This window comes from Brassica rapa, chromosome A03 (assembly GCF_000309985.2).
Source record: "Brassica rapa cultivar Chiifu-401-42 chromosome A03, CAAS_Brap_v3.01, whole genome shotgun sequence".
NCBI lineage: Eukaryota > Viridiplantae > Streptophyta > Magnoliopsida > Brassicales > Brassicaceae > Brassica > Brassica rapa.
Window position 1 is genome coordinate 37,603,540 of NC_024797.2, and position 72,089 is coordinate 37,675,628.

The 72,089-nt window shown below is 38.2% G+C and overlaps 6 protein-coding genes and 1 pseudogene across 12 annotated transcripts in view; 3 read left to right on the forward strand and 4 right to left on the reverse strand.

The window, feature by feature from the left end:
* Positions 1-684: 684 nt before the first annotated feature.
* LOC103849635 lies at positions 685-4,665 on the reverse strand. Its single transcript, XM_033288547.1, has one exon. The coding sequence runs from the start codon at positions 1,552-1,554 to the stop codon at positions 817-819; it is 738 nt and encodes a 245-aa protein (XP_033144438.1). The 5' UTR covers positions 1,555-4,665; the 3' UTR covers positions 685-816.
* An 8,658-nt stretch (positions 4,666-13,323) lies between these two features.
* Positions 13,324-21,647, forward strand: LOC117132788. 2 transcript variants are annotated; one of them, XM_033287887.1, is made up of 4 exons: positions 13,324-13,413; positions 13,512-13,724; positions 13,812-14,136; positions 17,985-21,647. In XM_033287887.1, exons 1-4 carry the CDS (start codon positions 13,411-13,413, stop codon positions 18,182-18,184), a joined length of 741 nt encoding a protein of 246 aa, XP_033143778.1. In that variant the 5' UTR covers positions 13,324-13,410; the 3' UTR covers positions 18,185-21,647. The 2 variants fall into 2 exon arrangements, with proteins under 2 accessions (XP_033143778.1, XP_033143779.1); XM_033287888.1 differs by lacking the exon at positions 17,985-21,647 and having other exon boundaries at positions 13,812-14,242.
* On the reverse strand, positions 21,466-23,053 carry LOC103849634 (protein GID8 homolog). 2 transcript variants are annotated; one of them, XM_009126376.3, is made up of 7 exons: positions 22,978-23,053; positions 22,849-22,918; positions 22,614-22,773; positions 22,436-22,542; positions 22,245-22,376; positions 22,020-22,176; positions 21,466-21,865 (listed from the first exon to the last, which is right to left on the reverse strand). In XM_009126376.3, the coding sequence occupies exons 2-7, from the start codon at positions 22,849-22,851 to the stop codon at positions 21,744-21,746; spliced, it is 681 nt and encodes a 226-aa protein (XP_009124624.1). In that variant the 5' UTR covers positions 22,852-22,918; positions 22,978-23,053; the 3' UTR covers positions 21,466-21,743. The 2 variants fall into 2 exon arrangements, with proteins under 2 accessions (XP_009124624.1, XP_033143780.1); XM_033287889.1 differs by having other exon boundaries at positions 22,849-22,875; positions 22,978-23,041.
* A 255-nt stretch (positions 23,054-23,308) lies between these two features.
* On the forward strand, positions 23,309-34,134 carry LOC103849633 (helicase-like transcription factor CHR28). Of its 3 annotated transcripts, none has more exons than XM_033287882.1 (12): positions 23,309-28,680; positions 28,860-28,929; positions 29,012-29,326; positions 29,412-30,468; positions 30,712-30,783; positions 31,024-31,101; positions 31,217-32,087; positions 32,175-32,305; positions 32,461-32,652; positions 32,859-33,350; positions 33,449-33,658; positions 33,756-34,134. In XM_033287882.1, exons 4-12 carry the CDS (start codon positions 29,686-29,688, stop codon positions 33,861-33,863), a joined length of 2,937 nt encoding a protein of 978 aa, XP_033143773.1. In that variant the 5' UTR covers positions 23,309-28,680; positions 28,860-28,929; positions 29,012-29,326; positions 29,412-29,685; the 3' UTR covers positions 33,864-34,134. The 3 variants fall into 3 exon arrangements, with proteins under 3 accessions (XP_033143773.1, XP_033143774.1, XP_033143775.1); XM_033287883.1 differs by having other exon boundaries at positions 29,425-30,468; XM_033287884.1 differs by having other exon boundaries at positions 28,865-28,929.
* Positions 34,135-39,955, reverse strand: LOC103849663. 3 transcript variants are annotated; one of them, XM_033287886.1, is made up of 3 exons: positions 39,391-39,955; positions 38,150-39,135; positions 34,135-38,081 (listed from the first exon to the last, which is right to left on the reverse strand). In XM_033287886.1, exons 2-3 carry the CDS (start codon positions 38,608-38,610, stop codon positions 37,142-37,144), a joined length of 1,401 nt encoding a protein of 466 aa, XP_033143777.1. In that variant the 5' UTR covers positions 38,611-39,135; positions 39,391-39,955; the 3' UTR covers positions 34,135-37,141. The 3 variants fall into 3 exon arrangements, with proteins under 3 accessions (XP_033143777.1, XP_033143776.1, XP_018511598.1); XM_018656082.2 differs by having other exon boundaries at positions 34,156-37,046; positions 37,132-38,081; positions 38,150-39,955; XM_033287885.1 differs by having other exon boundaries at positions 38,150-39,955.
* On the forward strand, positions 39,709-42,921 carry LOC103849662 (annotated as a pseudogene).
* A 25,980-nt stretch (positions 42,922-68,901) lies between these two features.
* LOC103849660 (O-acyltransferase WSD1-like) overlaps positions 68,902-72,089 on the reverse strand; it is a 20,157-nt gene continuing 16,969 nt past the window's right edge. The window contains exon 7 of the mRNA XM_018656081.2: positions 68,902-72,089. This exon is cut by the window's right edge and continues 709 nt beyond it. The gene's annotated coding sequence lies outside the window, so the exon portion shown is untranslated.

Below are 72,089 nucleotides of genomic sequence, written 5' to 3' on the forward strand. Positions count from 1 at the left end.
CTTAAACTAATGAAAACAAATTTTAAACTATATAGTTTATTTTAAAAATTAAACAAAAACTAAATGATTAATTATTTACTTGATAATATAACTCTATGAAGCGAAATTTTTAATTTTTTATTAAAACTTTCTAAATTTATGAAATGTTACAATATATTTGAATATGATAATAAAACAATATATTACTAATCTATATATATATAGTTACGATTTTAATTATGAAATAATAATCTGAAAAAATATATATATATAGAATAAGATACAAATACATGTGAAAGTTTGAAACAATCTATTTAATAAAAAAAATATACCGTAAACTTATTATGTTTTAAAAATTAATAGACACATATATATTAGGGCAAATCTCCAAAATAGCACCTTTCTAAGTTTATATCACAAAATAGCACTCAAAAACTAAAATGACCAAAATAGCATTTTATCTTTTGAAAAATTTAAATTTTTTTATTTTTCAAAATTTGAAATCTTATCTCCAAAACCTCACTTCTCAACTCTAAACCCTAAAACCTAAATTTTAAACCCTAAACCCTAAATTATAAACCCTAAACCCCATCCTTTGAGTGCTATTTTTGTGACTTTTGGCCTTGAATGCTAGTTTAGGAACGAAAACTTGATTTAATGCTATTTTGGTCTTTTTCTCTATATATTATAATATATACCAATTTAGAATTGAAAACAAAATATTTATATAAAAATAAATAAAAACAAAGGATCGAGATCTAGTTACATGTTACAACCGGCGTCAACAATTTTGTTTTAAAATAAAAGAAAAACGTCTTTCTCGGAATATTATTTTCGTCAGAGAAATATGAAACATTCTAATGAAACAAGTGGGTTCTCTAACAACTCTTCAGGGGTATAACCGTAGTTTTGATGTTGTTGCTGATCCGACGTGTTTTTATTCGGATCTACCCTAAGCCGACCCGGAGACGGACTATTCTTCCGAGTCCTTGCCCCACCCACCCAAGTCTGACTCGAATCCATCACGGATCTATTTGTAGCGGGCGATCTCGACCTTCTTCCGGATCTCTCACGCGGGTCTCTCATACCCGACCCGACTCTCGCTCCAGTATTACAAACTCCGTTGATTCTCTTTCGAGGAGATTGATCAGTTCTTCGGGTCGGATAATTATTACTCGTGACCCGGGTCCGAGTTTTTGTCGGAGATCTCTGAGATTTCCTCTGCTTCACTTCTTCCTCACCGTAACCATTCATCACAGTCATTGAAGAAACACTCTCGCTCAAGCTCAAGCTACATATCTCCGAAACCTCTGATCCTTCTTCAGGGTCAATCGAAACGGGTCGGTTCATACACAAGCCAGGATCAGCTTCGAACTTTTCCTCCTCTGTCTCCAGGATCTTCCTGTTCATCGGATCATCCATGGCTGAGTTTTGGACATTAAAGGAACTACTGTGAAATGTTGTCTCGGACAAGACTTCTTTGACGACCGTTTCTTCTTCGACAATGTTTGTGTTCTTGTCAGACACGTTCTCGTTGGTCCGATTAGCGGTGCCGGAGCTAACGCAGCAACCCATGTGAGAGAAAGGGAGAGAGAAGACGATGTTGTTTGATCGGAGAAAGAGAGTAGTACTACTCTTTTGGGTGACAGCAAGAGAGAAGATGATTGTGAAGTGAGAGACTTCGAAGAGTATTTATTGTGATATCTTGGGACAGTTGATAAATTGATATGAGTGTAAAATAATACTACCAACTACCCCAAAGTAGCTTTAATTTATAATAATAATTCAATAGTAATGATGATTGATGAATAATACCCATGCAAATTTCAATTTCTTGAATCTTGATATATTTACGTTGATAAAAAGGTATGTTAAATTTTAGTCCAGGTAAGAAAAATCTCTTTACACAATGAATTTGCTTAGTTGAAAAAACTTCTCAAAATAGTTTAGAAGAAGCTAAAGAAATGTGTAAAGATCTAAAATTATACTATCTATATATTTTTCTAGTCACATGCATAACATGGTTTCAGATCTATACTACCATAAAGATAATTCATCTCTCTTATATAATATCACGAAACTTTACATTTTCTTTTTGAAACTTATATTTTTTTTTGTCAACATTTTTAGCTTCTGCACAACAATTATTTTAGGGTATGACTAGTTTAAACGCAACAGCTGCGGCTGCAGTTGCGAAAGTTTGCGCATGCGGGTTGTAACACTCCCGAACCGTCCTAGACATATGGTCGACCAACCGGTCAATAATCAAACAGGAACATGACCGATCAATCTTCCAACACCCAGGATTAGAGATGAATGAGCCAACCGGCCAGCCAACAATCAAACAAGAACATGACTAACCGTCCAATCCAACACCATGGTCTGGAAGCGCTACGTGACGAGTTAGGAACGATCCGGTCAGAATCGCAAAATTTACTTCACGACTTAGACAAGTTCATTCACTAATTCGTCCCGCTGCGTCAAGGCACAAGGCTTTGCAACCCGTACCTAGAGTTAGTGTTTTCCGTTAGATCGAGGCCTAAGGCTTTTCAACCCGTACCAGGACCTAACGTTGTGTTATACCGGACTAGTCAAATATCAGAGTACTCATGAAGCGCATATAAAACAATTACTTTTATTGATTTAGGAAATATTCATACATTGAATAATTCAAGACTGAGCCCGGTCTAATGCCAAATCGAGTCAACATAACACAATTCACAATACCGTTTACAAAAGGCATGAAAATCTACACCGGCAGTCCTAACGTCCAGCTGCAAGCGATCTGATCATCCTTACCTAAAGCAACCAGCAAAAAGGACAACGGAGTTGGATGAATAACATAATGTTACTCAGTGAGCTGGCGGCCTCTACCCGCAACCTAGACTCTAACCCAGACAACCCAAAATAACAATCAATCTAGCCCTATCATGCAATCAAAAGCTAAGGCTAAGGTAGACTTGGCCTCCTACCATGATCTAGCTTCAAGTAATGAGAATATGCATTTAAAACAAGTCAACAACCAATCCCTAGTTAACCATATATACACATGAGTTCAGTACTCATGCAGTGTTAGACACTTAAACTATACAAGTATCATTAACCGGTCGACCAACAATAATAAGACAAGAACATGATCGGCCAACCAATGATACCGCATAGCTTATAATATCCACCACCCTTCACAAGCAATCCCTCAAACACATACAAGCCAACGTCAGGTCTACACAAACGAAATACACCAAAAGCCTAATCTGGTACCTAAGCCAGACTTAGGACTTAATGTCAGAACCTGCAAGCAAATAAATCAACCACAACCACAATAATAACTATGAGTAACTATGACTCGATCTAACTCGTAACACCGTATATCGGTGCTACGCTAACTCGTGGGTTCCATAACCCTTACGAGACTCTAACACAACACTCTAACCTAGGCCCTGGTGACTTCATGTTCCTCCTCTCTATCGGCAATATCCTATCTTCCTACCACAAAGACCAGAAGAAGGAACTTTCAACCGACCGGGGCCCACTGTCCATCGGGTCACCGCGCGACAGCCCACAGTCCTTCGGATCACTGCCACATTACACCATCGTGTAATACTCAGCCATAGGCCATGACCCCGTCTATTTGAGTCTTCCCGATCCAAAGAATAAAGGGTTTCTTTGAACCCGCTGAATACAAGGGCGAGGAAACACTAATCAACCCCTAGACAAGCCTAGTATGAGTGGGTTACACACCTACTGTCGGCGCACTCACACAACACAAACTCAATCTAGTACCTAACCTAAAGATAAAGTTCCAGATCCTAACTAGACACTCGACTCTACAAAAGTAAACAATAGTACCAGTAATCCGGCCTATATGGCCTAAGACCACTATCACCAACAACTAAAAAACTAAGCAACAATATCAATACTAAACAACTCAATCAAACTGTTACCCAGATAGTTCAGCCTCCCGCTGAGAAACTATCTTTAAAGATAACGGGAACCTGCACTCAACTATATCAACATGCAAGAATAGAAAACATGATGCAACCTAGCCCTAGTCCTAGTCAGGTTATTAACTCAGTCTTAATTCCTTTCATCTCAGCTTAGCCCGTGCTAAACTGAGTCCGGTTCCATAAATAAAATAACCCAAAGGACTCTACCATGCAACAGCGTGAGAATTCTACTTTATATGCGACTCGATATATCCTAAGCTCCAAGTGGAACTCAAACAAAACCAACTCACAAAACTACCCTAAATTCCAAGTGGATTCAAACAAGCCAACTCACAGTGTTCTAGGCGAGAAGCAGCTGGTTGATTGGAGAGGACATGGCCAAACCCAAGGGACGAATTGACTGGACTGGGCTGGACTGGTCTCGACTTGGACAGAACCTCGGCTTCACCATATAGAAACAGACAGATTTTGACAGACTGATCTAGACTCTGACAGAACCTCCTTTAGCTTCTGGACAGTTCTTCGGACTTCCCGGCGGAGTATCGAGCAGAACTTCGACTGATCTCAACCTGTGGACCTGAACTAACTCCGGACAGCACTTCCGCTTGACTATAGAGGAAACTGACTGCCTTGGACGGACTGATCTGGACAGAGCTTCCATGTCACAATCATAGAGAATCATCAATTGGACAAAACTTGGCTTCTCGGTGGTGTATCAGTCTTCAAAATCGATTACACTCTAAGTCGGCCACTTTCTCTCTCTCTCTCTCTCTCTCTCTCTCTCTCTCTCTCTCTCTCTCTCTCTCTCTCTCTCTCTCTCTCTCTCTCTCTCTCTCTCTCTCTCTAACCATGTTTTTGAAGTGGCTTTGGTGTGTAATGAATGTCTGAAACTGAAGGGGGTGGCTGGGTATTTATAGAAACTACCGACCAGTAATATCGAGCCACACCGGCGACTGTGTGTCAGCCCGCATGCTTCCGGTTGCATGTGCGGCGACACACGGGCATACACATGCCCTCATGCATGTCTCAGTCACATTTAATAAAACACATCCACGTCCAGATGGCTTGCTTCATGGCTGGAGTCATGTGACACTACACACGACTCCCTACATGTCGATCAGCATTTTTCGGTTGCATGCATCGCGACATCTCGTGCTTCTACATGTCAAGCTGGATGTGTTTCTTCAATGCACGGCAACACCTCGAGCTTCTGTAGACACTCAGCTTGTTGGATGGTTTCCACCACGTTCTTATCCCATAGATGAAGCCACCTCGAGCTTCTCGGTTTATTTATCTGATTTCAATCATTCCGGCAAATTTCTGATCCGCGATTAACCCCGAATATTTTTCCGCTCTCGTTCTGTTGAGCTGAATATTTTTTAATAAACTTCAATCTGAATTCTAACCTTGACGAAAAATATTTCCCGAGTCTTCGACTTCCCCGAGAAATTTCATAATACCGAAATTATGGTTTTCATCCCATTTCGGGTTTTCCCGTTGCGCTTCGATCCCGTCGTGCTTGCTTCCCGTTCTGCTTAATTCTCATCTTGCTTCCGACATATTATGTTTCCAACATAATATTTTACTGATACGAAGTTTTGGGGGAAACTTTGTGCTGAAGAAACGTCATTCTTCTAAAACGTCGAGCTTCTAAAACGCTGTGCTTCCAAAAACGTGATGCTTCCAAAACATTCTTCTGATCAATCTATCACATTGTCTAACCATGGTCCAGCAGCTTATTCGAGTCATGGTTCACTCACGATCAATTCTCCGACCACCTCGAACTTCAAAACTTCTCGATCGATCCTTATCGCCCGCGATTTGACCTCCAAGTAGATGCTCGACCAATCTTCTAATTTCTTCGAATCATGTCGAGTTTTATATGATCAAAATTCAATATTCATCATCATACTTTCATTCCCAAAAGCTTGACTCTAAATTTTGACTTTATCGATCTCGACCATTTTGTCCCGAAGGGTGGGGTATTACACGGGTGGTTGTGGTTTCTAACGGTTTTAAGAGATTTGTATGACTGGTTCTGCGGTTAGAAATTAGTGCGTTTGTAGGATATTTATGACTGGTTAACTAGCAAATGCAGCAATAGTTAAATAATAAATTATAATATTTAGATTTTATATAATTATAAAAATATCAAAAATATCAAAAATCATAATAAATATAAAAGTTATATTTAGAAGGTTATATTTTTAAATTTTTAAAAATTATAGAAAATATTTTTATTTTGAATTATATAATATTAATTAAAATATAATAGATTTTAGTATTTTTATAATTCCAATTTAAAATTTTTATTGAATATTTTTATTTTTATTTCGTATTTATATTGTTTAAAAAAAATAAAATTTGTATCCTCCCGCCGCCCGCAACCGCAAACGCTAGCTGGAATCAACTTTTGAATTTATGAGATTTAGAACGGTTTGAAGCGGTTAGAGCGGTTTGGGTGATTGTTTCAAAACGCTAACAACGCTACCAACAGCAAAAGCTGCGTTTGCGGGTGTTAGCGGGAAAACCTAGTCATACCTTTAATTATAGATGATACTTAGCACTAGAAAAAAAAACATTTTCAGTTACTATAAAAAACATTTTGACAAAAAAAAACTCTGCAAAAGCAGGCGATACTCTTGTTCTGTGACAATATAATTCATGAAATCCGTATAGCTGACACACCACTACACCAGTTTGGAACTTACAGAGGATCTGATTTTTTTTTATAATAGAATGTGAAGAAAACAATTATAATAATGAAGGTTAGAGACAAAAGTTTATGTCAGAGATCTAAGATCGTATACATAAGACGAATCTAACGACCAGAAACACATGTTACCACATCTATCTACTTTAAACAACATATTGCTTACTGGGTTAGGGCTTAATAATTGAACCGGCCGACAGTAACATATTCCTCCCCATTTAAGTTCACACCGACAGTGATCACATTCCCCTCCCGTTCAACTAGTTTTCTTGTAGTACGCATTATGAAACAAACAAAAATTAAAATGTAGCAAATCTTGAATCACTACAAGAAAATTCAAACTTAACGAAGAAGATTAACAAGAAAAAACAAACCTCGTAAATTTACGTCAACTTTACGAGGAATTTACGTGAATAACAGTATCATCGTTATTTCCTCGTAAACTAACGACAAAAACCGTTCATCGTAAAGTCGATGTAACGTGACGTGTCATTTACGAGGAAATAACGATGATATTATTTTTCACGTACGTTCCTCGTAAAGTGGACGTAAACTTCGCGTGTTATTTACGAGGAAACTATTTACGTGGATTTAGCGAGGAAATTTTGAATCCACCAACTTTGTAGGTGTTACACGTTTTTTTTGGCACCTAATTAATTTTCGTCGTAAATTCATAGAAAAATTACAACTACCAGATTTGAAATTTCCTATAAATATAGATGTTTGAACATCATTTTAAACACACCAACAACAAAAAAAGTAAAAGAAAAAAATTGGCTGGCTCCGGAACTATTTACGAGTTGCGGAAGTGGATGTATATGCATAGAGATGCTAACGGGAGAGTGACGAAAGAATACCTTGCGGGGCTGGAGACATTTATGCATCAAGCAGATTCAACACCGCTCGCCCAAGAAAGTGGTAAGATGTTTTGTCCTTTTCGGAAATGCAACAATTCGAAACTGGCAAACCGTGAAAATGTTTGGAAGCATTTAATAAATAGAGGTTTCACGCCAAATTACTATATATGGTTTCAACATGGAGAAGGTTTTAATTATGATAAAAATGAAGCTAGTAGTAGTAATAGCAATTTTCAGGAAGAACCGGTTGATCATCATTTGCATAATGAACATAGTTACCATCAGGAGGAGATGGTAGATTATGATAGGGTTCATGATATGGTAGCTGATGCATTCGTAGCTCATGATGAAGATGAAGAACCTAATATAGATGCAAAAAAGTTTTACGAAATGTTAAACGCGGCGAATCAACCACTTTACAGTAGTTGTAGAGAAGGCCTCTCTAAATTGTCGTTGGCTGATAGAATGATGAATATTAAAACTGATCACAATCTACCTGAAAGTTGCATGAACGAATGGGCTGACTTGTTTAAAGAGTATTTGCGGAAGACAATGTGTCTGCTGATTCTTATTATGAGATTCAGAAACTGGTTTATAGTTTTGGGTTGCCTTCGGAGATGATAGATGTTTGTATCGACAACTGCATGATCTATTGGGGAGATGATGAGAAGCTAGAAGAATGTCGATTCTGTAAGAAGCCACGATTCAAGCCGCAAGGACAGAGACGTAATAGGGTACCGTACCAAAGGATGTGGTACCTACCAATTACAGACAAATTGAAAAGATTGTATCAATCAGAGCAGACTGCTGAGAAGATGAGATGGCATGCCGAGCATACTCAGACGGATGGTGAGATGACTCATCCATCAGATGCAAGAGCCTGGAAACATTTCAACAAAGTATATCCGGATTTCGCTAGCAATAGCCGCAATGTGTATCTCGGACTATGCACATATGGATTTAGTCCGTTTGGAATGTCAGGGAGACAATATTCATTGTGGCCAGTCTTTCTTACACCATACAATCTGCCACCGGAGATGTGCATGTAACGGAAATTTCTATTCTTGACCATATTAATACCTGGTCCGAACCATCCAAAAAGGTCCCTGGATGTTTTCTTACAACCACTGATAAAAGAGTTGAAGGATTTGTGGTCAACAGGGGTGAGGACGTATGACTGTTCAACGAAGACGAATTTTACGATGCGAGCGATGCTTTTGTGGACCATAAGTGATTTTTCTGCCTATGGGATGTTGTCTCGATGGACTACACATGGGTGATTAACTTGTCCATATTGTAATGGAACGACAGATGCGTTTCAACTGAAGAATGGTAGGAAGACAAGTTGGTTTGATTGTCACCGTCGGTTTCTTCCCATTGGCCATCCTTACCGAAGAAACAAGAATTTGTTTAGGCACAAAAGGGTTGTGAGAGACACTCCTCCTCCATATCTAACTGGAGAAAAAATTGAAGCGCAAATCGACTACTATGGGGCTAATGAAACAGTTCGTTGGGGTGGTAATTGGCATGTCCCTCGTAATATGCCTGATTCTTACGGTGTTCATCACAACTGGCACAAGAAGAGTATATTTTGGGAGTTGCCATATTGGAAGGATCTTCTTCTACGCCACAACCTCGATGTGATGCATATAGAGAAGAATTTCTTTGAGAACATCATGAATAAAATATTGAATGCCCAGGGAAGACAAAAGACAACATAAAATCGAGGTTGGACTTGCCGGATATTTGCTTAAGAAGCGAGTTACATATTAAAAGCAATGGACAAGTTCCCGTTCCGATATTCAGATTGTCTTCAGAAAAAAAGTCGGTGTTGTTCAACTGGGTGGCATCAGAAGTGAAGTTCCCCGATGGATATGTTTCGAATCTCTCTAGATGTGTTGAAAAGGGTCAAAAGTTCTCCGGGATGAAGAGTCATGATTGTCATGTCTTTATGCAACGACTACTGCCCTTTGCATTTGCGGAGCTACTTCCAACAAACGTACATGAAGCACTTGCAGGTACGTAGTGTATTATATGATAATAATTTTATAACGGTCTAATTTGTAAAATAATATATGACTAACAAAGTGTTTAATTGTTTTTGGAATATAAAAGGCATTGGAGCATTTTTCAGGGATCTGAGCACACGCACTCTTAAAGAAGAAGTTGTGGAACAGCTTCAGGAGAACATTCCAATCTTATTGTGCAACCTGGAGAAGATATTTCCTCCCGGTTCTTTTGACGTCATGGAGCATCTAGCTGTCCACCTTCCATATGAGGCATTGCTTCGTGGACCTGTACATTACGGCTGGATGTATCAGTATGAGCGAGCCATGAAATATTTGAAGGGAAAAGCAAAGAACCTCGCCAAAGTTGAAGGTTCTATAATTGCTGGAAGTTTGACAGAAGAAGTTTATCACTTCACATAGTACTACTTTGCGTCAAAAGTACGTACCCGGAGAAGAGCTCCAAGAAGATATGATGATGGTGGTGTTGCGCCAACATATGCAGTTGATGGTGTTCCAGACATCTTTAGCCTGATTGGGCGACTCGGTGGGAAGTCTAAAGAGGTTTGGTGGTCGAGTGAACAAGACGCTCATAGTGCACACACCTATATTCTACTCAATTGCGAGGATCCGTTGATGCGTTATTTTGAAAGGTAACATATATATGGACACTTCGAAACACATCTAATTAAGTATAATAAGTTATATTAATTGGGAGAGATTCATTCCTATAAAATGTGATTTTACAGCCTATTTGTTTCTCAAGTCAAAGAAACATTTCCTGGTATATCCACAAGTGACGTAGACAAAAGGAAAGATCAACACTTCATAAAGTGGTTGCGAAATCAGGTATTAACTCAAACTCTTTTTTCGTACATGATCGGTATTTAAACATTCTCTTTACTTTTGCAGGTTGATTATGACGACGATACAGATTATCCTAAGTGGTTACACGAAGTAATTCAATCTCCACTTGTAAAGGTCACCACATCACAGATGTATTTCACGCGAGGCTATACTTTTCACACATATGAGTATGGTAGACAGCGGGCAACCAGTAACTATGGAATATGTGTGAAAGGGGAAACAAATTTCTACGGGATCTTGACGGAGATTATTGAAGTCGAATTTCCAGGGATACTGAAGCTGAAATGCGTCCTCTTCCAATGTGAATGGTTCGACCCCGTCGTCAACAGAGGTGTTCGGTCTAACAAATTCGGTGTAGTTGATGTCAACGGTGGACGACGGTACAACAAATTCGAGCCTTTCATCTTAGCTTCACAAGCAGACCAAGTTAGCTTCCTTCCATACCCTCGGATGAGAGATTCGGGTATAAATTGGTTAGCAGTGATCAAAGTTACACCTCGAGGACGAATCATCAGTGGAGAAGAACCACCATTGCAAGAAGAACAGATAAATGAAGTCGAGGAACCTGAACAAGAAATTGATGACATCCTTCTCATTGATCCGCATAATCACGAGTACGAAGATCTTACCGATGATGCCACAGACGAAGCTGTTGAAGAAGAGTTTAATGAAAATGATGACATTTCTAGTGATGACGAGAATGTCGATGAATCCGATTGATGTATTTTTGATTTTGTGTAGTTTGTTTTATGAATAAGGTAATGTGAGAGTTTGTTTTATGAATAAGGCAATATTGTGGGAGTTTGTTTTGTGAATAAGAAAATGTGGGAGTTTGTTTTATGAATAAGTAAAAGTGGGAATTGTGGTTTGGAATATATGAATTAGAAGATAAGGAATTGTGGTTTGGAATGAAAATAAAGATAGGGTTTGGAATATATGAAGTAGAAGATAAGGAATATGGGGTTTGGGGTTTTGGATTTTAGGGATTTAAACGTAATACTCGTTAATTCCTCGTACGTTGTCGTCAAACTTACGACGCAGTCCTCGTTTATTCCATGTTGACAGATTCGTCGTAAAGGACTCTTTGGATAACGAGGAAATAACGACGAAATTAAAAACTAAAGAAAGCGAAACCCGTTAATTCCACGTAGGAGAGAATCGTCGTAAACACCCCGTAATATAAATGATGAACGCGGCCCTCTTTAATTCCACGTAGGACGGAATCGTCGTAAACACCTCGTAACATAAATCATCGTAAATACCACGTAAGGTAAATGATGAACGCTGCCCTCTTTAATTCCACGTAGGACGGAATCGTCGTAAACACCTCGTAACGAAAATCGTCGTAAATACCTCGTAGTGTAAAAACTAGAAAAACTATACTGGATTTACATGTGGCAAGACTTCCAGCAATTATATTACTTAAATCTCACCAACATAAATTCCAATATCTTCTTCTCTTCCTTTTTTTCTCAAATTTTTATAATTTGAATAGGATTGGATTTGGGAGTATGATGTGAGATAGGGTGTGATTTGGGAGTTTGGGTGTGGGTTGAGAAGGGGAGTTACAGGTATATTTATAGGGAAGCTTTCCTCGGTAATTCCACGTAAGCGAAATCGTCGTAACGTCCTCGTACCTAAAAGACACGGGCCATTGTAATTCCTCGTAACTTCCTCGTACAATAAAACGCGGGCCTTTGTAATCTCTCGCTGTTTCGTCGTAAAAAAAAACACGGGCCTATGTAATTCGTCGTAAAATTACGAGGAATTTGCGACGGTATGTAATCTTATACATACCCCCCGAGCGCTCACTCTTTCTTTCCTCTCTACTTCTTCTCCACTTCCTCTCCACTTCCTCCCTGTTTCGTTGCAATGGTAAGCCTCTCTAATTCCTCTCTAATTTGGTTAGTTTAGGTAGATTAGGTGGTTAGTATAGGGAATTTAGATAGGTTTACGGATCTTATGTTATTTAGTGTTGATTAGGTGGATAATGTTGGAAAATATACTGTTGACGAAAATTTAAAAAATTAAACTTTTTTCTCAGGTTCGAAAAGGTAGACTTACTGCCCATTACAGAGAGATGTTCGGTGAGCCGGGTAGTCGTTTAGACCCGTCATCTTCTTCAGCGCCCGGTTCTTCGGGTCAGGAGACTGTCTCCGAGACTCAGTACACTCAGAGAGTCTTTGGGTCTCCTTCTTCTAGTGCACCATCGGTTCCTCATGTGCCTCCCCCGATGGCTCATCTGACGATGCCTCCTCCTGTGCCTCCTCCGATGGCACCTCCGATGCCCGCCGCCGAGATTCATCCCGATTTGATGGTGCCTTCGAGTGCTCCTTATTCGCAGTACACTGTAGAGGACATTCTCCGTCTGCCAGGCAGAGAAGGCTTACCAGTCATCGACCCCGACCGACCGGACGGAACTTTGTGGTATGTTACAATATTTTTTTTTCGTTTTAAATTCTCTTATAACTTTAAAAAATATTTTATATTTTAAATTTGTATTTTCCAGGTTTGGGATTGACGGATGTCTTGCATCGGACGTAACCGACACGATGAAAGGTTACTTCTCCATGGCACATTCGAACTGGAGTAAGACGCCTCACTACGTCAGAAAGACGTGGTTCAAAATTTACGCTGTAAGTTTCTATTAATTAATTATATATCTTTTAATTTTTTCATGATTTATATATATTTCTTTTTGAAAAACTAATTATAAATTATTTTTTCCAACAGCAAAAATATAATTGGGCCTTGGGGATCACTGAGAGGGTGAGGAAGAAGTTTATCGCGAAGGCGAAAGTTCGCTTGTTGGACACGGTCTCCAACTGGAAGGGTGACTGGATCGTGAAGGGGTATGAGCGTGGCAAACCCGCTGAGCTCACCACGGATATATGGGATGGCCTCATCCGATATTGGCGTCTTCCTGATTCCATTAGAGTCGCCCAGTCTTGCTGTAACTCCCGTAACACAGTCGATGAGCACGGAAACGGGTCGATGCTTCACACTACGGGCCAAAAACCCCACGCGGTGTCCGTTTGGAAATGGTAATTACATATTTAATTAAATTAAAATTTTAAAATATTTTAAAATATTTTAAAATATTTTTATATATATTCTAACAACTTTCTTAAATGTTTTTTAGGCCAAAGAGACGAGAGAACTCCCGTCTCTTATGGAACTTTACGAGAGGACCCACAAGAACAAGGCGAGCCGAATTATAGATGGCAAGTCTGAGCAAATCTACAACGATTTGGCTGCTCGGGTTGAAGAACGCCAGACCCAGCTGACCCAGCAGTCCACCGATGGATTACCCGTCACCTTATCCACACCTGAAGTGGATAAGATTTACGAGGAGGTATATTTTCTAAAATTTTAATTTTTTTATTATTCATTTAATTTAACTTTAAATTTTTACTAACAAAATTTATTTTTTCTTTTTAAGGTTGTCCCTAAAAAAAAGGGACGGACGTTGGGGATTGGTTCCGTCAACGATGTTCCGAGAGCGACACCGTCTTATGGTCAGCGACGGGATGATGAAGTCTCTCAGCTGCGTAGGGAGTCCGATGAGTTGCGTAGAGAGTCTGCTGAGCTACGTCACGAGTTGAGCTCAACGCGATCTCGTATGGGTGGACTCGAGGGCTTCTTGGACGTTGTAGCGGCCACAAATCCGGAATGGGAGACCTTGTTGAGGACCATGCGACAACGAAATCCTATTCCAGGCGAGTCAACATCCGACACACATGCCGAGGCGGATGTAACGGCGAGGAGTGATGAATTCTACCGGGCGATTAACGACCCTTAGTTCTTTTTAATTTCGGTTCTTGTATTATGAATTCAAAACTTATTTATATATAAAATATTTTGGTTTTGATTTTTTTAGAATTTTAATTTTATTAATAATTTAAATTATTTAAATTATTTTTTTAATTATAATTTTTATATTTCTGTAAAATAACGAAACGAAGTAAATTCGTAGCTAATTTTGCGACTTCTTTACGTGGAAGCTTAACGAGGTTTTTACGAGGAATAGTTTACAAGGAAATGACGTGGAAAGTTCACGTGGTCTTTACGAGGAAAGCTATCAAGGTATTTACGTTTACTTTACGAGTATCTACTTTTGAGTTATTTACGTGGGTTTTACGAGGAACGGCTTTCGAGGTATTTACGAGAAAATTTAGCGACGTCCTTACGTGGAAGCTTTACGTGGTCTTTACGACGAAATATTCTTCTTCGCTTTTACGACGAAATTATTTCCTCGCTATGTTACGACGAATTAGCGAGGATATATGTGTTACGACAAACGTATAACGACAAAACGGTTTTCCTCGCTAATTCCTCGTAACACTGCTTTTACAACGAAGTCACAAGAAAAACTGCCCTCGTAAAACTTGTGTTTTCTTGTAGTGAATACATATATACTTAAGTTAAGGTTCTGAAGTTTGGATCCTCTAGTTATTAAGAGATACTCATAACAGCCACCTCAAATCTAAGAATGAAGCTGCAATAATCGCAGAAAAACAAATAAAATGAATAATGCAATTCTCGAATTGTTAATCTTCGCAATTCAAAAAAAAAAAAAAGAATTGTTAACATTCTTGAATTCGAGTGTTGGAATTTCTGTCTACAGGTGTGGATACGGGTGCATGGCGAGCAATTAATGTAGGTACACTGTCTCCTGGCATTAACACCGAGACCCCTTTTGAGTACACAACTACACACCTAACTGCAAATCGATATAATCCCTCACGATATTAGTTTCCAAATCAAAGAATTTGATATCCACACAGTTTCTATAGGAAGACGTAGACAGATCTGAACCTCCATTCGTGTTGGAGAAACAAAATTTATAAGGTTCATTAAAATAGAATTTGATGTTTGTACAAAGACAATTTTCTTGAACTCATAACTACACTTTATGGTCCCCTCCCATGTTTTGGACCAGGCCCGGCTTATAGTATACATGTGCCTTGTGGTAGGATAGTCTTTTTCGTCTTCTATTTGAATTATCTGGGATTTCACAAATTGAGATCCTAATTTATTTTGTAAGAATGTAAGAAAAAAGAGACCCAATGCGTACACTACTGAGCACTGCTCAGAGCCAACACTATTTTGGATGGTTCTAGTTCTGATCACATGGTAGGTTACTTATGAAAGTTCAATATGCCAACTAAGCTCCCACTCCTAGATAACTATTCCTAACCAAAAGTAAATGAAAACTTAAGACATTGCTAAGATATCAAGACAAAAGGATAAATATTTCATCCAAATAACAGTTTACCCAATAAAAACCCATGTTCTCAGTGAGATTTGGCATCCCAAGAATAAAATCTTCGCTCAAGCGAGTCGACCTAGATTCCTTCGATACTGTTATGCTAATATTTAGCGCTACAACTCGAAGAGATGGAAGACAAAGGGAATGTGTAATATCTATGAAACTATACTACTCCCACGAAACATGTAAAATAAGAGGAAAAAGCCAGTGGACCATTTTGTGTGTCAAAGGAATGTAAAGTCAAATATGGTAGAGACCACATATTTTATCTCAATACGCATAGAATCCACTATGTCTTTCACACTCATAAATACTTACAAACCAATCAATGCCAGTACAACCTGGCTATCTTACTTTTTTCACTCCTCTTTTGTCACTATGGGAGAAAAAACAGAGATGATGACGAATTATTTCAAATTTTCAATGAATGTATCACCAAAAATATCTGTGTGTGCAAAAACTTATGATACAATTTAATGGTGATGATGCAACGCATGTGTGTCGGTCAGTTTATACTAATGAGTACACAAACCCTAGCTATGATGTTTTTTTTTTTGTTTTTTCTTTTGGAACAAAAAGTGTTCCAACCAATGAAAGAACTATTTGGATCACATCCCAATCACACAAAAATCTAATAAATGTTCTAAAATCAGTGTACTGGATAAGATCACGATTTCTATTTAAAGTTTAGGAGAAGTATCTGTAATGAGTTAGGGATTCGGTGAATGAGTATAATAGAGATTTTGTCATGCTATAGCTGAACCCAATTTAAGGTTGCCTAAGTACTTTTGAATAGCCATCAATCCAATCGTAGTTCATTACAAGACATTTTAGAGAGTTCACGATTTTTTTCACAGAAAAGTACTTGGTTTCTTCTAGTTGTCTTTCGTTGATCTTTTAGACTTGATGACCTTTCTCTTTGTATAAGGTTTAAGTCGGTGTTTTTCGCTGACTTCTTTTTTCTACTGCGCCAATTTCATTTTTCTTGTTGTCTTCATATTCTTTTCCAATTACCATTTATTAAATGGATCGATATGAATTTAGGAAGGATTTTGATAAGGGTAGTAAACCTGTCTACAACAATAAGACAATTTTTTATATTTTAAGAATTAAAGAAATGAGAAAAAATCTTACCATGGGAAATTCACAAATACTCCTAGAAAATGCAAGGCCATTGAACCCCATCCGGACCTGGAGAAATAATATGAGTTAGTTAACTTTGTGCTAGTTCGAATCATGCTCTCAAAGATGCCCATGACGAGGAACATTGAGATGGGAATGGCGGTTGCAACCAAACCAAAGGAAACAACGTTGACTGAATCTTTGAACTGGGGTCTCCATTGCTCCTCTTGTCAGAGATTTGTTGGAGCTCTCACCAGCGGCTATTGATAGTTCTAATACAATTACGTCATTTTGAAGTTTTCTAGCTTTTTTATGACAATTTTTTTTAATCTGGAGTATTTCAAATCTATGGAAGGCTTAAACTAATCCATAAGGAGAAGTGCAGCATATGGATAGACTATTTCTCTCCAAGTATTCAAATATATCCATGTGGAAGTTCAGAACAATGTGACTTAATTTCGTACAACAGGTGGATCAAATCTGAAACGTGTTAGTGTTCCAAGGGCCAAACGTTTTTTCTTGTTGTTGTTTTGATGTTTTTGTTAGTTGTATTCATTGTAATGTGTTCTTGGATCAGGCATGGCTAGTGCCGTTTAGGAGTTACATGGCGCTTAGAACACAATAAAAGTTGATGCCTTTAGTTATAATAAAATATAAATTATCATTATTTTGCTTAATATATTATTTTATAATGTAAAGTTTGGTATTTTTATAAAGTAACATAAAACATTACTTATTCATTTTATAAAAAGTTTCGTCAATTTCAAAATTTTAAATTCTTATCATATATTTAAAAATATGTAAATTCGAGATTTCACAAACTCATCTTGTTTTTATTCTATTTGCATTTTCAGTTCCACTTTATTGATTTCTAGTTTTAAAACATAAGAAATCTAAATCTATATTATTAAAACTGAAGTAAAAGTATAAACTTATCCTTAAAATAACATTTTAATCACATTCTTATGCCACTGAGAAACTACATAATCCTACATTTTAGCATTTATTATTTTTTTATCAATTAAAGAAACATACCTAAATTGATTTTCAAACTAATTAATGTGAAACTTTCCAAATATTTCTTAATTTAATAAAGACAAGTTTTGGACCCATAAAACTTTGAATGGCAAGCATCAGGACAGTCAAGAATCTGTTTTATAGAAGGTGCGTGAAAGGAGAATGACAAATTCACAGAGCATGGATGGTTCTGCTGAGAAGTAGGATCAGAAGAGAAGATGATGGGGGCGATGAATCTCCGAAGAAGCTTATCAGCTTTGCATGCCAAATGTGAAGCTTTGATATGGGCTATGGAGTGCATGAAGACCCTTGATTTTTCAGACGTAGTTTTCGCAACAGACTGTTCTCAATTAGTGAAGATGGTGTTCTCACCTGACGAAATTTTTTTGAAATTTGATATTTAATTTAATACAAAAGGAATATTCTGTAAAAAGATATCATTCAACGCCTAAAATGCCCAAATTAGTATATGCTAAATGGAAATAATTCAAAATTTGATATGCTCAACTCCATTAATAATATACCTTTCTCTAGAATTACAATAAACTAAATCATATATTATATAAGGGGTGAATTTGCTGAATATTCATAAGAGGCAAAAGAATGAAGAATATAGCCATTCTACATTAATTCAAGATGGATGGGACAATTTGCGCAAAACATGACCAAAATCTCCCTCCAGGCGCGTGCGCTTGATGTTGAAATGCACAAGATAAAATTATCATATTATACTACACACTATTTAGTATAGTCACACGAATAATTTCACTTTAACTATACTATATTTCGGTTAGAATAGTATGTCAATTGATGTTGATTACCAATTGTTGATCCAAACCCTAAACCAAAACTCTAAACCATAAATACAAACCCTAAACACAAATTCTTATCCCAAACCATAGATCCAAACGGAGCTACCTAAACCCAAATTCTAAACCCTAAACTCAAACCGTAAACCCTTAACCCAAACCCTAAACCCAAATTGTAAAACCATACCATCGCCCATAACGGAGCTACCTAAACCCTAACCTTGAAGGTCTAAACCCTAAACCCAAACCGTAGACCCTAAACCTAAACCGTATATCTTAAACCCAAACCGTAGACCCTAAACCCAAAACCCCCCTAAACCCAAACTCTAAACCCTAAACCCAACCGTAAACCCTTAACCCAAACCCTAAACCCAAATTGTAAAACCAAACCATCGCCCATAAATGAGCTACCTAAACCCTAACCTTGAAGGTCTAAAATATACTAAATTTCATTTAGAATAGTATGGTAATTGTCGTCGTGGTGATGAAACAACTGAACGTGGTGATGCTACATGTAGGATCTTTTGTAGTAACTGATGGTGATGGAAGAAGCAGAGGATGAGAAGAAAAAGAAGGAGGATGAGGAGGATGAGGAGGAGGAAGAGAGGACAAAACGTGGAGATGATTTAACAATGCTTGTTGCATTGTACTATTTTATGTTTATCAAATGGAATAGTACAACGCAACGTGTACTGTTCATCTTCTCCAGTAATTCTACGCATCCCCTGTTTCTCAATCCACATATATTGAAAAGTAGTAAAATTGTAAACCCAAACAAAGATATGAAAAAAGTGATCAGCCACAATTATCGGATCAAATGATTACATGGCGTGCGAAGCATCACTTTCTAAGAATTTGATAAAACTTGTAAATGATCATAGGATAAAAGAAAGAGAAGAAGGATCACTAGAAATTTTAGAAAAGAAAAAAAGAATGAAGATCAATGATGTAAGTGAGAGTGAGAATGTAACAGTGGAATGAAGGGTACTTTTTGTCTTTATACATATTATACAAAGAATATCATAGCCAAAAAATTGTTACGGTTACAAACTTGATTTTTGGTTTTGCTATGTATATGTGTTCCAATTCCCCTTATATAAAAGTCTTTTGGAATTTAATAAATTTACTTTCAGAAATTTTTCTTATTTCCTTATTGGATAAAAAAATCAAAAGTTCAATTGAATATTTTTAAATTACTATAGGGGTTTTCTACTAATTTTACAAGGTTAGCCATATTAGGGTTTATAACAAAATTTTTAAATCTTAACAGAATTTTAATTAACAATTTTTGTTATTCTAAATCGGCTTATATACTAGTTACCAAATTCATCGGTGAAACCGCATGTCCAAAATAGATATGAAAATATTGATATTATCTAATTTAAATAATTTATTTAAAAATAATGAGCACATTAAGTGCTGGTTGATAGATAAAATAATATTACAATAAAAATCAAAACAATAAAAATATAATTACATAAATATTAATTTTCTATTTATTTGTTGGCAGAAATATAAAATGCCTATCGGAATATAACATGTATAATATTTTCTGTGTATTTGATATATTTTTGACGAACAAAAACAAATTCCACGTTTTATAAGCACGTGTCAAAGATCTAGTTTCTATTGAAAATCAAGGTTATTGAGAAAAATATAAAACCAAAAGCATCATTTATTTATTCAGTTTAAATATATTTTTATTCATAATTTTTATTAAATCCTTCAATTTTCCAAATGGGTGACAGCTAGAGCTGGGTTGCGGGTCAAACCCGCCCCGCTGATCCGCCAACCCGCGGGTAAACTGATTTTTTTTACTTAAAAAATTTGACCCGCTTGACCCGCAAGAAGAAAATATGAAATCCGCACCCACCCCGCTAAAACCCGCGGATGATCCGCTAGACCCGCGGATAATATTAAAAATTATTAATTTAAATATTTTTTATTAAAATAACAATAAAATTTAATATTTTAAATATTTTTATTAAAAATAACAATAAAATTTAATATTTTAAATATTTTTTATTAAAAATAATAAATATTAATCTATTTATAATTAAAATTAAATTATTTTTAAAAAAATTTCTATTTAAAAATAATATTTTAAAAAATCTTTTTTTTTTTAGTTTTTGCGGATTGGCGGGTACCCGCACTGAATTTTGGCTGACCCGCACCCGCCCCGTATAAAAATCACTCAATCCGCACCCGCACCCGCGAACCAAATTTTTCAAATCACTCGACCCGCACCCGCCCCGCAGCGGATCAAACGGAGCGGGGCCCGCGGATAATGATTCATATTCCGAGCACTAGTGACAGCGTGAAAAGCATTAGAAATCAATTAACTTATATGTTTGTTCACAAATTCCCATTCTCCCACCAATTGACAATCTGTTGTAATATCCAACTGTTTATGTTCCATCGACATGCAAATTAACCGATGTGGGTCAATCATCTTTTTATCTATATCAACGGCTTTAATCTCCATATATATACACAATGAACAGAGGAAGAAAGAGCATGGGGGTGTTCCTTGGGCAGTGAGCAGCGACCTAAAGAGTTATGTTTCGGTTTGGGTAAGCAGAGGAGAGATTCTCGAAAAACAAAGAAACTGGATTTGTAAGGTTTGGAATAACGCAAGACTTCATATTGGACTCCAAGAATTGTCAAGAAAATATCAATGACTCAGAAGAATCCCCACATTCACAGCAAATGTAAACTTTCTCTTCATTCTATAAGACTCAAACCTGTCCGCCAGTAGCAGAAACAGGACCAAACTTACCAAGTTGATCAATATCCACATGTTAAGTGGAACAAGCCATCTCTCTGGTTTACAAATTCAGGACCATATGGAACGCAAGTTCCTTAAAACAAGGGAAGATCGATAACTTCATTCAAAACAAATGTGCACATGCAATGACCCATGGAATGTATTGACAATCACAACGTTTGACTAGGATAATTCATTGCCCACAGACAGCTTTATACTTCCACATATCCTAATTAAAGAATTCCGGGTCCAACAAGTTCCGATGCAGAAGAAAAAGGGAAAAGCAGAAAGCTAAAACATACGAATCATCTTGCGTTATTGAGATTGAAGGGAAGAGAAGAGCATCATTGATTGTTCCCTTTTGCAGCTTTTCCCCACTTGCTTGAATTATTCTGACGGGTTTTGGAGCTGGCCAGTAGACAAATCATTGATGTGTGGATACACTGCTTTCTCATCCAGTTGATTCTGAGCCCAAATCAGCATCTTCAACAAGCTTGGCAGTTTTGGATCTGTTTGTTCACAAACATTAAGTCGGTACATCAACCATTGGCTAGAGAATTAATGACTTAATGATGCTGTCTCTTCTTACTTAGAGAAGAATCTGTAGATTGGAATTCAAAGATGCTTAAGAAAACAAAACCAGTATAACATGGAGACAGTTACCTTTTTCATGACTCTGGCTAGTAAGAATGGCTGCATTCACTTCACTTGCTGTCTTAAGGCGGTGGGAAATGTCAAGAAGATCTTTAACAGGGCAGTTAGATGCATCTTCAAAAACAAGCAGGGCTACAGTTTTTTCCAGTTCTTGAAGAAACGCTTGCTGCAGAAAGAACCAACAAAATTGCATGAATGTTGTTGTTTCAGAGGTGTATATACAGAGAGAATTACGTTTTCTTCGCCACGTGGTGCAAGCTCCTCCTGAGCAAACTCCAAGGCTTCTTCAGTCTTCCCTTGTCGAATAAGTTCAATCAACCTTTGCTGCTGGAGATGAAAGAAGAGCTCTGGATTTGTGTCTAGTATCTGCAAGCACAATCAGTTTTCGATTCTTACAGGAAGAGAGAAGCATTGTTGTTGTATACCTCAGGATTTAAGTCATTAACTTTTTCAATAGCATCCTCGACGTTTCCGTTTTGAACAGCCTTTTTAACAGCCATTCGATCTGTGATGGTGGCAAGATCTATCTCTGCTGTTTCTCCATAAGGAAAAAGAAAGAAACACTTTAACACCACAAAGAAGAGAGAAACTATCAAAGGATACGTTTGGTTCCAGATTCCCTTTGGAACTTGTCAGCAGCTTCAACAAAACCTTCAGTGACAAGAAAATTCATGACGAGAGTGTTCATGTCTTCTTTCCTGAGCTTTACAGCGTTTAGCTTCTTCTCCCACTCGTCACGTGTGATCACTTTCTTTGAAGTAGCCTGATCAGTAGAACAGAGTTGGATCAAAGAACACAACAAGAGGTGGAGAAGAAGGAGGAGGAGGAATCTCTATACCATATGCTTGGGGTCGTCTTCTTCAACCTGGTTGATGAATATATATCCACTCAATTCAACAACTTCTTACCTGTCACTCCGATCAGAATTATTCAATTCTCTATTGCGATCGAATCCGGGAAAGAGTACCTGGAGAAGAGGCGAATCTGGGAAACGAAAGCCGGAGATGGAGTATCTTCAGAGGATAGGTTGACGAACAACCGATCATGAACCCATCCGGTTTATACTATTAAGGGGCTCGGTTTTCTTTCTTTGGTTATTTCTAAACCGGTAAACATTTGTTACGGATTGTGAACCTACCCACCGGGAGGTTTACAAAATTAATTGGTTATTGATTCCCGTTTAATTATCGGTTATCATTCCTCTAACCAAAATTTACAATTTTTCAAACCAAACTAAAATCAGATCCAAAATTTTGAATTTAAAACAAGCTAAACTAACTGAAATACCTAAATTTAACCGGAATATCTAAGTTTTACCAAACTTATTCAGAATTTAACCAAAGTTAATCAGAATTCAACCAAAAACCAAATAAATGTTGGTTTATTATTATTATTTTTTTTTGTAAAATGAGCTAACCAAAAAAAAAAAAAATCTTAAACAGATAAATCAAACTAACTGAATACATATGCCTTCAAAAGAATTTTTTTTTTTTAAATAGGGTAGGTAGAAAAAGACTATTTTCTCTACCTTCTCTCTAAAAAGAGAACAAAACCTTAGGCGCCGCTAGTCTTAACTCCCTGTGTCTCTCCGCCGTCAGCTCCGATGGTGTGAGAGGCTATGAAGCACGGGGACGGCAATTCATAGCCGTCTCACGTACCCGTTACGTTTCCGAGACGGGGACACGGCCGGGACGGCGAGAAAACGTTTCCGTGACGTTTCTCTATTATAACTCCAATATTTTAATTACCTAATGGTTACTGCTCGTGGTTATATCAAATGTTCTCTGTTTTGTTAACTCTATGATCGTGTCTATATGTTCTTTGCTCTGTTTTTTAGTTTATGGTTGTGAATTTATGTTCTTTGCTCTACTTTTACGTTGAAATTTATAGTTTGACTTGTTTATAGTTTAAACTTATAGATATTATATATTTTTTTATACACATATATATGCCGTACCCGTATCTTTACATTTTTAGTTTTGCCGTTTCTCGTCCCCGATTCCGTCCCCGTTTCTGTCCCCGTATCCGTCTCGGTGCTACATAGGTGAGAGGCCTCTCGCCTCTGCCTGTTTTGCTTCTGCGAATCGAAAGTCTAAACCTTTATACCAGTGGTGATTGGTTTGGCGTCAGAGGAGTAAGGAGGCTTGGGTGGCTCTCCGGTGGCTTGAGGACGGCTCTGGTTGCTCCCGTTATCTCTATCTCTCCTCTTGGCGTATCGTGCTCTCGAAGGTGGTGTTTGACGCTGCGTGTGGAGTGGTGGCCCTGAAGTCGCGTGTGTGGGGCGGAGTCTTGTGGGCTGTGGAGGAAGCTCGCCGGATGTCGCCTTAGGTCGTAGATCTGCTTGGGGACTATGGATCTGCCCCCGTAGGAGTTCTCTCGGCTATGGTTGGCGTTCGTGCTCCTGGAGTTTTCTTGCAGGGGAGCTCTTCTTGTCAAAGTGGCGGTGGCACGTCTGTTTTGGTATCTAGGGTTTTCAGCCCCCATTTGGGCCTTTCTTGCCCTTGGGTTTTTCCTGCAATTTTTGGTCTGGTTTGGGTTAATAGAAATATTGTTTTGGTTTGGGCTGTAGATTCAAGCTCAATATGGGTCTCTGTAAGGGTGTTTTATATAAACCCAAAGAATACAAAAAAAAAATTTAATAGAAAGCCAGTTTCAAATTTTTTTTTTTAAAGAAATTGGACGGAGAGCTTGTGGTCAAGGGGTAAGGTGAAGGGCTTGGGATGTCACCACATTTCAGGTTCGATCCACCTTCCATGTGAAAGATACCTAACATAAAGTATTTGATAGTAATTTTCTTTTTTTTTTAAAATCCAAAATGAAAGATAATTAAATATATATATATATATAATTATTATTTTTTTATTATATAAAGCTTGGTTCTTCAAAGTTGACAATTTTTTTTACAGCAAAAATATCATTGGTCCATAGGGGTCAATGAGAGGTTGAGGAATGTGTTTGACGCGAAGGCGAAAGTGTGCTTGTTGGACACGGTCTCCAACCGGAAGGGTGACTGGATCGTGAAGGGGGTATGAGCGTGGCAAACCCGCTGAGCTCACCACGGATGTGTGGGATGGCCTCATCCGTTATTGGCGGGATCCTGAGTCCATCAGAATCGCCCAGTCTTGCTCTGCCTCCCGTAACATGGTAGATGAGCACGGCCATGGGCCGATGCTTCACTCTACGGGCCAAAAACTCCACACCGGTGTCCGTTTGAAAATGATAATTAAATATTTTATTTAATTAATTTTTTAATATATATGTATATATATATATATATGTATATTCTAACTTTCTTAAATGTTTTTAGGCCAAAGAGATGGGACAACTCCCGTCTCTAATGCAACTTTACAAGAGCACTCACAAGAATAAGGCGGGCCGATTTCTAGATGGCAAGTCCGAGCAAATCTTCAACGACTTGGTTGCTCAGGTTGACGACCGCCAGATCCAGCTGACCCAGCAATCCACCGACAGACTACCCGTCACCTTATCCACACTTGAGGTGGATAAGATTTACGAGGAGGTAAATTTTTAAAAATTTTAATTTTTTTATTATTCATTTAATTTAACTTTAAATTTTTATTAACAATATTTATTTTTTGTTTTTAAGGTTGTCCCTAAGAAAAAGGGACGTACGTTGGGGATTGGTTCCGTCAACGATGTTCCGAGAGCGACATCGTCTTATGGTCAGACACGGGAAGATGAAGTCACTTAGCTGCGTAAAGAGTCCACTCAGCTGCGTAATGAGTTGGACTCGACACGATATGCATTCACAGCTCGTGTGGGTGGACTCGAGGGCTTCTTGGACGTTGTAACGACCACAAATCCGGAATGGGAGTCCTTGTTGAGGAACATGCGACGATAAAATCCCATTCCAGGCGAGTCATCATCCGACACACATGCCGATGCAGATGTAGAGAGGAGGAGTGATAATTCTACCAGACGATGAACGACTCTTAGTTCTTTTTTTTTGGTTGTTGTATTATAAATTCAAAACTTATTTATATATAAAATTTTTTGGTATTGATTTAAAAAATAATAATTTTATTAATAAATTAAATAATTTTAATTATTTTTTAATTATATTTTTAAATTCTGTAAAATAAAAAACGAAGTAAATTCGTAGCTAATTTACGACTTTTTTACGTGGAAAGTTTACGAGGAAATGACGAGGAAGGATAAACGAGTATTTTACGAGGAAACTTTTACGAGGAAATGACGAGAAAAGATAAACGAGTATTTTATGATGAATACTTTCGAGGTATTTACGTGTACTTTACGAGGAAATACTTTCGAGATATTTACGTGTAGTTTACGGGCAACACCTTTCGAGGTATTTACGAGGAAATATAGCGATCTCCTTACGTGGAATATTTACGTTGTCTTGTACTTCGTCTTTACGACAAAATCTTTTCCTCGCTAACTTACGACGAATTGGCGAGGAAATATGCGTTACGACGAACGAGTAACGTCGAAACGTATTTCCTCGCTAATTCCCCGTAAAGCCTCTTTTACGATGAACTCACGAGGAATACCCCGTCGTTGATCTTTTGTTTTCTTATACTGTATTGTGGTCAGGCCGAACAATCGGGCCGTTTGATCTCTTTTTGGGCCAATCCGATGCGCTTATGTGGTGCTGAGCGAAAGGCTGAGCCGTAGTGGTTATTTGTTCGGGAGCCGCTAACTTAAACCGGCGTCTTAGATTTTGTGGAGGGATCCGACTCCGACAACGACTCTCTTTGCACATTGTCTCCCACCACAATAACAGTGACATTAGAAACTTTAAGTCTCTAAGTTTCAATAAAAAGAAACTTTAAGTCTCTAACAATTATGATTTAATGAATAACTATGGTATTCAAACATAAGATAATAAACGCGTGTGTTTTAGAGAAATTATCAACAAATATAAAAAATAACTTGTTCCATTTAAATGTAATGACCAATCTTTTCTAGTTTTTTCTTTCCAAATTATATAAATATCATGCAAGTGGAAAATCATCTAACTAACATATTAAAAATGAATAGAAATATGATTTTTTTTAACGTTTGGATCTTCATTAGTTTTTTTGTAACTTAGAAAAGAAAAACTATATTCATTGAGAATTGATGCAATACATATTAGAACATAGGATTATTAAAAAATTAAATTGTTTGCAATCTTTTGAAAATTAAGTGTCTTCAAACATGTTTTCCCTAAAGAGGTATCTAGACCAGTCCACCTTGCCATGTTTACATGATCCAGCTCCCAAGTACAAAACCTTCTACATCTTTTAATCAATGATCCAAACCAGCCGTTTATCAGTAGTTTTGATTTATAAAACCTTCCATCATATGCATTTCAACCAATGACTACTCTTCTTTTGATAAACCAAATACTCTATACTTTCCCAAACACAAGCTAAATCGGTAAATGTCTAAGCAATTTCAGACCTAACTAATTTCTTCTAACTATTAAAATCATTAAATTTGTTTTTTTTTTCTTATTTGAGTTTCTTCTGAGGTAAAGTACTTTTTATATGTTTAATATTTAATAAATTATTTGATTATTTAAATTAAGTAACCTTTTCTCACACAAATAAAAACAGCAAATAAATTAATTCACTCAATAAAAAAAATCATAGATACACAACCATTAAAACAGACCTCCATGTTGACAAAAAAAAAAACAGATCTCCATAACTTGAATACCCTTCATTTTTCTTCTCGTTTTTTAAAGTCAAACTTCGATTTCCCCTCCAATTTTTGTCGAATTTTGTCATTTTCTTTAACAATAAACTTACTGTTAAGCAAAAAAAAAAAACACTTAAGAAACGAAAGTATGACGGCGCATATAATAATGTAGAGTCTAACTGATAACCTTCACAAGAATATTGGAAACAAATAAAAAAGAAACAGAAAAGAATAAAATTATTAGAATAGTGAAGAAAAATGATTCTTTATCATATTTAGTGAGAAATAAATTTATTCAATATTTTTTGACAATAAAAAGAATAAAAAAATAGAAAAAAAACTATTCCTTTTGAATGGTAATTTTTTTGGAAATGTTAAGAAATACTTTGTTCTTCTTCGTTTTTTGGTCACTAATCAAACCCATAATAATATTTATTATTAACCATGCTTTATGCATTAACAATAAAATAAAAATAAAATGAAAAATGTAAAAATAAATAAACAAAGCAAGAAAAGATCTGCAGGACCGATCCTTATTTGAGTGTGAAGAAGTCTCTCTACCTTTTCCAATTGGGAGAAAACCAAAAAAAGAAAGCAACCACCGTCCGTCGGGGTCGTGAGAAAAGTCTCGTTTTTTATAGACCGACCAACTAACTGCTCTCTCTCTACCTTTCCTCGAAAATTCCCGTCCCCTTCAAAAACCAATATTCACAAGCCTTCTTTGAACACCCCCAATCTCCGGATCTACAAAATTGATTGATTGATTAGTTCTCTAGGATGATAATTCCGCATGACTGTTGATTTCTCGTTCCGTGTTTTCCGATTTAGGGTTTGTTTTCCCCCCGGATTAGGGTTTTTTTTCGTGATGGGTGATGAGGGTTCAGTGTTTGCCGTGAGAGATGATTTTGATGGTGGTTTCAAGTTTGAAGACGACGATAAGGATCTCACTATTGACATCGAAATGATTTATCGGATTCTAGATGAGAAGCCCGATTCTGCTGAGGTAGGGAGCTTGAGAATTTTGAAAATTACACGAAATTAATTCAGACTTCAATTGCATTACAAACATCTACTTTGTATTTTTATTTGAATGCTGATAAATAGTTTTTGAATTGTAGATGGTGTAGTGGCTTTTTTTTTAAAAAAAATATTGAAACTAAACTTTTGAGTGACTTTCTTTAGGGTAGCCAAGATAATTCATCTCCAGCTGCTTCTTCTCCTGGCGAGCTCAAGAATTCACACTTGCAAAATGGTTAGTTGCTCTAAATCATATCAACTGAATGGTGTTTTGCTACTTCTATATTTAATGACTTTTTTTTTATTTATTTATTTAGGAACTCAGATGGTTGATGATTGGTTACCTTCTCGGGATTCATATAACTTGACATTTGATGACCATGTGAAAGTTGCCCCTGGCCTTAGTCCTTCACCTGCTCGTACTTGCTCTGCAAGTCTTAAAGATTGGTTTCCAGTGAGCCAGGATGGGCATCCTGTAGCTCAATCTGAGATGACTAGTAGTGTATCTTCTGGTTCCATGGACAGATACAATACTTGTTTCTCTGACCATGCTGGCAACGTCTCCTTCCCTCCCCTGAACTGTAACGTTGACACTCTATCCAATCACGATGACGTGATAACTGATTCCAAATGTATGCACTTTATCTTCTAAAAATTTCATCTACATGTTGTTAATTTCCATATTCCTCATTGATGTTACATCATATCATATGGCAGTGACGTCGTGCAGCCCCACAACGTTTTTCGAGGAAGTTCCTGGATATGGAGATGCTCATAATTCCTCTACCATGACTGGTTTTGTTGCGAGTCCAACACTCTCAGCGACGGTGCCGATAACAGTATCTCTTCTGCACAAAATTGCTACAACACAAGTGCATCATCATCAGAACATACCCCCAATTTTGCCTTTCAGTTCTTTCCCAATAAAGAAGAAGCTGTGAATGATGCTGATAGTGGAGTGAGTGAGTGTGAGTCGGATGATGCCAGCCGGATGATTTTTGATAGACACGGGAGAGTAGATAGCGGATCTTTAGACAGGAAATCTGTTGTTGATTTATCCGGTGCCAGAGGGATCGGTTTCAAGTGTGAAAGTAATCCTTCATTTTCTCTTCCCTGCGGCAAACCTTACAATGATTTTGACAGTCACTTAGCTGATGGTAAATCTGCCCGTGTGAAGGTTAAGACAGAGGCTGAATCAGAGAAAGTGGTTTACAGTTCAGTTCGGAAGGAAGAAAGTATTATGGACCCCGTTTATGCACCAGGGGAAACTAGCCATTGGTGGTCTGGTGCATCTGGCTGTACAGTGTCCTATCAAACATATATTGAAGAAGGATTCGCATTTATGGCACAGCAAACTAGTTTCCCTAGTAAAGACAGTGGCAACTCCAATAAATTTTATGATTCAAATGCATGTTTGCAATATGTTGCAGCAGATCCGAGCCCAGCGACACAGATCAATGGGTATTTAAACTCTCCGACACAACAAGGAAACCAAGAACATATTCAAGCAAGGAGCAGTGATTATAATTTCTCAAACGGAAGCTTTGAATCAGTTCAAATTGTTTCTTCAGAATATATATCTGACAGTGATGATGATTCTGACGTCTGCATAATAGAAACTAATGGTCAATCTGCAAACCCATATCGACCTCTAGCTATGAAAAGTCCGGTGATTTCTTCACAATATTCTTCTAGTGCTCATACTTTTAATCAACCTGGAGGCACGAGACTCCAGTCAAACAAAGAAAATATGATCTATCAAGCTGCATTGCAGGTTAGCAGCTATTGATTCTGTTTGACTCTCACAAGCACCGACTATATATTTATTTCTGTTAAAAATATGTTCTGCAACTCTGCACATGATTTAGCTGAGAATGTTTTATGTATTGAGGTTCCTGATGGTCTTCTGTTATTTGGATGTGTTGCAAGATTTCAATTAATGACAGTTCCGTATTAGCCTTTATTCTTGGTTTAACCTCAGACTCATTAGGTCTACTGACATTGTCTGATATGACAGGATCTCTCTCTTCCTAATGCTGAAGCAAGTCTTCCTGACGGTGTCTTGGCAGTTCCGCTTATGAGACATCAGGTATGTACGAAACTATCAAAATTCAAACACTCCCTGTAGATGTCCAAAAAAGCACGCTGAGAAATTAATGGCCTCGTGTACTTTCTGAACGTACTGTATGTTTACTTGTGGAAATTTGGCCCAGAAATGAGGAATGGAATACTATTCAGTTGATAGGATTTTTCAGCTTGAAGGTTATTTGTTTTTGTTAATGATAGTAGATATACTTACTTTGACTCTTTCATAATTCTTACTCGACAGCGAATTGCATTGTCATGGATGGCCAATAAGGAGACAACTGGCTCACCTTGTTCGGGAGGAATTCTTGTAGATGATCAGGTTATTGTCTTTTGTTGTGACCTTTTTCATGTCAGTGGTTAACAAACATGAAGCTAAAATTCTGTCAAGTTTCTTAATGTTTTCCTTTGTATCTTGGTTTAATTTTCTTTTGCAGGGACTTGGGAAGACAATTTCCACCATAGCACTCATACTAAAGGAACGGTCTACACCTTCCCGAGCATGTGAAGAGAGTATCAAGAAAGAATTTTTTGACTTAGAAAGCGAGGGTGGAGAATGTGCGTCCTCAAAACCCAATGGAAGGAGCAAGGAAGTTGTTGGAAATTGTGTGGGTAAGGTGAAGGGGAGGCCAGATGCTGGAAAGCTTGTTGTCTGTCCCACTAGTGTTATGCGACAGTGGGGTGATGAATTGCGCAAGAAGGTTACTAGTGAAGCGAATCTCTCTGTACTTGTATACCATGGGTCCGGCAGAACAAAGGATCCTCATGAGTTGGCAAAATATGATGTTGTGGTTACCGCATATTCTATCGTGAGCATGGAAGTGCCAAAGCAGCCTCTTGTTGATGACGAGGATGAAGAGAAGGATGATGTACGTAACGGTGAAGGTGCAGCTGCTGGCCTTTGCCCAAACAAGAAAAGGAAATATCCTCCCGATTCTCAAAAGAAGAGCTCAAAGAAGAAGAAACGTCTTGATCGCGCATCGGTTGAGGCTCAGTCGGGCGCTCTTGCAAAAGTTTCCTGGTTCAGAGTTGTTCTGGATGATGCACAGAGCATTAAAAATCACAAGACCCAAGTTGCAAGAGCATGCTGGGGCCTTCGTGCTAAACGGAGGTGGTGTTTGTCTGGTACTCCAATCCAGAATTCAATCGATGATCTCTACAGCTACTTCCGGTTTCTCAAATATGATCCTTATTCTTCTTACGTTTTATTCTGTAACTCAATTAAGAACCCTGTAGCTAAGATCCCGGTGAAAGGATATCAGAAGCTGCAGGCTATCCTTAAAACAGTGATGCTTCGCCGAACTAAAGGTCAGTCTACTGCTGATATTGAAGCCAAATTGCTTTAATTTTCATCTAAGGTTGTCTTTTATGGGTTTTAACTGGTTAACACATTAGGTTCACTTATTGACGGGAAACCCATAATCTCTTTACTTCCTAAGTCTATTGAGTTGAGAAAAGTTGAATTCACTAAGGAGGAACGTGATTTCTACTCCAACTTGGAGCACACATCTCGTGATCACTTCCAGGTATGTTTGTTTACTATGTATGTCCCTATGTGGAGGGTGGACTACGTTTTTGTTTGCTTATAAGTTTTCGCAATATACCATGAGTTGTGTGTTGTTATGCTCTTAAAATTTTATTTACCCATATCAATGTTTGAAGTTTTCTATTCTTTTATCAGGAATATAAAGAAGCCGGGACAGTAAAGCAAAATTATGTAAATATTTTGTTGATGCTCTTGCGTCTTCGCCAAGCTTGTGATCACCCTCTTCTCGTTAAAGGTGAATACATTTTTACTTGGGAATCCTCGCTCGGATTAGCTAAGAAGGAGAATTTATCAGAAGCTTCATTGCAAATTTGTGGTATCTGCAATGTAAGATTCTTTTGTCTAGTTAATTATCAGACTACTTGTTTTCTCCTTTTTTATTTCCTGTTGAATGTGAAAGGGAAGTCCTGAAGCATGAGTGAATGTTAAAAATCAAAATGCAGATCCTTGAGTTGTTATCTTATCTCTTGCTGTCAAACCATACTATAGATATCTCGACTAGTTTTTAATCTATCTCTCTACTTTACCTGCAGGATTCACCTGAGGATGCTGTTGTGTCAGTCTGTGGTCACGTTTTCTGTAAGCAGTGCTTTTATGAGTGCCTTACGGGCGATAATAATATATGCCCGAATGTAAACTGCAATAGCAGACTTGCTACTGTGCCTTCCATGCATGATAGTGCCTCATCAGTTGTTCATGTCGAGACTGTTGACCCTTGTTCTGAAGGTCTTCCATATGAGTCATCTAAAATCAAGGCTGCTCTGGAGATCTTACAGTCACTTGCTAGACCACAGGATTCGACATATATGAATCAGATCTCTCAAAAATCAGGGGACTCGAATCTTTCTGTAATTCCAGTTAAGGTTGTTGGAGAAAAGGCCATTTGTTTTTCTCAGTGGACAAAGATGCTGGACCTACTTGAAGCTTCTCTTATAAGATCGGGTATTCAATATAGAAGGCTCGATGGAACAATGTCAGTTGCTGCTCGAGATAAAGTAGTGCAAGATTTCAACACTCTGCCTGAGGTATATACATTGCAGTTAATGAAATCTTGAAGATTTGGGTTGGCTTGTTTGTTATGATATGCCAAGACATATGATATGTTGATTGATTGAATTTGTAGGTTACTGTAATGATCAAGTCACTCAAGGCTGCTAGTCTCGGACTGAACATGGTAGCAGCGTGTCATGTTCTAATGCTAGACTTGTGGTGGAACCAAACAACCGAGGATCAGGCTCTTGATAGAGCACATCGCATAGGACAGACACGACCAGTAACAGTGGTTCGATTCACAGTAAAAGATACAGTGGAAGATCACATATTAGCCCTTCAGGTATGTGGAATTGGTTGACTTGGTTCTCTTTTATTTCTCAGTAAGCCTTTCAAGACATTTCTCGCAATTGATCTCTGAACAAGTTTTGTCAATGCAGCAAAAGAAGAGAATGATGGTGGCCTCTGCATTTGGTGAAGATGAAAAGGGAAGCAGACAGTCTCATCTCACCGTGGAGGACTTGAACTATCTGTTTATGGCAGATTAATGAGAGCTCTTTTCGGCTAGTGCGTGGGTACATATGATAGGTTCTTTCTTTTGTCTTTGTGCAGTTTATGGAGGAGGAAACTCTTGGTTTAACTGACTACAGGTATGGGAATATGGAAATAGAAAAAACTGAATTTGATTGGTTACGATTCTATTTAGACTTTTAGGTATTGCAATGAAGACATTAAGAGTCTTTTGCTTTTGAATCACTCATTGTAAGAGTACATATTGATTGGTCCGTCAGGTTAATGATAGCTTCTTTTTTTTTGTCACTGAATGATAGCTTTTACTTCTTTTCTCGTTCATTGCTATTAGTAGTTTTCACAAATTGTTTTTAAAAATTTCTGTTTTAGGCAAATAGAAGTTAGATATAGATGGAGTTTTAGCGGATCTGATAAAAACATGTTTAAGCATTTTAAACAGGACATGTCTTTATTGCTAATTGGCAAAAATTATTAATCAGATTAGGATTTGAATAACTGTTTCCAGTTTACATATAACTAAGATTGTCAACCCATACCAAAAAGCAATGCACTAGAAAACGATTGCTAATAATTTTGATAAATTTATGTGTAGACATACTTTTACTTGGACATATAACATGTTGGCATACTTTGGCCATGTGCAATACTTTTCCTTGCTCTATTGTTTCAATTTCCCCTAGAACCAGAACCAGCTTGGTTACTCATTAAAAAATATAAAAAGTAATATTTCTTTGGTATTCTAGTTACACATTAAAAACATAAAAATCGCATCATTTTCTCAGGACAACACCTCTTTCACCCGAAGGCTTCTCTTTCACACGAACCCTAAAACCATAGATTCTCACCTTCACAACTGTCAAAATATGAAAATCAAGAATTCTTAACTGGGTTTCAACAAAGTTGTCTGATCTTCTTTAAGGTATGACGAATCTGAGCCTACCTCTTCCATTTTAATTCTGAACCTCCGGTAGTGATTGACGGAGATCCCCTTTCGTCGCAGCGGAGGCCGCCGTATAAAAATCCTGAAAGACGATCCATGACCGTATCACCTTTAATCATTTTCATCTGCTATTCATGACCACACCGACTCTATCCACATCTCCCCTTTTCGAAGGTCATATCCTCTAACCATTGGATCCACATCTCCATAACCTACACTATCACTACTACCACTGTTCAAAAATTTCATATTGCTTGACCAGTTTTATGCGTTCACATCTATCAATCAATTCAAATCAAACATATATAACCATAAAACTACTTGACCATTACCACAAAACTACTTGACCACAAATCTTGGTCACGTCAACAATTTGCAGATACATATATTTTCAGTATAATATTAAAATTAAAAATATATATATCAAATTGGATGAGAATAAAAAATTACAATTTATTATATCAAATAAATTAGCTATATATATTTCAACAACAAAAAATTAACAGAACAAAAATAGAAGGGTAAAGTAATATACTAATAACACAGCAAAAAAAGTATGAAACTAAACAATTTTCTACCTTCCAGTTCGGTCAGCTTTAATTGTCCACCAGAAGGGCTTTATGTGAAGAGAAATAATTAAAGTAAGGAAAAAAGTACTCCTCAGTTTCAAAGTATGTGAACATGTAAAAAAACATAGAAAAGTAACCTGATACGTAAACAACTCTACTTTTTTTTGCTGTACTATTAGTATATTATTTTACCCTTCCATTTTTGTTCTGTTATTTTACACACTTTCCATGTGGTGTTTGACAGATATACCTTTCAACGGGAAATCGGCTAATTCATGCATCAACAGCGCGCTCCGGTCCCGATCAGTACATTAACATGTCCGCTGTGCGAAAACATACATCAACACATTATTTATTCAAATTTCATACATCAACACCCAAACAATAGTCTTATCATACATTTATTGTGTTTCCGTTAGTTTATCGTTTACAGTGTCTTACGTGGAGTTAACGTGTGATTACGTGGTTTTAAAGGATAATTACGGTGGATATATTACAGAAACATTAATTTCCGACCAAAAAAAATTACAGAAACATTAATAGAAAACGGCGTCGTTTTGACGTTTTCAGAAACAAAAAAACATCTTCTTCCTCATTGAACCCTAAACCGCGACAGAAAGAAAAGAGTAGAAGTCTGAGAGAGAGAATCACGAATGTCGAGCTCATCGAACCCTAAGTCCTCCTATGGTACATGTAACAGTCACAATTTAGTCTCCAATGAAGTTTTAGGTGTATTTCTAGGTTGTTTAATTGAGTTCGGATTGAGCAGCCATGAGCACAAACTGGAGCCGCAGGAAAGAAAGAGAAAGAGGGTTTCCTAGATTTTGTAAGAAATGTGGAGCAGGCTTTGTGATCTATACTTCAAAAACCATCAAGAACCCATGAAGACTTTTCCATGGCTGTCCTAATGGTAGTGAAGAGGTAAAAAAAAATATTGTCTCTGTTCCATGGCTGTCTGATTTGAGTTGGTTTTATTTAGCTAAAGTGAATGATTTTCTTGTGTAGGATAAAAATCATCTGTTTAAATGGACATATGAAGCAGCTGTAGAAGAAATTGAGGATATGAAAAGCTTGTTTGATGAAAAGTTCGGCCATTTCGAGCTTCAAAATCAGAGATGCGAAGATCTAATAAAAAGCTATGACAAAAAGATTGAAGATTTGACTGATGCTTTAACTGGATTTGGGAATGAGATAAAAGAGATGAAAGAGTTGGTTCATGGGTATGAGAAAGATGTGAAGACCTTGAAAAAGATGGTAATTTGTGGAGTTGGAATGATGATTGGGTATTACTATTTTGCTATGTAGTTATGTGGAAGACTGGAATGAATGTGCTTGTCGGATTGTTTGTTTTTTGCTATTTTCGGATTGTTGGTTTTTCCAAGTGTTAACGGCTTGTATTATGAATTTGTCTTGTAATATGATATTCGGATTGTTGATTTTTAAGATTATCTACTGTCTTGAATCACAAAATAGTCAAAACATAAGAAGTTTTGAAACACAAGATTGTCATAACATAATAAGTTTTAGATTTAGATATAACAACATCATAAGTCACACATAAAGAAGCCGATAAAAGTCTAAAACACCCAAAACCAACATTTTCTTTACTAAGCCGCTTCCTAAATACACCTAAAGCACCAAAAACTATCATCAAACTTTAGGTTGCCTTGTTCTTGAAAATACATGAGAACCTAAAAAAGAACCAAAAAGAGGGTTGTTACAAGATTCTCACATTTTTTTGTTTATGATGACTGAATTGTGATTAGAAGAAGAAACCTGAAGTTAGTCATGTTTGCATTGGCTGACTTGGTCCTGGAGCTTCACCTTGGTCAAATGACATTGACTCACTTTGTGATGGGTGTTTCTTCTTCCTCGGATAAACCTTCCTCGGCTTGTTAGGGACTCCATCATACTTACAATGCAGCGCATTATGCCCAGCCATACCACATCGATAACAATGAATCACCTTCAAGTGCCTAGATACTTTTTTTCCTTTAGTAGGAGACTCGTAAATTCCTTTCTTCCTTTTCTGTGGATTCTTCTTTCTACCTTTGTCATTGTCTCTAGGTGGCGGGTCAAGTTCAGGACCAGTAGCTTCCTTCCAGAATTTCATCCCTTCAACAGGAGAGATAGGGTTGCTATACTGCTTTTTCCAAGTAGTGGTCAAGTAACAATCGGCCACATAATCCTCCGCTTTTAATTTTTTATCCACAAAGACCTTCAGTGCATGCGGATACGGAATCCCTGTGACATCCCACATTCTGCAAGTACATGTTCTGCTCTCGATATTGACCGAGTAAGATACTGATTTTTCAGACACTTCAGAAACACCATTTGGGCCAGGAGTGCGTTTCTTACACCATTTGCTGCGTTCTTCGTCTTCAGCAGCTATTGTGTTTGAAATCAGTGTAAAACCATCACCATCTTCAAGGTTCAAGTCGGTTTTCAATAGTTGAATGAACCATTTCCAGTTGTCAGCGCTCTCAACGTCAACAACTCCCCACGCAACAAGATAAATTTGGTTGTTCGCATCTCTTCCTACTGCTGCAAGCAGTTGTCCAGCTGATGATGACTTCAAAAAACAACCATCGATCCCAAAAATAGGGCGACAGTGAGCTCGCCATATTGTCCTAAGTGCTTCGAAGCAGACATAAAATTTATCAAAGATTTCAACTCCATCCTCTCTAGTTGTCGTGACCAGATCAACTGTAGAACCCGGATTCGATCTGTGATAATCAAATGTTAGTTCACATAATACTCTTAATAAACAAAACAAGTCACCAAGAAAACTTACATAAGATTTTGCTCTTTGTAGTCATTCATCCTTGCAAATTGTTGATCAAACTCATCGTTTATCATATCTAGTGCTTTCTTCCTCGCCTTCCGAGCAATATCATGCAGGACTGTTAATCTGTAGCGGTCTTGGATGATGTCTTGGATGATCCTCGGCGACAACTTCATATCATTTCTAACCTTGTTTATCAGTAGCTCAGCAATAACTTGGTCAGTTAGTAATCTGCAATACCCGTCAGGGGTACAAGAGTGTTTTTCTTGATATGTTTTCACCATATACTTCTGCACTGATTTCTCGAGTGAACAATATATTCTCCAGCCACACGGAATATCACCCACTACAGCACATCTTCCCTCCTTAATTTCATTTCCCCATCTCGTATATTTGACATTCCAGCCTCCTAACAACACATATTCCAACACAGCTTCCTTGAACTCGGTAATACTCTCAAAAACTTGCATGATCTTCAACTCTCCACTTCCTCTTCTCCATCTCTCATACTCACGACCGATATTTTCTTCCTCATCATCCGAGTTTGGAGGAGTATCTCTAAGAGCTTCATTATCCTCTGCCTCATCGACAAACTCAGCAACAATTGCTTCCACACATTCTTGACCATTTTTTTTTGATTTGACTCTGCCTCATTCTCACAGCCTCTGTTTGCATTCTCCTCATCCTCACTGTGAGCATTTTCGTGCTCCATATACAACTCAATGAGATTATTCCATGGCGCAACCCTACACAAGTTCTGAAAATTTTTCCCTCCATCACATAAGACATTCAGATCACTCATGTCTTCGTATGGCAGCTTGTACCAAATTTTTTGCTTATACATATCTACTATTTCAGCTGAAATAAGGCCGCTAAACAAACGGTGAGGCACAGATTGTAGATAATGGCTTCTCCCTCCTACATAGCAAGTTGCTCCTTCTTTTTGTTCAAACCTCCCCTCATAGTTTACAATGAAAGTGACGTCGATATCACCACTGAAAAATTACAAAACAACATCAGTTTGACATAAGAACACAAAACAACTTCATTGACACATATAATCGAACACCTTATGTGCATTATATGTTTTCACAGCTTATTACAATTAATCTCGACTACTCTTGTTCCCAACACTCTAATAGTGTGAATTTAACATTGTTAACATGAATTTCTCAACTCGTGATTCACAATTCCTAATTTATATGAGTTTCAGACACATTCCAATGTTGGTGATTTAGAAAGAGAGGTACCTCATCTTGGAGATCTCAAGCTGATGTCACTCTGGTCTTTCCTATGATTATTTATTTAGCTTTCGATTTCTTCTGGTTATATCTTCTGATTTCTCACCAAATTCTCTTATGTTCTATCATGAACCTAGTTGCCTATGTCGAAAGGGAAAGAGAAACAATTTCTTTTTGTTTTATTGGGAATTAGAAAACGACGTCGTCTCATTAAAGGTTTATTTTTATTATTTTCTAAAATTAATATAGTGGCAATATATTATAGAAAAGCCACGTAATTAGTTTAAAACGAACAGCTCAGCTTCCGTCACGGCTCAATAACGGAAAATGGGTGTATGTATGATTAGACTATTGTTTGGGTGTTGATGTATGAAATTTGAAAAAATAATGTGTTGATGTATATTTTCGCACAGCTAACATGTTAATGTACTGATCGGGACCGGAGCGCTCTGTTGATGCATGAATTAGCCAATTTCCCATCTTTCAACTATGTACACACTTCACCAAAACATTTATTACTATTCTTTTTATTGATTTATATTTTGAATTTTAAAATATAAAATCAAAAGCGGAGGAGGTGGTGGAGAGGACGAGTGAGATGGTGGAGGAAGGGTGTACAACGCCGAGAAGCACCAAGTATAGGATTCCGATGTCGTTGGTTTGTCATCTGCCGCCGCGGAAAAAATTAATGGTGATTAGGAACTCTTATTTAGCCGCCTGATCTTGAGACCCTGTTCTATTCGCATCTTCGACGAGAAGCATGCGCTTAGATTTGATTCGATCGAGAGTTTAGTTTGGATTTATTGTGTTTTTGTAGATACATGTTTCCCATTTCAGTGTAGTATTGTTGCTTTCGGAGACTAGATTTTAGTCTTCGTTTTCCCTTTTGTGTATCGAATTGGAGTTTTACTATATGCAAAAATGAGATTCTTAGAAAAAAATGTATAAACAAAAGCACTTTTCCAATTGTGTTGTGAAATCCCTAACCCCATTATCTCTCGCCCCCAAAGAAAACAATTCAATACAATTGATTTTGTGAACACCCAAAAAAATCCAAACTTCTTTGTGATAATTTGCTCCGTCAAACACACCTATTGGTAAGAACCAACAAGCCCTCAAGACTCAAACAAATTCTGACATGCAAAAAGAACCAGGAGATGGAGATGGAAAACGTGAGAATGGGGGTTACGAAGGTAGCAGTGGTTATTGGAGTAGATGTTGTGGTGGTTATGGATACGGAAGTAGATACAGTGGTGGTGGAGGTGGAGGTGAATGCAGAGGTGGATACATCGGTGGTGTTGGATACAATGGAGGTGGAAGACTTGACGATGGGGGATACAGTGGCGGAGGTCATGATGGTGGTAGATACTGGAGTACATGTGAACTACTACACTTAACTGTAGGGCATAATGGTCAAAAAATTTCTTTGGTTTCATGAATTGTATGTTAAAAGCAGAATGTGTCTATTTATGCAGTAAAAAAGACAAAAATGTCTTGTTAAATAACTCATTCTTTCTTTCCTCGTTGACTGTCACATGTCAACTCATGATTGGATGTTGGTATTGCTCCAGCATAACTAATAGACAAGTCTTAATTTCGCCATGTGTCCCTATTCTATATTAAATATATCAATTATTCCTTTTTTTAAAAAAATCTTGAAAAGATTTGCTTCAAAATGACTTCTCTGGATTTTTTTGCTGAATATCAAAGAGAAACTCCTATGTTACTTCGGATTTATACTTTCTCATCAGTTTAATAAGAGCCATTGTAACAACTTTTCCTTGATGTTGAACCGTCTTTATGTCCAATGTAATATGTTTCGTTGCAGAAAGTATCAACCAACATAGATGGTAGTTGATTTATAGAAGTGAAATTATCAATAACCCATTTGTTGGAGATGGATCCTAAGACAAAGTCAAGTACACTGAACTCGATCCATTTGGTCAAGAAATGGTCAAAGGTTATGTTGATTTTGAGACGAAAGCAAAGTAGTTGGCTATAAAAAAAGATAATACCGAAGACAAGAAAACATTATTAACAAGCACACACTTCTTGTTACACGATTAGAGTTCATAATTTATCTTGTTCTTGCCGAGTTGATCATCTTTTCACAGAAACTTAGTCTTTTCTTTTGTAATTCGTCTCTTGATCAATCAATAAACGCATTTCAAATGATTCACCATCGAATTCGTGTAAACATCTAGTTCATGCCAAATTCAGATTAACCAATTTGCGCCGCCTGTGGGGGAATTAGAAAGCAATGATAAGAAATATTAAATATGAACCGGTGACTATCTTACCTGCATAAGCAGAACACTTATGGCTATAGATAACTCCAACATGATGGAGATGATGAAAAATAAGATGGAACGTCTTGCTAAACAAGACACAGCATACAAAGCAACTAATGAGTGCCTTAACGTCATCAGTGCTGCCATTGCACCATCTACTTCCAATGACACCTATCCTAAGACAACAAGAAGATAACTCTTTTGAATCGATAACCCTACAATTTAGGTAGCTGATCATGAAACAAACAAGTAGATTGACGTACTTCAGAGCACAATGCATGTTATCACTTCAAGAATATATAAAGTAACAAGCTTGGCTCCCGAGTTCAATCGTGTCTTTTCTACACCCTTATAAACCCCTTTACCAAAAAATCACTAACATTAAGATCCACCATACGGACAAGCTAAGGATCCCATTCTTCTCAGGAGACTCCATTCCTAGCGATCATATGAATGCGTTCAGCATAGCCAATCATACTACGAGGAGAAGGATGCCATATACTGTAAGCTGTTTGTAGAAAACCTCGACGGACCGGCACTGACCTGGTTCTCTGGATTGTCCGAGGTCTCCATCGATAACTTCAGCGACCTATCAAAAGAGTTCTTCAAACATTACTATATGTTCATCTGACAAGGAGTTTAAGAAACCGATCTATGAAAGGCGTCTCAAGGTCTTAAAGAAGGGCTCTGGGAATTCATTGAGAAATTCAAGAAACTATTTTCCAAAGTGCACGTTTCAGACGTCACATCAATAGAAGCTCTGTGCAATGCACCTTGGATAAATTCCCCTTTTCGAGCCAACCTGTACATCAAGAAAACCATGACACTAGAGGATGCCCTTCATTGTGCAAACAATTTTATCAATATGGAAGATGACAAAGATTCTTTCATAATAAAATATAACGCGACGAAGATGCAAGTAGAGAAATCAGCTGATGCTTATCAGGAACCTAGACAACATACTTCCTACGACGAAAAGGATAAGAAGATAATTGTCTACTCCATCACCGAGAACCGGAAACTTGATTCTCAGCTATAGTAGCACCTGATAGACCGTGGAACCTTTGGGATGCACTTGTAGACGGACCAACCCTTCAGACCTACAATGGGACCAAATTCTGCAATTATCATAAGGCAAACGAACACGATACCAAAGAATGAAAGCAACTTCAAGATGCACTAATGGCAGCATTTACCAACGGGAAAGTGATTCCCAAACCGCTAAACATATCTGATAAAAAAAAAAGAGCTAGAGCAAAAGCATAGACAAAAACATCAAAAGTGTCAGGATCAGTCTCAAGAAAAACCCCCAAAGACGAAGAAGGAGCAGCCCTACCTTTGTCGCATGAGGATCCGACTTCTGACAAAGAAAGAACATGCATCATGCGACACATCAACATGGTAATATCTGAACCATCTTCATCATAGTTGAAGATGGTCCGACTAAAAAAGAGTTTGACCTCCAGGTATCTTTTTATGAGGAGGACACCGCTGATGTCAATACAACGCATAATAGTCCTCTGATGGTGGAGCTCGCATCGGTAATTTCAAAGTCCCTAGAGTCATCATCAACACCATCAACTCGGTTGTTTTAATTTTCAAAGAAGACCAGACAGCTTTGTTGAAACCCAGTTAAGAATTCTTGATTTTCATATTTTGACGGTGGTGAAGGTGAGAATCTATGGTTTTAGGGTTCGTGTGATAGAGAAGCCTTCGGGTGAAAGAGGTGCTGTCCTGAGAAAATGATGGGTTTTTTATGTTTTTAATGTATAACTAGGATACCAAAGAAATATTACTTTTTATATTTTTTTAATGAGTAACCAAGTTGGTTCTGGTTCTAGGGGCAATTGAGACAATAGAGCAAGAAAAGGTATTGCACATGGCCAAAGTATGCCAACGTGTTATATGTCCAAGTAAAAGTATGTCTACACGTAAATTTATCAAAAAAGTATGAAACAAAACTAAACTACTTTCTACCTTCCAGTTCGGTCAGCTTTAATTGTCCACCAGAAGGGCTTTATGGGAAGGGAAATAGTTAAAGTATGGGAAAAAGTACTCCTCAGTTTCAAAGTATGTGAACATGCAAGAAAACATAGAAAAGTAACCTGATACGTAAACATCTCAAACATTCATGTCATTGAATGACACAATAAGACTTTCTATTTGGTACACACTTTCCATGTGGTGTTTGACAGATATATCTTTCAACCATGTACACACTTCACCAAAACATTTATTACAATACTTTTTATTGATTTATATTTTGAATTTTAAAATATAAAATCAAAAGCGGAGGAGGTGGTGGAGAGGACGAGTGAGATGGTGGATGAAGGGTGTACAACGCCGAGAAGCACCAAGTATAGGATTCCGATGTCGTTGGTTTGTCCTCTGCCGCCAAGGAAGAAATCAATGGTGGTGGGGAACTGTTACTTTAGCCGCCTGATCTGGAGACCCTTTTCTATTCGCATCTTCGATGAGATGCATGCGCTTAGATTTGATTCGATCTAGGGTTTGGTTTGGATTTATTGTGTTTTTGTAGATACATGTTTCCCATTTCAGTGTAGTATTTTTGCTCTCGGAGACTAGATTTTAGTCTTCGTTTTCCCTTTTGTGTATCGAATTGGAGTTTTACTATATGAAAAAATGAGATTCTTAGAAAAAAAAATGTAAAAACAAAAGCACTTTTCCAATTGTGTTGTGAAATTCTTAACCCCATTATCTCTCGTCCCCAAAGAAAACAATTCAATACAATTGATTTTGTGAACACCCAAAAAAATCCAATCTTCTTTGTGATAATTTGGTTCGTCAAACACACCTATTGGTAAGAACCAAGAAGCCCTCAAGACTCAAACAGATTCTGACATGCAAAAAGAACCAGGAGATGGAGATGGAAAACATGAGAATGGGGGTTACGAAGGTAGCAGTGTTTATTGGAGTAGATGTTGTGGTGGTTATGGATACGGAAGTGGATACAGTGGTGGTGGAGGTGGAGGTGAATGCAGAGGTGGATACATCGGTGGTGTTGGATACAATGGAGGTGGAAGGCTTGACGGTGGGGGATACAGTGGCGGAGGTCGTGATGGTGGTGGATATTGGAGTACATGTGAACTACTACACTTAACTGTAGGGCATAATGGTCAAAATATTTCTTTGGTTTCATGAATTGTATGTTAAAAGCAAAATGTGTCTATTTATGCAGTAAAAAAGACAAAAATGTCTTATTAAATAACTCATTCTTTCTTTCCTCGTTGACTGTCACATGTCAACTCATGATTGGATGTTGGTATTGCTTCAGCGTAACTAATAGACAAGTCTTATTTCTGCCATGTGTCCCTATTCTATTTTAAATATATCAACTATTCCTTTTTTTAAGAAATCTTGAAAAGATTTGCTTCAAAATGACTTCTCTGGATTTTTTGGCTGAATATCAAAGAGAAACTCCTATGTTACTTCGGATTTATATTTTCTCATCAGTTTAATAAGAACCATTGTAACAACTTTTCCTTGATGTTGAACCATCTTTATGTCCAATGTAATATGTTTCGTTGCAGAGAGCATCAACCAACATAGATGGTAGCTGATTTATAGAAGTGAAATTATCAATAACCCATTTGTTGGAGATGGATCCTAAGACAAAGTCAAGTACACTGAACTCGATCCATTTGGTCAAGAAGTGGTCAAAGGTTATGTTTATTTTGAGACGAAAGCAAAATAGTTGGCTATAAAAAAAGAGAATACCGAAGACAAGAAAACATTATTAACAAACACACACTTGTTGTTACAAGATTAGAGTTCATAATTTATCTTGTTCTTGCCGAGTTGATCATCTTTTCACAGAAACTTAGTCTTTTCTTTTGTAATTCGTCTCTTGATCAATCAATAAACGCCTTTCAAATGATTCACCATCGAATTCGTGTAAACCTCTAGTTCATGCCAAATTCAGATTAACCAATTTGCGCCGCCTGTGGGGGAATTAGAAAGCAATGACAAGAAATATTAAATATGAACCGGTGACTATCTTACTTGCATAAGAAGAACACTTATGGCTATAGATAACTCCAACATGATGGAGATGATGAAAAATATGATGGAACGTCTTGGTAAACAAGATGCAGCATACAAAGCAACTAATGAGTGCCTTAATGTCATCAGTGCTGCCATTGCACCATCTGCTTCCAATGACACCTATCCTAAGACAACAAGAAGACAACTCTTTCGAATCGATAACCCTACAATTCAGGTAGCTGATCATGAAACAAACAAGTAGATTGCCGTACTTCAGAGCACAATGCATGTTATCACTTCAAGAATATGTAAAGTAACAAGCTTGGCTCCCGAGTTCAAACGTGTCTTTTCTACACCCTTATAAACCCCTTTACCAAAAAACCCCAAACATTAAGATCCACCATACGGACAAGCTAAGGATCCCATTCTTCTCAGGAGACTCCATTCCTAGCGATCATATGAATGCGTTCAGCAAGCTGATATACCTTGGATTTGACTCGTTTTCATCCATGGTATATAAGTGTTTTACTATATATATATATCTATGTTTTCTACTCTTCTAGGTATGTTTTCATGTTCAGGTGCATTTCGGAGTAAAGCTATGACTTTGGAGAATTTTGGAGCTTAAAGGACATTTCACCCGAGCTGACCATGTAGAGGTCGACGAGAGGAAGAACAATCGATCGATGTGCATCCTGTGCTGTCGATCGACACCAAGAGATGCCTCGACAGATGAAGATTAATATCGATCGATGTACACAAGTACCATCGATCGATGTCGAGACATTGGACACGCGACATTTTGGATCCAGCGGACTTAAAACCCAAGGCCAAGCTAAATTACGAAAATGCCCTGACGAGTTTTTAACCTAGTAGATTCTATACTGCCTAAGTGTTTTGACGGCAGAGAGAGCTTTTTGTTACAGTTTTATTTTGAGAGAGAAGATAGAGTTTTGGAGCGAAGATCACTTGTGATTGGAACTCCTTGTTTCCATTTCCTTTCATCTATACTATGAATTTCTATTTCTTCATTGTTATGAAGTGCTTTGCTATGTCTGAGTAGTTCAATTATTAGATCCAGGGTTCAGATAGGTTTGTGGGATTAGCCCCAAACTATTGATCTGCCTTGTTGTGATATTCATGATAGATTTGTATTCATTGCTTGTTTTAGCCTTGCTAACTAGAACTTGATCATAGGATTGCATACTCAAGCACCCTTGTTATCCCATCCTGACATCTATCTATCATATTAGGACTGCTAGAGAGGGCTAACCGCCAATTTAGTATCTTAATAGGGTGATACCACTCAAATTACCCTAAGGAGTGTTACTCTCATCAAAAGAGGTTCAGATGTAGTACTTAGAGATCAAATCCACAAGGAGCTAGGGTACAATTAAATCTAGTTTTTATTAATTTTAAGAGTTGTAAATGTTTAAATGAAATAACAATAGTAACAAGCGAAGTAAATAGTAAATGTAACTTGGTTGGAAATGATATTAGATGTAGGGCCACTATTCAGGTGTTGGAGATTATAATATCTATAGATGCCTATTTGTTGCTTGCATGATATGTTAGAGCTCAATCGCTTAACTCAGTGATTAGCTGTCGCATGTTTCACTGGTTAACAAGCTAGATCTCGTGTCTCAACGGTTAGTATGTTGACAACGAGAGAGTGTCGATCGATGGTCCTATTGGGACATCGACCGATACACCTTTGCCTACGTCGACCGATAGTCAGTTGAGGACATCGACCGACGGGTTCTAGCCAGGCCTATGCGCGAGTATGATATGCACTATTATGATACTAAATTGGCGGTTAACCCTCTCTAGCAGTCCTAATATGATAGATAGATGTCATGATGGGATAACAAGGGTGCTTGAGTATGCAATCCTATGATCAAGTTCTAGTTAGCTAGGCTAAAACAAGCAATGAATACAAATCTATCATGAATATCACAACAAGGCAGATCTATAGTTTGGGGCTAATCCCACAAACCTATTTGAATCCTGGATCTAATAATTGAACTACTCAGACATAGTAAAACAATTCATAACAATGAAGTAATGGGAATTCATAGAATAAATGAAAAGAAATGGAAACAAGGAGTTCCAATCACAAGTGATCTTCTCTCCAAAACTCTCTCTTCTCTCTCAAAATAAAACTGTAACAAAAAAAACTCCTCTGCCGTCAAAACACTTAGGCAGTATATAATCTACTAGGTTAAAAACTCGTCAGGGCATTTTCGTAATTTGGCTTGGCCTTGGGTTTTAAGTCTGCTGAATCCAAAATGTCGCGTGTCTGATTTCTCGACATCGATCGATGGTACTTGTGTACATCGATCAATATTATCTTCATCTGTCGAGGCATCTCCTGGTGTCGATCGATAGCACTGGATGCGCATCGATCGATTGTTCTTCCTCTCGTCGGCCTCTACATGGTCTGCTCGGGTGAAATGTCCTTTAAGCTCCAAAATGCTCCAAAGTCATAGCTTTACTCCGAAATGCACCTGAACCTGAAAACATACCTAGAAGAGTAGAAAACATAGATATATATATAGTAAAACACTTATATACCATGGATGAAAACATGTCAAATCCAAGGTATATCAACTTCCCCAGACTTACCCTTTTGCTTGTCCTCAAGCAAAACATACATGCAGTCTCTCTGAAAGAGGTTTGAAAATATTAGGGACTTAAGATTTTAAACCATAGAAATCTTTTCCTCAATAATTTTGCAAACACATTTAAAAAGTCATAATCACAGAAGCACACTACTATGCAATATCCTAGCTTAGCAACCATTTCTAACATAACACAACTCATCAATTCACGTCTGACATCCCCTTTACTGATTTCATTTCTTAGCATAAATATAAAGTGAATGCTTTACCTTGGGAGTATTGATCATAGGATGCAAGGATTTCAGACAAGTATCTGGAGCTGCAGGTAAAAGTTAGTTTCTAGTTTCTCTCTCTCTCTTTTTTTCTCTCTTGAGTCAAAGTCTGCTTTCATTGCAGGATCAGTGACCAAGATTGGTGTGGGAACCGAAATTCACACTGTCGATTTCCGTTTAAATAAGGAAACTAAGAAAACCCTAGTTTCCCAGAGGACCCGGATATCTGTTAATTACCACACGTCAAGCAATCAGAACACGAGAATAACAACGATAAAAATAAGAAATCGAAAAGAGAGCAAAGTAGATCTTATTCCGAATCTGCGTATGAGCGTTACAATAAGGTATAAGCCTGGGCTCGAGAGCTGTCGGCGAGATTCCTAGTTCTAGCAACCCTATGATGGCTAAACCTAATTGAGTCGCAGCTCGAAATAACAAAAACGGAAAATTGCCTAAATTTCTCTAAGTGCTAAGTTTGCTCTGAAAAAGTTCTCTTCTGCTCCTCGCCTAAGACTCCTTATATACTAGCTCCAAGGTCGGTTTACGCTTTTACTCTTCTGCCCTTAAGCCGTCATAGCATAAAATGGAGATTTTCCATTTTCCCGTTCTTCATAATTATCTTCAAAACTTTCGTATTTATCCGCGGAAACTTGACATTTATCCTTCTTCGTGGGCCAAGCGTAAACCATGCCATGGTTTACGGGCTTTTGGTTAGGAAAATCGTAGGATGGGCTTCGAATCTTGTTTTAGGTCCCTTTGGGCCATCTTCCGACTCGACACGTTTACTACGAGTTTTCCGCGGTTTCTAATCCGCGAAGTTTGATCGATGAATTAGAATAGCGGGAAACATGGACTGAGCTTGCTACGGTCTTCGGGAGATAGCATTCGAAGGTTTGACGAGAATGCATAGACTGGTGTCGTATCGATGTTCGGAAAGGTTCAATCGCTACACAGCGACCGAACTTTGGCTCGAGCCCGGTCGCTACGTAGCGACCGAGTGAGACGAGTACTCGGTCGCTACGTAGCGACCGAGCTTTGGCTTGAGTTTTTTCCGAAAGGTAGCCCTGAAGATTGCCGCCTCCAAGTCCCGTTTCGAACTCTTTTATTGGAGTCTTTATGAATCAAGCCTTAATGGTTTTAGCCACCAAGTCCTGTTCAGACTCATCCTAAGTAAACAATAGATCTTATATATATATATATATATAATTTTTTTTTAAAACTCACTAGCTATTCTAGGGTCGAAATTTAGAGAGAGAAAATGTGATAAATAATTTACACAAGGTGTTACCTTCCAGACTTGTCTGAAGAATCCGATCCCATGTATACCAAGCCCCAAGACAAGCGGTTATGTCAAGTTTAGTGTTGGAAATCAACTTTGGTTACTTCATACGGTCAGGCAAGTGTGTAGTTGATAGGTTGATCTGCTTTAGCATCTATAGTGCTATATGCAATCAGTAAATCAAAAATGGTGCTAAAGATTGGTTAGATATTCAAGCTTAAATCAATATAAGATATTAGTCCTTATTTTCAATAACTAACCATAATTTATTAAAATTCCTTTTATATAAGAATAAAATAAATTATATCAGTAAATCTCCCCCTCCAGACTCAAATTATACTGTCCCAGTGTAACTCAGCTGGAGTTATGATTGAATAGTTCATGATGTACGAAATGTAACAAGTAAGGAAGATACATCTGATCGGATTAGATATCGATCGATGGGTAAATGTTACATCGATCGTCGTGTGGTTTTCTATGTCGAGCGATGTCGACGTCTCGTCGGCGGTCGATATTCAGGTCCTCCTACTTGGGTCTCCTAATTCTGAAAGAAATAAAACAAAAGTAAATAAATGCTAGCTTAAAAAACCAAAATAAAATACCTAATAGTGGGTTGCCTCCCACTCAGCGCTTGGTTATAGTCATTTAGCTTGACTGTGGTAGTGATTGGCTATTTGGTGGAGAAGCAGCTGCTTGTTGGAAAACAAGCATCCACGTCATCTATGCACATTTTGGACCAAGATGCAATGAAACTTCTTGTGGCCTCATCATTTCTTGTCCATTTGTCATCCATCTTCTCAAGTACATTGGAGATGTTCTGTAGCCTATCTTGAACGTTGTCAATGCTGACCTGGTGCCAGCCTATGTTTTCATAGGCGTATGCTGAAAGTTCTGTCAGTTCCTTGTGCATTGACTCTATCGTCTTGTGTATCAGCTGCTCGCCGGCTGGTGTAGACTCGGCGTCGATCGATGCGATTATGTGTTCGTCGGTCGATCTCGGCGACTTACCATCGAGCGATTTTGCTCGCGTCCTGTCGATCGATGCTGATATCTGATGCTGAGCTGCGAGTTGCCTCTGAATGGCTTTGACTTCTTTCTGTAGCCATTCTGTGTGGCTGTCTAGTCCAGTGATTTTGTTGTCGAATGGAAAGTAGATGTCATCGAAGCGTCTGTCAAGTCGTTCTTCCATGGTGTCTATTGCAGTGTAGATCTTGGATGTGATCTTGTCAACCTCTGATGCTGTGTAAGGAAGTAACTCCACAGGATTCTTGCCATCGATCCAAGGCCCTCGTAGCCTGTCGATCGATGTTGATTTTGTCTGCAAAAATTTTTGATTAGTAATGTTATCAGTGTCCCTTTGGGCATGAAGTATTTGAGTAGACAATTTGTTTAAATCTATCATGACTGGCGATATGAAGCGGTCATGCATGTCCTCGTAAGTCCTCAGCCTCTCATTCATGGCTGAGATCTTAGCGTCGAGCGATGTGATGGTACACACGTCGATCGATGTGGCTGGTTGTTGGTCGTTCTTGCGAATGGTGTCCAGATCTTGCTGTACTAGCTCGATTTTAGTGCTCAGCCAGTCCACGTTATTTTTGAGAGGGTAGTACACGTCGTTGATAGACCATATATTTTACCCATTTTCAATCATGGTCTATAAGTGTTTTAAGATAAAATTATTATGTTTTGGAGTCTATTTAGAGTATTTACCGGTTCAGGGACGTTTAGGATAAATATGGTGATTTTGGAGTCTTTTGGAGCCTTTGGAGGTACAGAGTTGCACAGACGCGTCAGATGTTTAGCTATGGATGTAGACTTTCCGACAGTTAGATTGAGCTCATATTTTGACACAAGATAGAGATTTGAGTTAGCTTTCCAATTCCACCGGTCTCAGGTCAATCAGCATCATGTAGCAGAAGTTATGCTCGTTTTACTGAAGAGTGGTCAGTCTGCCTCGCGAAAGGAAGCTGCTGAGAAGAGGAAGCCGCGTCGATCAATGCAGCACTCTGCACGTCGATCGATGGAGATTCCAGATCGTGGGCCTTGTATATTTTATGACCAGAAGTAAGCAAAAATTATCAGAATGCCCTTGGACGACCAAAAACCCTATTTATGTTATTTCTAAGCCATTGTTGACGGCTACGCTTTCTACAAGCTTTCATTTCCATTGTTTCTCTTAGAGGAGAGAAGGGAGGAACTCCTATCAGAGTCCTCCTGGAACTCCATTGGTTTAATTGACCTATTTCATATCAGTTTATATCTATTCATCTATTATTTCTGTTTTCATTTCTGAGTAGATCCACCTGTTAGGTTTAAGGTTCATATAGGTTTGTGGGATTAGCCCCAAACTATAGATCTGCCTTGTTGTGATATTCATGATAGATCTATACTTATTGCTTATTCTAGAGTAATTAACTAGAATATTGATTATAGGATTGCATACATAAGCATCCTTATTATCCCATCCTGACATCTATCTATCATATTAGGACTGCTAGAGAGGGCTAACCGCCAATTTAGTATCTTAATAGGGCATATCATACTCGCGCATAGGCATGGCTAGAACCCGTCGATCGATGTCATCAACTGACTATCGGTCGACGTAGGCAAAGGTGTATCGGTCGATGTCCCAATAGGACCATCGATTGACACTCTTTCGTTGTCAACATACTAACCGTTGAGACACGAGATCTAGCTTGTTAACTAGTGAAACATGCGATAGCTGAGTTCCCGTAATCCACAAAATTAATAACCTTTATCTTAGGTTGGATAGGGTCGTAGTGGATGTTGGGGTCTACGAGCGACAGACATAATTTATTTTTAATAGGTTAACAAGCTAGATCTCGTGTCTCAACGGTTAGTATGTTGACAACGAAAGAGTGTCGATCGATGGTCCTATTGGGACATCGACCGATACACCTTTGCCTACGTCGACCGATAGTCAGTTGAGGACATAGCAGATATCCTTCAAGTGGCCAATGGACCTGACAACCTATTCTCACAGCAACGTGGCACTCCGGACGTCATTCAAACAGATCCTAACAACCACGTAGGAGTCACCACAACAAAAATCAATCCAGATCTATCACGCCAACCAAAGGGCCAAGCATCGATCGACGGGACAACCCCGACATCGATCGATAGAGTAACACCAACGTCGATCGATAAGGATAACCCGCCGTCGATCGATAGACGTTATGAATTTAGAAACCGCGCTTTTGACATGTACGGAGCCAGAAAGTTCACTTGGGAACGAAGGGACGAGGATGGAGTCTACAGAGATGAGTGTGGACACGCACGAGGCGTAGCTGGTGAGATGATACCTGTCACAAAGGACAACATCAGGAAATTACTGGAAAGAGCATCTCTTTTTGAAGAGAGCTACATCTGTCTTCCAGAACATGCCACTTCCTTCACACTCACAAGACTAGCACCAGAACTCTACACCAAAGATGAAATTAACGAGATGGTGACTGGTATTTGTGGAGCTTAGGAAAAACTGGGAGAGGAGCTCCAATCATTGGTAGAAGATACACATCAACCTTTGGATAGAGGCTACAATGAGCTTTTCAGAAGTATGGTAGAAATGAGGACGGAAATTGAGAGTTTACGTCAGCAACTTGAGAAGGAAGCCACGACCTCAGCATCGATCAACGCACCACATGCACAATCGATCGATGTCAGTCTTCCTACAGCCCAGATCCCTGCAGAACCGCAATGTTCAGCCGAAAACAACGATGAATGGGAAATCTCATACATCGACACGAGGATAAACGACTGATATCACTCAAATTACCCTAAAGAGTGTTACTCTCATCAAAAGAGGTCGAGTTATAGTACTTAAGGATCGAATCCACAAGGAGCTAGGGAACCGATTAGATCTAATAGTTATATGATTAAGCTAGGCTAATAGGTTTTAATACAGTAAATAAAGCAAGTAATAAATAAAGCAATAAACAAGATGAACAAGGTAATTGTTCAGCTTGGCAAGGATTAGTTTGATGGAAGAATGGTTGCTAGAACTAGGGTTTCTATTCAGGTGTTGGAGATTATAATTCCTATAGGTACCTATTTGTTGCATGCATGATATGTTAGAGCTCAACCGCTTAACTCAGTGATCAGCTATCGCATGTTTCACTGGTTAACAAGCTAGATCTCGTGTCTCAACGGTTAGTATGTTGACAACGAAAGAGTGTCGATCGATGGTCCTATTGGGACATCGACCGATACACCTTTGCCTACGTCAACCGATAGTCAGTAGGAGCTGTATGTGACATGAACAAAAAAAAAATGTGTCTGACGCTGATAGACCCCAACATCCACTACGACCCTATCCAACCTAAGAGAAAGGTTATTAATTTTGTGGATTACGGAAAAGAATTTGGCTTCATTGGCGCATGCCATTGTGGAGCAGAGTACGAATCGGAGTACGAAACAGAGTACTCAGAATCGATCGACACCCCCACTTTTTCATCGATCGATTCCAGTGAGTCAACAGTGACCGATGACCGCAACAACACGTCGCTCGACGTAAAGCAGCCGGTTGACCATTTCGCTCCACATAATCATTGTTACCCACACTTTGCCTTCCAACCTCCATGCAAGAGAGGACGTGATGATTATTCCATAGGCAGTTGGGCAAACAGTGGTTTCCATGAAAGTTTTGCAGTTGATACTGTAATTACTTCACCTAACGAGGAACATACAGAGGAATACGATCAGGATTATTGGAAGGAACGTGCAATAGAAATGTCTTTGCAGGATGAAAGATTTGAAACACATACGTTCACGAACACGTTTCCAATATCGCTCGACGAAGTGCACTCCACATCGGTCGATACCCACCCTCGTCCAGCAAAACAAACTCTCACATCGATCGACACCCATACAGAAACATCGATCGATATTCGCGCCGCAGAGAAAATTCAGGAGCAGGAGAATATTCCCTCTCCAACTAGGTTTATAGATACCTATATAAAACGTTTTGTACCCCCGAAACCACCTCCACATACCAGAGCAGACACACAAGCAGAAAAGATGAACACTCTTCCATCTACATCAACAGGAAAAACCATGAAGAGCAATCATCTCAAGAACACAAGTTCTGCATAAATTGCTCTGCCATCGATCGATACTACCGTAAAACCTAATCTTTCTATTTCTAAATTGAATGATAATGCAAACATTGATTATGGTTTTCTAACACCTGATGAATTTGGTATATTCAGGGACCCAGATGGCAACGCACGTGCAATATATGGAAGGACATTACAAGTGTCCAGAGAGGACATAGCAGATATCCTTCAAGTGGCCAATGGACCTGACAACCTATTCTCACAGCAACGTGGCACTCCAGACGTCATTCAGACCGATCCAAACAACCACGTAGGAGTCGCCACAACATAAATCAATTCAGATCTTTCATACCAACCAAAAGGTCAAGCATCAATCGACGGGACAACTGAGACATCGATCGACAGGTTAACACCAACATCGATCGATAAGGATGACCCAACGTCGATCGACAGACGTTATGAATTTGGAAACCGCGCTTTTGACATGTACAGAGCCAGAAAGTTCACTTGGGAACGAAGGGACGAGTGTGGAAACGCACGAGGCGTAGCTGGTGAGATGATACCTGTCACAAAGGACGACATCAGGAAATTACTGGAAAGCGCATCTCTTTTTGAAGAGAGCCACATCTGTCTTCCAGAACATGCCACTTCCTTCACACTCACAAGACTGGCACCAGAACTCTACAGCAAAGATGAAATCAACGAGATGGTGACTGATATTTGTGGAGATCAGGAAAAACTGGGAGAGGAGCTCAAATCATTGGTAGAAGATACACATCAACCTTTGGATAGAGGCTACAATGAGCTTTTCAGAAGTATAGTAGAAATGAGGACAGAAATTGAGAGTTTACGTCAGCAACTTGAGAAGGAAGCCACGACCTCAGCATCGATCGACGCACCACATGCACCATCGATCGACGTCAGTCTTCCTACAGCACATATCCCTGCAGAACCGCAATGTTCAGCAGAACAAAAGGATGCATGGGAAGTCTGATACATCGACACAAGGATAAACGACGTGTACTACCCTCTCAACAACAATGTGGACTGGCTGAGCACTAAAATCGAGCTACTACAGCAAGATCTGGACACCATTCGCAAGAAGGACCAACAACCAGCCACATCGATCGACGTGTGTAGCATCACATCGCTCGACGCTAAGGTCTCAGCCATGAATGAGAGGCTGAGGACTTACGAGGACATGCATGACCGCTTCATATCACCAGTCATGATAGATTTAAACAAATTGTCTAGTCAAATACTTCATGCCTAAAGGGATATTGATAACATTACTAATCAAAATTTTTTGCAGGCAAAATCAGCATCGATCGACAGGCTACGAGGGCTTTGGATCGATGGCAAGAATCCTGTGGACTTACTTCCCTACACAGCAGCAGAGGTTGACAAGATCACATCCAAGATCTACACTCCTTTAGGCACCATGGAGGAATGACTTGACAAACGCTGCGATGACATATACTTTCCATTCGACAACAGAATCAGTGGACTAGACAGCCACGCATAATGGCTACAAAAAGAAGTCAAAGCCATTCAGAGGCAACTCGCAGCTCAACACCAGATATCAGCATCGATCGACAGGACGCGAGCGAAATCGCTCGATGGTAAGTCGCCGAGATCGACCGACGAACACATAATCGCATCGATCGACGCCGAGTCTACACCAGCCGGCGAGCAGCTGATACACAAGACAATAGAGTCAATGCACAAGGAACTGACAGAACTTTCAGCATACGTCTATGACAACATAGGCTGGCACCAGGTCATCATTGACAACGTTCAAGATAGGCTACATAACATCGCCAATGTACTTGAGAAGATGTATGACAAATGGACAAGAAATGATGAGGCCACAAGAAGTTTTATTACATCTTGGTCCAAAATGTGCAGAGATGACGTGGATGCTTGTTTTCCAACAAGCAGATGTTTCTCCACCAAATAGCCAATCACTACCACAGTCAAGCTAAATGACTATAACCAAGCGCTGAGTGGGAGGCAACCCACTATTAGGTATTTTATTTTAGTTTTATTAGCTAGCATTTATTTATTCTCTATTTTTTTTTTCAGATTTAGGAGACCCAAGTAGGAGAACCTAAATATCGACCGCTGACGAGACGTCGACATCGCTCGACATAGACAACCACACAACGATCGATGCAACACTTTCCCATCGATCGAGATCTAATCCGGTCAGATGTATCTACCCTACTTGTTACATTTCGTACATCGTGAACTATTCCATCATAACTCCGGCTGAGTTACACTGGGACAGTGTAATTTAAGTCTGGGGGGAGATTTACTGATATAATTTTTTTTTTTGAACAACATATTCTTATATATTAAATAGTATATGGCCAATACAAAAATGTTATAAGCCAAGTAGGAGGAATTTAAAAACAAATAACATTATTAGCTTCTTGAAAACTAAAACGAGATAAAGCATCTGCAGCCTGATTTCTTTCACGGTTGACCGATCCTAAGGAGCAGAAAGGCAACAAGGACATCCTAAGGAGCAGAAAGGCAGCCTGATTTCTTTATTATCACCTTCAAACCAAACCTTCCTCAAGCCTCTAATCCAAACTTGTTTCATAGCACATAGAAGTCCTAGAGCTTCACCCTGTAATGCTGATGAAACATTCGATATACGCACCGAACCAGCACAGAAAAAGGAACCTTTATCATCTCTAAGTAGCCAACCAAGACCTGCAGAACTGGTTTCCTTACGGTAGCTGCAATCAAAATTACATTTTTACCAACCATTAGGAGGAGGAAGCCATGCTGATGATCTATTAACTTCTACCGAAGGGCCCTTCTTGCAAACATAAATCAAATTCCACTCCGCATTAGCATCTGAAGCACGAGATATATCTTCCATAGGATGAACATTCCTTTGTCGAAATAAAAACTCATTTCTTGATTTCCATATGTACCACAACATCCAAAAGGCATATTTACTCAACGAAGCCGGACGATCTTCCTTATGCATTAACTCAAATAACACAGAGATGTTTTCTTCCAGATTTAAAGATAGTAAAGAAGAATAAGGTAAACCTGAACATCTCCATGTTGCTTGAGCATGAGGACACAAAAACAATACATGATTTATTGTTTCTTCCTCCACACAACACCTCTGACAAATTGGGTCAGTATTAACCCCCCTCGAACAGAGCTGCATATACGTTGGCAGCGCGCCTGAGACTACTTTCCACAAGAAGTGTTGTATTTTGGGGAGTATTTCCAACTTCCAAATTTGATTTTTTAAAACCAAAGATCCCTCAGGAGGTATAATAGCCTCATCCTCAAAAACGTGAGTAGCTGCCCAATACCATGATTTTACCGTATATTCCAGAGATGTTGTATAGGGCCACACGTACCGATCTGATAAGTTATACTTCGATAGCCGGATAGACTTTATCTGATCAATATCTTCAGGCAGCAGTAGACTAATCAACCGTTCCTCATTCCACGTTGCATCAGTGTGATCAATTAATTCCGAGACCTTCATATTAGGGAATATGCAAGGAGAAACTATCCGTCGAGGAGGGACACCTGGTAACCAAACATCTTCCCAAATTCTCACATTTCTTCCATCTCCTATCTGCCAAACCAAACCTTGTTGTAATAGGTTTTTACCCTCTTGTATAGATTTCCATCCATACGAAGAACTAGTTGAACTTGTCGACTGTAAAAATGTCGACGAGTTGTAGTATCTTCCTTTATAGATTCTTGCTAGAAGAGACTGAGGATTCTGAAATATTTTCCAAGGTTGCTTAGCCAACAGGGCAGTATTAAAAGCTCTCAAGTCACGGAAGCCCATACCTCCTTCCTTCTTAGGAAGGCATAATCTTTTCCAAGAAATCCAGGATATTTTCCTCTTCCCATCATTCTGACCCCACCAAAATCCAGACATTAGGGAATTAATCTCATCACACACCGTCTTGGGAATCAAGAAGCAACTCATTGGATACACTGGCTTAGCTTGGAGAACTGACTTGATCAAAATTTCTTTCCCGGCTGGTGACAGATATTGATTATACCAAGGTGTTATTTGACTTCTTACACTTAGAATCATTCCTTGAAAATCTGACACTTTACTCCGGCTGAACTGCTCGGGTAGCCCCAAATACTTGCCTCCTCCTCCGATAGTATGAATCTTGAGAATTTGATGTATCTGATCACGTGTAGACTGAGGAATTCTCTTACCAAAGATAACTGAAGACTTTTCATAATTAACCTGCTGCCCCGATATTATCTCATATTGTGCAAACAGAGAAGCCAAACATTGCACATCCTCCAAACAGGGAATCATCGGCAAAAAATAGATGGGAAACTCTAGGACATCTTCTTGCTAGTCGCATACCTTGCATTTGGTTTGTACACTGAGCCCTATCAAGCATTTGGCTCAAAACCTCCACACAAAGCAAAAATAAATACGGAGACATTGCATCTCCTTGTCGTAAACCTCTTGTTGGCTTGAAATTACCATATGTGAGACCATTAATGAGCACTGAATAAGAGACAAACTGGACACATTCCATAGTGAGAGCCACCCATTGAGGATCAAAACCTAACTGCTTCATAGTAGCTTCGAGAAACGACCATTCTACACGATCATAAGCCTTACTAATGCCAGTCTTCACTGCGATGTATTGCTTTGAACAATCAATCTTAGTATGAAGAGCAGATACCAACTCATGGGCTACTAGAATATTATCTGAGATTTGTCTACGGGGAACAAAAGCCTCTTGTCACTCTGATATTACCACTTCTAAACACTGCTGTAGCCTTTGACACATTATCTTTGAGATCAACTTGTAGGCAACTGAGCATAAACTGATGGGTCTGAAGTTACTCATCTCTGCTGCATCCTGAGACTTGGGGATAAGACATATGTGCGTATGATTAACCCCTTCATCAAGCCTTCCAGTTTCAAAGAATCTTCAAACCATGCAACAGACATCAGTTTCAATCGTATCCCAAAATTGATGATAAAATGACGCCGTAAACCCATCTGGACCAGGAGCTCTCTCAGAACCAATCATAAACATAGTAGACTTGATTTCTTCGTTTGTTACTTGTTGCAAAAGTAACCTGTTCATCTCAGGAGTAACTTTACATTGAACATGTGAGATGATCTCATTTCCTTGCATAACATTTGAAGAAGTGAACATGGAGACAAAGTAGTCCTCAGCTATTTGGGCAATTGCCTCGTTCCGTTTATGAAGAATCCCATTAGCATCATACACTGATATAATTTATTTTATTCTTATATAAAATGAATTTTAATAAATTATGCTTAGCTATTGAAAATGGGACTATAATCTTATATTGATTTAAACTTTAATATCTAACCAATCTTTAGCACCATTTTAGATTTATTGATTGTAGATAGCACTATAGATGCTAAAGCAGATCAACCTACCAACTACACACTTGCCTTGACCGTATGAAGTAACCAAAGCTGATTTCCAACACTAAACCTGACATAACCGCTTGTCTTGGGGCTTGGTATACATGTGATCGGATTCTTCAGACAGGTCTGGAAGGTAACGCCTTGTGTAGATTATTTATCACATTTTCTCTCTCTAAATTTCGACCCTAGAATAGTTAGTGATTATAAATATATATATATATATAAAATAAAAATAAAATTTATTGTTTACTTAGGATGAGTCTGAACAGGACTTGGTGGCTAAAACCATTAAGGCTTGATTCATAAAGACTCCAATAAAAGAGTTCGAAACGGGACTTGGAGGCGGCAATCTTCAAGGCTCACTTTCGCAAAGAACCCTTGGATATAGGTCAAAAAGAAGTGAACAGAGTTTGGTGGCAACCACCATTAATTTTTGATTCATGGAAGCCTGTCCAATCTTGGTCATTGATCCTGCAATGGAAGCAGACTTTAACTCAAGAGAGAAAATTAGAGAGAGAGAAACGAGGAACTAACTTTTACCTGCAGCCCCAGATACCTATCTGAAATCCTTGCATCCTATGATCGATACTCCCAAGGTAAAGCATTCAATTTATATTTATGCTAAAAAATGAAGTCAGTAGAGGGGATGTCAGACGTGAATTGATGAGTTGTGTTATGTTAGAAATTGTTGCTAAGCTAGGATATTGCATAGTGTGCTTATGTGATTAGGACTTTTAGATGTGGTTGCAAAATTGTTGAGGCAAAAATTTCTATGGTTTAAAATCTTAAGTCCCTAATATTTTCAAACCTCTTTCAGAGAGACTGCCTGTATGTTTTGCTTGAGGACAAGCAAAAGGGTAAGTCTGGGGAGTTGTTATACTTTGGATTTGACCCATTTTCATCCATGGTATATAAGTGTTTTACTATATATATATATATATATATATATATATATATATCTATGTTTTCTACTCTTCTAGGTATGTTTTCAGGTTCAGGTGCATTTCGGAGTAAAGCTATGAATTTGGAGCATTTTGGAGCTTAAAGGACATTTCACCCGAGCTGACCATGTAGATATCGACGAGAGGAAGAACAATCGATCGATGTGCATCCTGGGCTGTCGATCGACACCAAGAGATGCCTCGACAGAAGAAGATTCATATCGATCGATGTACACAAGTACCATCGATCGATGTCGAGGGATTGGACATGCGACATTTTGGATCCAGCGGACTTAAAACCCAAGGCCAAGCCAAATTACGAAAATGCCCTGACGAGTTTTTAACCTAGTAGATTATATACTGCCTAAGTGTTTTGACGGCATAGAGAGCTTTTTGTTACAGTTTTATTTTGAGTGAGAAGAGAGAGTTTTGGAGAGAAGATCACTTGTGATTGGAACTCCTTGTTTCCATTTCTTTTCATCTATACTATGAATTTCTATTTCTTCATTGTTATGAATTGCTTTGCTATGTCTGAGTAGTTCAATTATTAGATCCAGGGTTCAGATAGGTTTGTGGGATTAGCCCCAAACTATAGATCTGCCTTGTTGTGATATTCATGATAGATTTGTATTCATTGCTTGTTTTAACCTTCCTAACTAGAACTTGATCATAGGATTGCATACTCAAGCACCCTTGTTATCCCATCCTGACATCTATCTATCATATTAGGACTTCTAGAGAGGGCTAACCGCCAATTTAGTATCTTAATAGGGCATATCATACTCGCGCATAGACCTGGCTAGAACCCGTCGATCGATGTCCTCAACTGACTATCGGTCGACGTAGGCAAAGGTGTATCGATCGACGTCCCAATAGGACCATCGATCGACACTCTTTCGTTGTCAACATACTAACCGTTGAGACACGAGATCTAGCCTGTTAACCAGTGAAACATGCGACAGCTGATCACTGAGTTAAGCGATTGAGCTCTAACATATCATGCATGCAACAATTAGGCATCTATAGATATTATAATCTCCAACACCTGAATAGTGGCCCTGCATCTAATATCATTTCCAACCAAGTTACATTTACGATTTACTTCGCTTGTTACTATTGCTATTTCATTTAAACATTTACAACTCTTAGAATTAATAAACACTAGATTTAATTGTTCCCTAGCTCCTTGTGGATTCGATCCCTAAGTACTACATCTGAACCTCTTTTGATGAGAGTAACACTCCTTAGGGTAATTTGAGTGGTATCAATAGCCAATCATACTACAAGGAGAAGGATGCCATATACTGTAAGCTGTTTGTAGAAAGCCTCAACGGACCGGCACTGACCTGGTTCTCTGGATTGTCCGAGGTCTCCATCGATAACTTCAGCGACCTGTCAAAAGAGTTCCTCAAACATTACTTTATTGTTCATCTGACAAGGAGTTTCAGAAACCGATCTATGGAAGGCGTCTCAAGGTCCTAAAGAAGGACTCTGGGAATTCATTGAGAAATTCAAGAAACTAGTTTCCAAAGTGCACGTTTCAGACGTTACATCATTAGAAGCTCTGTGCAACGCACCTTGGATAAATTCCCCTTTTCGAGCCAACCTGTACATCAAGAAAACCATGACACTAGAGGATGCCCTTCATTGTGCAACCAATTTTATCAATATGGAAGATGACAAAGATTCTTTCATAATAAAACATAACGCGACGAAGATGCTAGTAGGGAAATCAGCTGATGCTTATCAGGAACCTAGACAACATACTTCCTACGACAAAAAGGATAAGAAGATAATTGTCTATTCCATCACCGAGAACCGGAAAATTGATTCTCAGCTGTAGTAGCACCTGATAGACCATGGAACCTTTGGGATGCACTTGTAGACGGACCAACCCTTCAGACCTACAATGGGACCAAATTCAGCAATTATCATAAGGCAAACAAACACGATACCAAAGAATGAAAGCAACTTCAAGATGCGCTAATGGCAGCATTTACCAACAGGAAAGTGACTCCCAAACCGCTAAACATATCTAATAAAACAAAAAAGAGCTAGACAAAAAGCAAAGACAAAAACATCAAAAGTGTCAGGATCAGTCTCAAGAAAAAACCCCCAAAGACGAAGAAGGAGCACCCCTACTTTTGTCGCATGAGGATCCGACTTCTGACAAAGAAAGAACATGCATCATGCGACACATCAACATGGTAATAGCTGAACCATCTTCATCATAGTTGAAGATGGTTCGACTAAAAAAGAGTTTGACCTCCAGGTATCTTTTTATGAGGAGGACACCGCTGATGTCAATACAACGCATAATTGTCCTCTGATAGTGGAGCTCGCATCGGCAATTTCAAAGTCCCCAGAGTCATCATCAACAGCATCAACTCGGTTGATTTAATCTTCAAAGAAAATGTAAACAAGATGAAAGTAGACATCTGAGATATGTAAATAAGCTTGTTAAATTTTCCGCCATTGAAATTATGCTCATTATAATGCGATCCTTGGCATACCATAGATCCATTCAATAAAAGCTGTTCCCTGAACTTACCATCAATGCGCTAAGTTCCCTGCAAAATAAAGAAATATCTATACCCTCGAAGGACCAAAGACCTGCTAGAAATCTTCTGATTGCAAAAATGAAGCTCCATAAAGCAAATTTCCTCGTTAGACCAGATCAAAAGATATGCACGCAGAAATAGGAGCTAATCGAGATCAGCATAGAAAAAGATAACCCGCACTGAGTTATAAGAGTCGATGCATACTTGGGAGATGAGATGAAGGAACAAATCTTCACGTTTTTCAAGAGCAATATGATAGTTTTGGAATTATGTAAAGCTTTATAGCTGAGTAAAACAATGAAAATTTGTTTATGGGCAGTTAATATTTCCTCTTTTTGACTTTTTCATTCATTTGAATAGAGAAAAGAAGCAACAATTGCATGATGAAGTTGTAACTCCTGCAGTACGGGAACTTGGGAAATGTGCGTGGGAACCGAAGTTTGCACTGTCGTTTATAGTTAATGGAGGAAAGTCAAGACTCTCGACTTTCCTTAAGGATCCAGATTCCCTGCAAAAACACACGAATACGAAAAAGAAAGAGATAACAAAATATCGTAAGAAATTGCACAAAGGCTTTTTATTATTAAGATGAACAAAGTTTACAGAGTTTTACCGAAAACAAAATCAAAAGGAAATCGTCAATTATGGAGAACCAAAGAAAAAAGCAGTAAAACGTTCTAAGTACGGAACTTGCTACTCTAGCTGCCTAAGCCCTAAGTTCTCCTAGAGCTAACAGAAATTTCGTAAGGTCTAATTTTTCGAATCCCTCCTGCACTTTGTCTTGGATCTTCTTATATATGCTTCCAAGGTCAGTTAGCTTTCCCTTTCTGCCCTCAATTCAAGTTTATCTCCTTGCAGAAATTTTCCTTATTTTCTCAATCCTTCTCGAAAACTTTACATTTATCTTCTACAAAAATGAAATAAACTGTCATTGTGGTTTGAGCCTATTCTTTTCTTGAGTCGCAAGTTGGTTTTTACCACGTATTAGACATTCTCGGGCCGATTTTCTAAAACGTTTTTAGGATTTCTTTTGTAGAAATCATCTTTTATTCGACGTTGGCCCCCAAATCATTGGTTATATGGGATGATGAAAACCAATCGTATAATCAAGATAACAATGGTGTAAGTTAACCATTATTGGTTTATACGATTAGTTCGAAATTTTATGAGAAAACAAGTCTTTGCTATTTTTATCGTAAGATTTCAGCAGACACTCCAATCCAGACGAAACAAGGGAGAATTCGATCGAGACTCGAAGGAGAGAACTACGAATGAGCTATGAGGGCGAGACGAGTGGAGGAGTGTGATGTCTTCATCAGATGAGATGGTTGAGGGAGCCCGGTGTCGCCACCAGGCGACATGGAGTCGAGGGAGTGGTGTCGCCATTTGGTGACATGGTTGGAGGAGAACGGTGTCGCCACTAGGCGACATGGAGCCAATGGTGTGGTGTTGCCATTTGACGACATGGTTGGCAGTGCGTAGTGTCGCCACTAGGCGACATAGAGGGAGAAAGAGTGGTCTCGCCACTAGGCGAGATGGAGGGAGGAAGAGTGATCTCACCACTAGGCAAGATGGCGTGATGGGGGGTGCTTGTCTCACCGTGAAGGGAAGACAACTAAGTGTGGTGTCCCAGTCTCTCTGCGATGATTAGATGGCGCTGTATCTGTCCATGATCTCGTATTCTTTCGTTGTTCCGAAGCTTATTCCTTTAAATGTCTTTTCGTCGAGACTTTTTAAAATTATCCCAAGCAATTTTCGACGTTGATTTCAAGGTTACCGATTTTGATCCCAACAGTTTGCTCCCAGTGTACGTTTTGAGTATGATTTTCTCGAGCGAGTGATGTGCGTTTAATTGGAATCTATGGCCAGGAGTGCTTTTCCCTTTTCTCAAAAAATTTCGTTAATTATTTTATTGCGGAAAACTCACCTGATGGCGAGATGGATCGACCAAGTCCAACTCGCCAATCGGGTTAGTTGGATAGACCACATCCAACTCGCCATCAGGCGATTTGGATCAGCCTCGTCCGACTTGCCATCAGGCGACTTGGATCAATGCCGCACCATGTACTCTCGTCTTACTCTCCAAAAGTCTCTCCTTCGACTCTCGATCAAACTGTCTCTTGTTTCATCTCGATAATAGTTACAATTGAGACTTTACGATAAAAATAACAAAGACTTATTTTCTCGTAGAAATTCAAACCAATCGTATAAAATGATGACGTTTGACTTAATACCATACTTACCTCGACTATACAATTGGTTTCCACTTTCAGGAAACCGATGTCGTATGGAAGGTGATTTCTTAGAAAGAAGTCGTAAAAACATTTTAGTCAAAAAGGGCTCGAAAAGGTCTAAAACGCAGCAAAGGCCCACTTGCGATTTTGAATGAGGATGAGCCCAATACTATTATGACGGTTTATCAAATATTCACAAAAGAAGATAAATGTCAAGTTTTGAAGGATAATTATGAAGATCGAGAAAAATGGACTACTTCCGCGAGATGATAAACTCGACCGAAGGGCAGAAAAGGAAAGGGTAAACGAATATAGGAGGAGTATATAAGGGATGCCAAGGCGAGAGGCGCAGAAGATAACTTTTTACACAGCAACTTAGCACTTAGAGCAATTTCGGGAATTTTTGTTTTTGTTATAGAGCTGCGACTCAACTAGGTTTCGAATTCTTAGGTCATTAGAACTATGGAACTCGCCGACAGCTCTTGTAGCTAAGACTCTTACCTGTTGTAAAACGCTCATACGCAGATTCAAATAAGATCTCGTTTGCTCTCTATTTTCGACTGATATATACTTTCGTCTGTTTTCATATTATTGATTACTTGACGTTTAACTTAGCATAAATCCAGAACCCCAGGAAAATTTAGGTTTTTTAGCTTTTCTCTGATTAAGGAAATCGACGATGCGAATTTTGGTTCCCACAGTTTGGCGCTAGAAGGAGGGGGGTTGGTACAGATCAATCTTACTCACAGCCACAAAACGCTTGATCAAGTATATCTGGAGACGACCAGAACAACCAACAAACTCGCGACGGTACAGACGCCGGCGAAAATGTTGACAACACTCCGTCAGTGAAATCTCTGCGGTTAACGCTGATGCTAACACTGCGGCACTCGAGGAGTTTAAGAAGATGTTCATGGCTTTTACAAAGAATTTGAAAGAACGGGATAAGATCGTGGGAACCCTCGCTAAACAGGTAGAAACCCTAACAGCTAGAACCGCGGCCGTCCTTCTGCATGGAACAACTAGAGTCCACAGAAGAAGGCTCGATTTCGCAACTCCGCTGGACAAACCCAGCAACGCGCAGGGAAACTCGTTGGAACAAAACCTTGACAAAATAACCCCTCTCGCGACGCAGAAAAACACGGAAATTCTCCAGCCTCTTGATCAGGTGGCGGACAAAAACGAAATCGAGCGATTTGACTTGGATCCCAACGATTAGTCTGATCATTCGGATGACACATCCAATAAGCTGCACGACTCGGTTCGTTCGACAAACCCATGACCAAGGAAGTAGAAAACATCTTTTGGATAGAAAAATAAAAAATAGCCGAGTAAAAGGCTTAGGTCACTCGTAGCAAACAGTGACAAATTCGGAAAACTGCTACTAAAGATTCTCTCGAGATTCGAGATCTCCATGATTACATCACGAAAACGGCAGTAGAAGTGAAAGCGGTGAAGTGTCAAATCCACCATGCTACTAGCGCCGCACCTGAGATCGACAGGCTCCTCGAAGAAGCTCGGAAAACTCCCTTCACCGCACGTATCACCGAGACGAAAATATCGGATCCTGGAAAGATTAAAATCCCCACTTAAAACGGCACAGCCGACCTTAAAGTGCATCTGCAGACCTTCCAGACCGCCATGGGAAGGTCCAAAGTAAGGGAATGGCTTGTTCTCAATTAATCCTAGGATCTAAGTTAAAGGGTGATCAATCATAAACTTAGCTTTAAGAACAACTAGATAAAGAACTATATTTTCAACACCCTAGCAACATTTTGAGTTAGCAATTCATATATAAACCTCATGAGAAACCTAAATCTAACAGTAAGACTACTCAGACATATTCATAAGAGATATGGTAATGATGGTCTGAATAATACTTAAATAAATCAATAGTAAGAGAAACAATAAAAAAAGTAAAGAAAGAAAGGGAGTTCAAGATCTTCCCTCTCTCAAGGTGTACAGATCTCTCTCTCCAATCCTACGCTCTCTCTCTCTGGAATAGGATGAAGCATAGCCGTCAACAATGGCTTAGAAACGGTAAAATAGGGTTTCTAGTCTTCTAGGGGTATTCTGGTAATATGTGGTGACTTCTGGGCTTAAATTGGTCACAAAATAGGCTCGGAACGTATTCTGGGATTACCATCGATCGACACCAAGGATGCACCGTCAATCGATTTTCCTTCATTTCCTCGACAGCTTCCGCTTGCGAGGCAGACTGACCACTCTTCAGTAAAACATGCATAACGTCTTCTACAGGATGCTGATTGACCTCAGACCAGTGGTATTAGAAAGCTAACTCAAAGATATATGTTGTGTTAAAATATGGGCGTAAAATAACGGCGGTAAGGTCTCCATCCATAGCTAAACATCTGATGCGTCTGTGAAGCTCTGCATTCAAAAGGCTGCAAAAGACACCAAAATCACCACTTTCCTCCAAATCGTCCCTGAACCTGTAAACACTCTACTCTAAATAGACTCTATATCGTACTAATTATTTATTAAAACACTAATAAATCATGGCTAAAAGTGGGTAAAATCCATGGTCTATCAAGACTCAGCTTAAGGGAAAGCCAAATCACATCAGCAACTTCTCTTCTTTCATGCAGATGCAACAGCAGCTTGCAGAAGCTCAACGCCAATTTCAGGACGAAGCTGTTCTTATTGCAAAGGGTGATGAAGAGTGTTCCCGGTTGGTAAAGGCTGAGGAAGAGCATTCAAATGTTGTAGCTGCTCAGCAGGCTAAGATCAACCAATTGAGCCTTGCTGACAAGTTTTTGCAAGCAACCGACCCTAGATTCCTTGCCTTCATAGCCAGTGAAACCACACAATCTGATCCCCTTCAGTTATAGGTTTCCATGACTTCTTGTTTGTTATCTTTTGATCGTGTTTTTTTTTTTAATGTTTGGGCCTACAATAACTTTTTATGTTTTGGAGTTGTTTTTCAATGTAAATTTTAACTTTTTATATTTTATATCAAACTCTTTTTGTTTTAGTTCTAATTTGCTTTCTAGGTGAAATAACACTATTAGCATATACTACTATTGATGAATCCCCAACCCAATTAAATAAAGAAAGTACGAAACTGCTAAATCGATGTTCTTAACAGTAGTAAATCAGTCGTACAATTGGTCTTAACACAGTCGGTATTCAGTCGCAAAATAAATCCGATGTTATATTCAGTTGTTAAAATAGTCACTATATTTGTCGCCAATCAGTCGTGCTGTAGTAGCAAATATTAGCGACTGAATACCTAAGAATTTATTTTTCGCTTAAGTAGTCATATAAACGATAGTAAATATAGTCGTTTACTCAGTCAAAAATCAGTCGTAAATCAGTAGCAAAAATTTACGACTAATATAGTGACTACGCTTCACTCAGTAATGTAGTCGTGCTTGCAGTTGCAACGCAGTCGCAAAGGTTACGACTATATAGCTACTGATATACTACTGTTTAATTTAGCGGCAAGCACAATTATGATCACCGGAATCAGTCGTAAAACAGTTGTAAAATCCATTTTATCGACTGTTTACCTACAGATGTTGTAGACGCAAAATCCATGTTTTCTTGTAGTGAAATCCACACAAATAGTATTGGCCAAGAAAGTGAACATAAAAGTGGTTGCAAGAATCTAAGAAATAATACATGACTCAAATAGGGCATGTTGTAAATTTTTAATTGAGATTCAATTCGAGATTCATAAACTTGTAGTATTATCATCTTGATGGAAAGAGTTAAGAAATCTCACATTTTATCTACAGTGAAACATCCAGAATATTATGTTTTCACTCGAATTGAGATTGATGAATCTTCTTAAGGTAAATCTATAGGATTTTGAGACAGATGACGTTGAGACAACAAGCAAAAGAAATTCTATATACATTTTTAATCAAAAAGATTTCTCAAGGCACTAAACATATTTTGGAAAAACTACATACATCTTTTTTATAAATTATACTACACAAAGACTAGTGTACTTGAGATAAATATTATAGTAAACTGTGGTTTGCAATATTTTTGGCACGAACTAGTTAGACCATTTTGGTTTAGTAATGATGCAAAAAGATACTTAAATATTTTTGTGAATATTCATTGAAGAACAATAAGATTCTTCCAAATGATTTTTCATATGTTGTTTGCTCACAAAATAAAATGGTAATATGGTTTTCACCAGTCATAGAAAGTTATTGGTATGAACAAAAGAGATGTTGTGGATTGGTCACCCAATATGCATCTTTATAATTTTGGTGAATTCATAAATATTTAATAATTATTGCATGTTCATTGAAATAATAATGAACAGTTTGAGCAACATAATTCACATCAAACCAACGAATAATCACCAGTTCTCCCCATCGTTGGTATTGGGTCAAAACCCAACCATTTTTCGTCTAAGAGTGTTGAATGTACAATATACAATATAGTTGCTCCACACAAAGCCTAATTAAGATGTGTTTTCAATTGATATGTTGGATATGCATTTCTATTGATACTTAAGAATCTAATCCCCGAAAGATATAAGTAAGGCTTGATCTGAATGTTAAAGTTGAAATAGTATTTCCTACATAAAGGGAGAAAATAAACTGCTGTAAAGGAAAAATAAGTTGAAATGAATTCTCAAAAAATAAGTTAACATATATATATATATATATATATATATATATATTTATTGACCCAGATAAATAGTGATCAAGTCACATATACTAGTTATAAATGATCCAATAAGAATTGATGCCTCAAAAGGACAATATCAAACCGCGAGTAAGTCTAATTTACCCCTGAAGCGTGGTAGATATGTTGGTTCCAAAGATAAGAATTCTCGTGAATGAAAAGGAGCATAAATTAATAATTGTCATGAGGAAATATAGTTTTTGGATGATCTCTAAAAAAGACGTTAAACATGACTGAAAGATATTCAGGTACCTATACGACAGTGAAGAGATCTCAATAAGTTATCTCATGTATGAAATAAAATAGAACTGATAAGGAAATCGACGTTGATGATATTTATGTATGCAAAATAGAAGTTGATATGATGTATGAGAAAGAGAATCATGAAAAAAATCTATTGAAAAGTGTACAAAAAGAAATGATTGGCCAAATTACAAAGAACAAATAGATAAAGATATAGATCTCTTGCGAAAGAGAGAAGTATTTAGACTAGTAGTCTATACACCAAAAAGTATAAACCAAGTGGGATATAAATAATTTTTTGCACCAAAGAAAGATCGATATGGAACTGATTATGAAGAGACAAAGTCTCATGTGGTAGATGCAACGAATTTCAAGCTCTTTATTAGTCTGGCAATAAAAGAAGAACTTGAATTATACTACCCACTAAAAAAGGATAATCCCTGAAATATAAAATCCATGAAGGAATGATTATATCAAAATCGACTTCTCGAGAACTCTAGCAATTAGATCGAATTAAAACAAATTCGTTTTCATGGGATATATTAAAAGTGTTATTTGAGAAAGTTACTAATCTCTTATGTGATTGAAGGATATAATTTTATATGACAATAAATAAAGTCATAACATTAACTTTTATAATAAGAGCGTGAATAAGTACGTACAAGACTAATGATAGGACGAGTGTATGTAAAGAAATTTGGCTTAAAGTCCAAATAGACCAAGAAATTGTTTTCTATGTCAAAAGAGAATTACAGAGTAGAAGTCTAAAGACCCTAGATATTATAATATAAATAAAAAAATAGTTTATTCTGCTAATCTCAATTTTCTAAAGATATATTTGATCGGAATGCATATCCTGAAGATATTGCTTCTAAGCAAAGAAATGTGATAATATGTGTGGTTGTATTCTTTTTCCGTACATGGTTTTTATTCCATAGGAATTTCCTCGACAATGTATTAAGCAACAAAAACAAACACAAATGATAGACACCAAAGAAGAATGTTACAACTTCAAAAATGAAAGTCTATCACCATTTAAAAAATTTTGAGATCAAGAGAATCCAAGAAAATGATCAAAACATAC

Bases quoted from the DNA above. Each gene is read 5' to 3' on its own strand.
- LOC103849635 (XM_033288547.1), bottom strand. From the start codon at position 1,554: ATGGGTTGCTGCGTTAGCTCCGGCACCGCTAATCGGACCAACGAGAAC.
- LOC117132788 (XM_033287887.1), top strand. The intron at 13,725-13,811 runs GTATATTTTCTA...TTTCTTTTTAAG, and splicing joins TGGATAAGATTTACGAGGAG to GTTGTCCCTAAAAAAAAGGG. The intron at 14,137-17,984 runs GTGATGAATTCT...GCTGAGAAGTAG, and splicing joins GGCGGATGTAACGGCGAGGA to GATCAGAAGAGAAGATGATG.
- LOC103849634 (XM_009126376.3), bottom strand. The intron at 22,377-22,435 runs GTATACAACAAC...TTGTGCTTGCAG, and splicing joins TTAATGACTTAAATCCTGAG to ATACTAGACACAAATCCAGA. The intron at 22,177-22,244 runs GTAATTCTCTCT...TTCTTTCTGCAG, and splicing joins CACCACGTGGCGAAGAAAAC to CAAGCGTTTCTTCAAGAACT.
- LOC103849633 (XM_033287882.1), top strand. From the start codon at position 29,686: ATGATTTTTGATAGACACGGGAGAGTAGATAGCGGATCTTTAGACAGG. The intron at 33,351-33,448 runs GTATATACATTG...TTGAATTTGTAG, and splicing joins ATTTCAACACTCTGCCTGAG to GTTACTGTAATGATCAAGTC. The intron at 33,659-33,755 runs GTATGTGGAATT...TTGTCAATGCAG, and splicing joins ATCACATATTAGCCCTTCAG to CAAAAGAAGAGAATGATGGT.
- LOC103849663 (XM_033287886.1), bottom strand. From the start codon at position 38,610: ATGCAAGTTTTTGAGAGTATTACCGAGTTCAAGGAAGCTGTGTTGGAA. The intron at 38,082-38,149 runs GTAAGTTTTCTT...TGATTATCACAG, and splicing joins TACAAAGAGCAAAATCTTAT to ATCGAATCCGGGTTCTACAG.